The 65,311-nt window shown below is 40.2% G+C and overlaps 1 long non-coding RNA gene across 1 annotated transcript; it reads right to left on the bottom strand.

Moving 5' to 3' along the window:
* Nucleotides 1–30,219: 30,219 nt before the first annotated feature.
* On the bottom strand, nucleotides 30,220–58,758 carry LOC141278206 (uncharacterized). Its single transcript, XR_012330553.1, has 4 exons — nucleotides 58,629–58,758; nucleotides 41,415–41,829; nucleotides 30,432–30,648; nucleotides 30,220–30,351 (listed from the first exon to the last, which is right to left on the bottom strand). It is a non-coding gene; the product is annotated as an uncharacterized lncRNA (long non-coding RNA).
* Nucleotides 58,759–65,311: the final 6,553 nt, after the last annotated feature.

Below are 65,311 nucleotides of genomic sequence, written 5' to 3'. Positions count from 1 at the left end.
GACGCAAGAGGGAGGAGATATGGGGATATATGTATATGTATAGCTGATTCACTTTGTTATAAAGCAGAAACTAACCCACCATTGTAAAGCAATTATACTCCAATAAAGATGTTAAAAAAAATAGAATGAAATAATGTCATTTGCAGCTACATGGATGGACCTAGAGATTATCATACTAAGTGAAGTAAGTCAGAAAGAGAGAGACAACTACCGTATGTTCTCACTTATATGTGGAATCTAAAAACAAAACCAACCAAACAACAACAAAACTTAAGCTCATAGATACAGAGAACAGATTGGTTGTTGTCGGGTGGCAGGGGGAGATGGACAAAACAAGTGAACAGGGAGGTCAAAAGCATAGTGACTATAGTTAAAAATACTGTATTGCATATTTGAAAGTTGCTAAGAGTAAGTCTTAAAAGTCCTCATCATAAAAAAGAAAAAAGAAAAAAAATCTGTAACTATGTATGCTGACAAATGTTAACTAGACTTATTATGGTCCGCATTTTGCAATGTACACAAATATTGAATCGTGTTGTGCACCTGAAATGCTATATGTCAATTATACTTCAATTTAAAAAAAAAGTAAATTTTAAAGTTGTGAAAAAATAAATAAATAAAGCCAACAACATAACATCCATCGTCACATATCTTTCTCTGACTCTTCCCTTCTGCTACTTCATCCACCTTTAAGCACCCTTGTGGTTACACTGGGCCCACCTGGATAGCCCAGATAATGTCCCCATCTTAAATTCTGCTGATTAGGAAACTTAATTTCACCCGCAACCTTAATTCCTCTTTTGCCATGCAAACTAACACACTCACAGGTTCTGGGCATTAGGGTGTGGACATCTTGCTGCCAGAGGTTGGGAGACGCAGTATTCTGCCTAACACATTGCATTCTCCTGTGAGAGCAAGGAACATACTTTTTTGTAATTTCGTGTTAATTGCCTGCTTTTGCAATAGACTGTGACCATCTCTTGTTTCCAGTTTTGTCCCAGTGCCTTCCATGGAGCCTGTACCATACTGCCAATTAATGTTTATGGGTTTGTTTGCTATAGAAAATAAGGGAAAGGGCAATGAGACAAGAGGTCAGGAAAGGCTTTCTGGAAAGTGATTGTTTTGTTACTGCTGTATGTTTGGCACCTAACACTGTCGATTTTCAAAGAATATTTGGGGAATAAATGAATAAATGAAGGTGGGATTTGAATTGGACCTCTTAAGATGGGTAGCATTTAAGGCTTAGAATAAAAAATGTGCAAGGTATGCCAGGGACTCAGGGAAGAGAAGATGAAAGTATGACTGTGTAGAGGATTCACAAAAGGCAAGACTGGGTTTTTGAACAGCCAGCTCAGGCTGGATTCCAGACAGCCTTGGGGAGGAGCCTAAGGTGCAAAGGGCTTTTGTTCTCTATAGTCAGTGAGAAATCCCCAGAGCCACTGCACACCCTACATGACGCCGCTCCGAACACTCACTCCCTTGGTGATCTCATCTGGTTCCATCAATGCCGTCCATATGCTGATACCTGTCAAGTGTACGTATCCCGACCTAACCTCTCCTCTGACCTCCACATTCACACATCCAAGTGCCTATTTGACATTGTCACGCAGGTATCTAAAAAGCATTCCAACCTTCGCGTGTCCAAAATCAAACTCCTGATTTCCACCCTCATTCCTCAACACCAACTTTCTCTTTCCCCAGTCTTCCACATCTTAATAAATGGATATTCCAGACTTTCGATGGTTTGGGTAGAGGACCTTGGAGTCTGCTCTCACACCCCACATTCAACCCATCAGCAAATCCTAACCACTCTACCTTTAAGATATTCCCAGAATTCAACTACTTCTTGGCACCCCTGCCATTAAGCCTTGGTTCAACCAGTATGACTGAAATGGCTTCCTAGCTGGGCTCCCTCATTTCACCATCTCCCCTTGATTCTCAATAAAGTAGCCAGAGTATTCCTTCTTCTTCTTTTTTTTTATATATTTATTTATTTATTTTTGTCTGCATTGGGTCTTCGTTGCTTCGCGTAGTCTTTCTCTAGTTGCAGCAAGCAGGGGCTACTCTTTGTTGTGGAGCACAGGCTCTAAGCACCCGGGCTTCAGTAGTTGTGGCACGTGGGCTCAGTAGTTGTGGCTCTTGGGCTCTAGAGCGCAGGCTCAGTAGTTGTGGTGCACAGGCTTAGTTGCTCCGAGGCATATAGGATGCTCCCAGACCAGGGATCGAACCCATGTCCCCTGCATTGGCGGGCGGATTCTTAACCACTGTGCCACCAGGGAAGTCCCCAGAGTATTCCTTTTAAAATTCTAATGAGATCCCTGCTCAAAACCCCCAAGTGGCTCTGCATCTTACTTAGAATAAAAGCTAAAGTCCTTACAACAGCATACAAGTGCTTATACTAGCTGGCCTTGCCCCCTGCCCCCTTCTCTGCCCTCATAGCCCACTATTCCCTCATGTCAAGCTCTGCTCCAGCCACACTGGTCTCCTTAACTGCTTCTTGAACACACCAAGCCTGCCTCTGAGGTACTTACAGCTCTCACTCCACGGACTGCTCTTTTCCCAGACGTTCAAATGACTCGTGCATTCACCCATTCATTCTTTTTTTCAGGTCTCTGCTAAAATATCACTTTCCCAGAAGCACCCTCCTTCACCACCCAATATACAACAACACCCCATCCCCAGCATTCCCTATGCCTCTTACTAAAGGCTTTCCTTTCCCCCCCCTCCGCAGCATTCACTCTCATCTGATTTACTATATATTTGTTTATTCCACTAGAAATGTAAGCTCCAAAATACTAGTGACTGTGCATATTTTTTGCAATGTACACTCAGTGCCTAGAACAGTATCCAGCATGTAGTAAGAACTTAATCTTTGTTGAGTGAATGAATTAACAACGGAAAATAGATGAGGAAGTGTCACTTGCAGGTGGGCTTTGGAAGAATGAGGTGGATACAGAATGCAGACTATAGAACCATCTAGGAGACTGAGCTAAAAGCCCAGATTTTTGGATCAGGGAACGTGGGAAAGGAGAGACAGCATGAAAGAAGTCTGCAATGGGAACATCTTAGATATGGTAGAATGAATATTGGAAATGAAGATAAAAAAAGAGTCTGGTGATGTGATAATTTTTAGGGAAATGGGAACGTGAGTGCCACGAACAGAAAGATGCTGGTATAGAGGACCACTTTGGAGGAGAATATGGGCTCAGTGTTTGGTTAGACTGTATTTGATGTGTCTACAAAACATCCACTTGGAGGCTTCTCTCAGGGTGAAGGGCAGAGACTAAGCCTGTAAGATGGGCAGGAGTCTTGTGCACTCTTTTGGGCCACAGTCTAATACTCTGGAGGGCTGGGTATCCAGCTTAGCTTAGAAAATAATTAGATAAGGTGTCCTGCTTGAAAGGCAGCATGCTTGGAGCTTGGCGTGCTGGGAGAGGGCAAATGCGGGTCCTTCTAGTGAAGTGCTGAGTGGAGTGGAAGGCAGAGACAGCCAACCCAGCAAAGCAAGAGCAAGAGTGTAGTGTTTTTTTTTGGTAGCGCCATACGGCGTGCGGGATCTTAGTTCCCCGACCAGGGCTCGAACCCGGGCCCCCTGCAGTAGAAGCATGGAGTCTTAACCACTGGACCACCAGGGAAGTCCCAAGAGTGTATGTTTTTTCATGTTGATAAGAAAGTTTGGGACTTATTAGGGATTTCTGAAGACAGGAAAATGCCATTTTACAGACATTCCAATTTCACGAGTGATTGAGACGATCTGCAGCTTTAAGCCCACTGATAACTGGATGGCTGCAGCAACCTTGACTGCCCAGGAATGCGCTACCTCATAAATCTTGCTTAAATACTTACGGCTCTCATGTCACCCTAGTTGGGAGTCCACTTAAGCAGTTTCACCAGTTAAATATTGGCAGAGACCTGTTTTCCCACCACTCAGTGAAGGAGATTTGATGCCTTCTCCAGAGGGCTGGTGGTGTGAGTGGAACCTCTCTACATTCCTGGGTGAGGACCACGTGGCCCCTGGTATGGAGGCCGTGGTGAACGAGGGGAAAGAGCCGGCTCCCTAGAGCAGGTCCTCACATGCCTCGGGAGGACAAACTATGGAATCAGAACCTCATCAACTGCCCAGTGAATCTCACTAAAAAGATAGCACCCAGGGCAGCTGAACCCTCAACAGCTCACTGACTGACTCAGCCAATTCCCTTCAGGTAAACTTTTGAAAGTGGCAATGATTTATCTTTAGCTGGGCACCTCTGAGCCAACAGCTAAGAGGACCAAATTACCCTCTTATTTAAAAATACATGCCTGTCTGTCCTCCCTCGATGCGCTCTGTAAAAGGCACTGGCTCTGATTTTCCCTGCAGGATGCCTCGGGACGCCTCACTCCTGCTGTCTTTCTCTCCTTCAGGCCTGGAGCAGGTGTTTGCTTTGCCCTGGGTGGTTTGAATAGATTCCTAATGGACATGTCAGTTTGGTCAAATATTTATCCAAATGTGTGATCTTTCGTTCAGAGAAATGGATGATTTTCATTTTCGCTTGATTTTTGCAACCTCAAGGGGAGATGACATAGCATAGTTTACGGAATAAGGCTTTCTCATCTCCATACATGATGGGCCCACTGACATCATCATGGTCTAAACCTAGTAAGCTCTTAATATCCAACTTTCTGCCCCTGTAACCTGCCCAGGGAAGTGAAACTGTGCTGGGGCAGGAAAGCCCTGGCCTTCTGACTCATACTTGGGACCGTGTCCCTTTGAGATCTTGATTTCTCCTGCCATTGCAATGAGCTGGGCACGCTTCTCCACGGCTCCAGATCTCATCCTCGGTCTGCTGGAATTTTCCTTCTCAGACCAGTTCTTTTCAAAGTCATTCTCCTCCTCCCTCACCCCGCCAGCACACCAGCATCAGCTCTTCAACGGGAGGAAATACAGGAAGGATATCCAAATACAGGAAGAGCAGCTGCCTTCAAACAACCCAGCAGCAATCTCTGACATAAGGAAATGAAAAGCCTGACAACCTGCTCGACAGAGTGGGAGACGGGAAATACAGGGAGAATCATTAAATTACTCTCCCGATAAATTATCCTCACTCACAACAAAATCCACCTCTACTTGCTAGGCAGCCTCTTACAGGCCATGTCTCTACTTTCTCATTTATAAAATGGGGACCCTCCTAGGCTTGTTCCAGGAGTTAAATATCATAGCTCCTCAAAATGAAGAAATCGGTAATTCATTCTTCCACACATACTAGTGTCTAATATACGATGAGCCCCAAGGATAAAGCAGTATCCTCTTATGGAACTGACATGCTAAGGAGAAGCTGAGGCTAGAGGACAAAGAAGGAAGCCTCCAGCCACACAGAGTCAGAAGGAAGAGTGTTCCTGGGAGAGGGCAGAGCTGAGGCAAAGGCCCTAAGCTGGAAACAAGTCTTGCACCCCCAGGAAACCAGAAAATGGCCAGTGTGGCTGGAGCTTGTGGGTAAAAGTGAGAGTGGGGAGGGAAGCAGGGATCAGTTCATGTGAGACTTGCAGGTCAGGGTAAGTATTTGGATTTCAAGTTCAGTAAAATAGGAAGAATCTACATTCTGATTTACATTTTCAAAGGTCACATTGTCTTCTCTTTGTAGAGGATTGCAAGAGTGAGAGGAGGAAGGGTAGTTTGGAACAAAGGACAGTCATTTAGGAAAGAGAGTATGTGGCTTGGACTCTACATATAGGACTTTTCACTTCCGGACAGTAAAAGTTGAGTCTTAACTGGTTTCCAGTAGCATCTAAGTGCAGGCATTCAGAGTAAAGCATCTTCCCTTATGATCTATATGAAGAGATTTTTGTGACCCTTCTGAAAAATCCAGTTTACTTATCCTTTGGATCACATCTAAGTCTGGTATCTTTATGGGTCAAAGTCAGAGGATAATAGTATCTAGAGCTGGTAACAGGTCATATGGTACATTCTTGGCCTCAGCCTAGCTACACGTAGACCCTTTCAGTCCAGATGAATGTCTACGCTTTGAAAAAACTTAACAGTTTTATTGAGATGAAATTTACATACCACAAAATTTACCTATTTAAAGTGTAGAAGTCAGTGGGTTTTAGTATATTCACTGAGCTGTGCAACCATCACCATGATCTATTTTTAAAGTATCTTTCATCACTCCAAAAAGAAGTCTTGTCCCATTAGCAGCCACTCTCCATTCCCCGTTTCCCCTTCCCCCCACCTCGGCAAACACTAACCTACTTTCTGTTTTCATGAATTTGCTTATTCCATACATTTTATGTAGGTGCAGTCATACAGTATGTGCCCTTTTATGGCTGGATTCTTTCACTTTGCATAATGTTTTCAAGGTTGATTCATGTTGCAGCATAAATCAGTACTTTCTTTTTACCGATGAATAAAATTCTATTATATGGCTATACCAACTTTTGCTTATCCATTCATCAGTTGATAGATATTTGTGTTGTTTCTATTATTTCTACTTTTTGGCCGTTATGAATAATGCTGCTATGAACATACATGTATAGGTTTTTGTGGACGTGTGTATTCATTTCTCTTGGATACATACCTAGGAACGGAATTGCTGGATCATGCAGAGAGTCTATATTTAATTGTCTGAGGAACTGCCAGACTGTTTCCACATGAATTTATACTTTTTGAAAATACTGGATGCACAATGCAAGAGATTTCACCCTGAAATCACCCTGAAGCTCCCTGACTGTGCATTTCTTAAGTTATCTTCATGACCAGGAAGTTTTTCTCTACAATGAATTTTATAAAACCTTTTTCCTTATATTTCTATACTTGAAAGTTTCTTCCAAATAAAGCAATAATGAATTCTTTGGCTTATTTTCTTTCCTCTAGATATTTTATTTCTCCTATTCCATTATAGACCCTTTCTTCATTTAAAAATAAAGGATCTAAAAAGGATCTCACCAATGCCAGCAATTACAAAAGACTGCTTTCCTAGTGACAGCACATATTGCTTTCTTAGTTATATCTACAGTCACTTTGACCCTCAGGTGTTTTCCTGTCGTACTTGTGTAAGTTGCGTTAATCGCTCTCCTCTGTTTGTGGTTTTCCATATTTATACCCATCACTCTACATACCAACACTTAAATTTGGTGCTCATCTGGCCCCTGAAATGGAGGCTTTCTTTCTTGCTTATCATACTCCTCTTACTCATTTCTCCATTTTGGTTCCATAGAACCAGCACATATTTTTCAGAGACTGGGAGAAGGGCCTCTTTCTCTGGACTGAACCTTGTCTTAAATTCTCAGCTCCTGCTGGGCTCTTCCCTTTGAGATGAAGGAATCTGAATCCTCCTTGCTCCTATGTGCAACATAATAATTTTGCTCGAATCACAACTCTTTATGAAGTAATGCCTCCTAGTTATCTGTTCATCCATCCCTCATTTAACAAAGTTATTAAAAGTCAGGCACTGCTCTAGGTTCTGGGGATACTGTAGTGAACAAAACAGACTAAGACCCTATGCTCACGGTTTATATTCCAGTGAAGTTTATGTAATTTAAGCATCAACAAGCTTGAACTTTGGGATCAGGTCATTTGAAAGGGACTTTATATTTTCTGGTGAAGTCCACCCCCTCTATTTTTTAAAAAAAATAAAGTTGTAGAACAGAAGGATCACTTGACTTGTTCATAATCGATCCCTAGTAAAGCTAAAATGGATCCCAGGTCTTAGATTCCCAGTTTCCTTTCCGCCACACTGTGCTAATGGAAAAGGTTTGAGAAGTCCTTTGAACTGGCAGGCATGACATGAATTAATATAGCTTCTCATAGTTATGGAACCATTTATGAGATGTTAGTAGACATTGCTATCGATCTTGGAATAAAAGAACACAAGGTACATGGAAGAGAAGGAAAAGCAAGAAGTGGTATTTGAAACTTCCTTTTTAAATCAGACCCTCTTACTTGAGCGAACATCTCTGAGATCAGACTCTCAAGTTACAGTAAACATTGTGAGCAAACATATATGCCTTAGCGTCTCTTTCAGAGATTCCTTTTATTTTCTACAAGGGACGATGAAAGCTGCTCTCAGAGGGCAAGTCAGGCAGCGAATTTTCCTGTTATAATTTCAAAGTTCAGCATGTTGTTTTGTTCCCAGTGGCTTCCTGTTTCTCCTTTCCCTCAGAGGTCAAGATTAACGGCAATTTTCCACCTTGAAAACAATGCAAACATTTCACCCCTATGGATTACAGGGAGGCTGGGCTCCTTGATGTGGGTACACATCTGGCCCTTTATGAGGTAGCTTGTTTCTTCTCAAGGCCTTCTCTTAGACTGGACAAAGAAGAGGATTTTTTTCACTGGTGTGGGAAATAATTCCAAAATTGTGTTTATTAGAAGCCTATGCTCAGAGGCATGCCTTTGAGACTTCTGGTTTTGCAGCCTGGAAGAATCAATCTCTTTTTTTGTGGGGGGAGGGGGTGTCTTCAAATGTAACACAATTCTTTTTTTTTTAATTGAAGTATAGTTAATTTACAATGTTATGTTAGCTTCAGGTGTTCAGCAAATTGATTCATATATATACATATATATGAATATATGTATATTTATGAATATATATATTCTTTTTCAGATTCTTTTCCCTTATAGGTTATTACAACATACTGAGTAGAGTTCCCTGTGCTATACAGTAGGTCCTTGTTGATTATCTATTTTATATATAGTAGTGTGTATATGTTAATACCAAACTCCTAATTTACCCCTCCTCCTCTTTCCCTTTTGGTAACCATAAGTTTGTTTTCTGTGTCTGTGGATCCATTTTCTGTCTTCCTGAGGTCTACCTTGGTTTTGATGGCTGAGTGTCATGAGCTTTCTTCCATCCTCAAGAGCAGAGATGTCCCTGTTGACTCTATGCTATTGGACCTTTGCCTCTATCACCATACCTTTTTCCTTCTAAAACCTCAGGGAAAGCAATGAGGAATCAATGGAGACAGTAAAGACAAGAAACAGGAATAAATACATACCAAGAAAATGCAAGATTTATCCTCTAAGATAGAAAGAAATTAAAGAGGAAGCATCATGGTGGCTTAAAAGTGAAATGTTTACAAATTAGAGACAGATTTGGAAATTTAAAAGACTGGTTAGAAAGAGAGAAGACAAAAATCTGTAGGAAATCTCTGCCGGTCCACCCTTCCCTGTAATATTCCTTTCCCTCATCATCTCACCTCCCCTTCTCCCCACATACACACACCTCAACTTGACAACAAATGCAGTCTGGTAATAAGTGGCAGCAAAAAATTTAATAATTTCCCAAATGAGGCAAGGGATGATCTGGTCCTTTGTCTCTAATATTTATGATTGCTCCCATTTACACACTGTAAATGGGAGCAATCATGTTTCTTGACAGAAATCCCTCTGTCTGCATTTGTTTACTTAGAGATGATGCGTGTAACATCCATCAATCCCAGGAACCAAAACCTTCTGGTTTGCAGCTGTCACTGTGCCACACATGACTTTTAGCTAGTTCTTCAAAGCATTTTCATCTTTCTGTGGTCACTGAAATAAAGTGGGATTCTTTTCAATTTCTATCAGCTTTTATTAAATACTTACTGTGTGTTATTTTTGCTCAGGAAAGTGGCAAGTTGAAAGGGAATGAGTATACAATTGTCTAGTTTCAAGTCACTCATAGTCTTTTGAAAATGAGCAGAAACAGGATCACCCAATGAGTATTGTGATCTTATGCTCATGGTCTCTACCAAAGCCCACTAACTGGTTAGAACAGGGAGTTGTCAAAGGGGAGCTGTGTCTTTCACCTGGGACCGAGGGCCACCTCTGATAACTGCTGGATACCTTCAGACCCAGGGCTGCTCCCTGACAGGCACAGCCATATAAGACTTCAGATGTCTTAGGAACTTCTCAGGAGAATAGTGACAATTTTTCTTGCTTAGACTTGGAGGAACCAGGTGGATTAGAGTAATTTTGACTGATAGTATATCACAGTGGCTACATGGCCGTCACACGGTGATGTAATTAGTCTGCAAGAACCAAGTTATATCCATTCTGATTCATCATGCTAACGAGGCTCACTAGAGGACAGTGAGAAGATTTGCAATTCAACAGGGGAAAAAAACTAACCCACAGCAGGTAACATAGTATAAAGAATAAAACCAAGGCTCTGGAGCCAGACTCTCTGGATTTGAATCCTGATTGTGCTCCTTACTAGCTCTAAGATGGTGGACAATTCTCTTAATCTATGCTATACCTGTAAAACTGGATGATAATAGTGGTGTCTGCCTCAGAGAGTAATGAGGGTTAAATGAATTAATACTTTGAAGTGTTCTGAATAATGTCAAGGCCATAGTAAGGGCTCAGTAAATGTTAGATCTTGTTATTATCTTAACTACCTTAAACAGTAGGTTAATTCAGAACCAACTCATGCAATATTAGCCATGTTGAGAACTCAGAGCACAGATATACTGATGAAATCTGAGTTGGCTTCATGGAGGTGGTGACACTCAGTTTTGTACACAGGTGGGACTTTCAAGGTAAGGGAATAACACCTGCCATGTCTTAGATATATGAATGAGTTGAGCATTACACATTAGGAGGAGGCTGAGGAATACGCACTACAAGAGTCAAAGTTGCAAGATCCTCAGGCAAAAGCTGAAGAGAAAAAACACTCACTGTTTAAAATTCCACCCAAACTAGCTGAGTGATAATGAAGCAAGGTGACAGAATGAGTACAATGCATAAGATGACAGAAAACAATTTTAAAGATAGAATTAATTTATACTCGTATAAGAAAATAAGCACCTTTACTGAACAGAAATTTAGAGGAGTTACTATAATGTAAGGAGGACAGTGTATAAATCAGACTTTAAGTTTCAAACAACAGAATTCACTGTCTATTTTAAGCAGAAAAGAAATTTCTGAGGGAATATTTTTAACCACCTCCCAGGATAGAGAAGGAAAAGTAGAATCAAATTACAGAGTTACACAGCCCCAAACAATGCCCAACCATGCTGGGGCTTCTCTAGCTAAAATTCCCTGACACCACAAGTCAGCACATATCACACTCAGGACTAGATAACAGAAGGCCCATCACTGCCATCTTTGAAGTCACGGTCTAAGTCAGGGGCAGACAAACTTGTTGGCTGGACATCAATTTTTGTTAATAATGTTTTTTGGAATGCAGTCATGCCCACTAGTTTACACAGTGTCTATAGTTATTTTTGTGCTACAGCCACAGAACTGAATCTTGGAGACAGAGTCCATGTGGCCCTGAACAAAGCTGAAATATTTATTATCTGCCCTTTTATAGTATAAGTTTGCTAACCACTGGACTAGATACTTATTTAGCCCTCAGAAGGAAAAGGAATCCAGACCTAGAACCAAAAACGAAACCATGGCATCCCCTACTAATCAGCGCATTCTCCTCTCTCACCAGAAACAGGCTACAGGAACAGAAACAGCTTCCATAGAGACATGAATAAGGGTCTCAAATGGAAAGATGAGGGTGCTACTAATAATCACAAAACACTGGAAGAAAACTAAGTACAAAAAAATCAAGATACATAGAAAATAAAATAAGATAAAGAAAAAAATTGTCAGAACAAACAGACAAATACCTTAAAGTTAGCATAATTAACATCTATAGAAGCTCAAGAGAAGGTATTGCATTCAGCAAACAAGAGTTTATTACTCTATAAAAGCATGGAAAATTTTTAAAATGTGATCATAAAAAGCAAAAGATGAATGTACGTTGGTAAAAGAGAGTAAGTAAAAATACTCCCAGAAAACACTTCAAAATGGAAAGGATTTGGGAAGTATGACAGAAAATTTACGTGGTATGAAGGGTACATTAAAAGCTTCCATTTCCATCCCAAAAGAGAATATAAAGAACAAGATGGAGATGGGATCTGGGGAAAATCTAAGGGGGAAGAAAGGAGCTTTACATTAAATGGTGAGCAGGTTGAGTGCTGAGCAGGATAAATAGGGAAAGTGTCTTGTTTCTACAGATTTTGATGAAATGTAAGACACTAATGATAGAAAATCTTAAAACTCACAGAGGAGAATCTTACAATTTTCTTAGGGTTAGAGCTAGAGTTACCTCAAAGAAATAAGAATCAATTTGGCATAAGATGTTCCACTGACACAGTGGATCCTAGAATAATAAAGCAGAAATGAGAAATAAGATATAATTATAATTAGGTATAAAATTTTTTAATTACGAGACAATGTTATATGAAAAATCCTTATGAAATGAAAATTTTATGGGAACACATTACCCAAACTGGCTAAAGAAGGATATAAAAAAATGCATAAACCTGTGGAAAACTAGAAAAGATTCCCAAAGATCTATACCATAAAAGGCAATAATTTCTGCTCTTCCATAGATTATAGCTGCCAAACTTTTCAAGAACACATAATTTCTGTTTTATAAACTCTTGCAAAGGTAGAAAAAAAGGAAGGTTTCCTAACTCGAGCCGAGGCTAGCATAACCCTCATACCCAAGGCACAAAAGACTGGCATGGAGAAGGGAAGTGGGAAGCAAATCTCACCTTTGAACAAAGACACGAAAGTCCTAAATAATATATTAATAAATTAATTCCAAGAATATGTAAAATGAGTAATAACTTATGTTGTTTTATCACTCCACTTCCCCTCCTTCATTGTTTTGGAAGTCATAGTCTCCTCCACCCATTAGTTAGTTGTTTCGTGCCTTTAAGACTGTAACCTTTTTCTCTTTAGTTACTCTCAGTAGAAAGCCTGGTCAAAATTATGTAGCCTACTGTTCCTAGAAACAGAGGCTCTGGAACCTTCAGTTTTTGGAAACAAATAATTCAGTGCCTTCAAATATCATACACAAACATAAATTATAAATGAAATATATATATATTGGGGGAAAAATGAATAATTTCTATACCATTATCCTGACCAAAGGTAGTGGTTAGGATGAAAGGAAGAGAATTTTTTTCTAAGCAAGACACAAAACCCAGATGCTATAAAGAAAAATGATTAATAAACTTGACCACATACAAATTTAAACTTATTTAAATTTAAATTAAACTCATTACACATTCACAATTACAAATTTAAATTGACTTAACAAAGGACATCATAAGGTATGTCAAGAAACAGGAGACAACTTGAGAGAAGACATTTAGGGCCCATATAACAAAGAATAATGTTCATAATAATGAAGGGAGGATTTACTAATCAATAAGAAAATGACAAGGAACCGTCCCCCTTCTCAAGTGAGCCAAACTTATCAACAAGTAAGTCACAGAGCAAAAAATGCAAATGATGAATAAAGTTAAGAAGATAATCAACTTCTATAATAATCGATGAGGTGAGACCAGACTACAGATAAACTAGTACTAGCCTATGCAGCCAGCGATAGCAAAACATGTATATACCTTTAGCCAGCATTTTACCTGTGATTATCTATCCTAAAAGATTCACACATGTTTGCCAAGGTGCTTATCTGGAAATCCTCAGTGCCCCTCAGTGACTAAATAAAGGTTACACATCCAACCTATGACATACTGTGTAAGTGTTATAAATATTGGGATAGAGTTATATCTGCCTTAGGAATATATCACTGTGAAAGGATATTAGGTAAAAGAAGTAAGTTTGAGAACTTTTATTTTTCATTTAAGTTAAAGAAATCCCATGTGTACCTGTGCATACATATTTATAAATGCTAAAACAAAGCTAGAAAGATGAATTACCAAATTGTTAGCAATGTTTGCATGTGGGAGGCATTTGAGAGTTCCGCGAGGGTGAGTGAGGGCTCTCGCATGTTTTCCTATATAGTAATATATTTCTTGACTGTTTTATAATGAGATGTATTCATTCATTACGTATATATTAAAAGAAAGAAGTATGGTGCAGAGGCTGTAAGATACAATTAAAGGAGCCTGAGTTTTGGAATTAAGCAAACTTGGCTTTTATAATCCTGGCTTTTTCTTGCTGGGTCTGTGAGTTTAGGCAAGTCACTCAAGCTCTCTGAACCTTCATTTGAATGTATACACCCTTAAAATGAGGGAAATTAAGTAAAAACATGTATGTAAATGTCAACTAGTGCTTTGCATGTAGTAGGTTTTTAACACAACTTGATGTGTTCCGTCTGTCTGGGGAGAGTGAACAATAAGACAGGCAGAGGTTGGGCTGAGACCTCTTCTTCACGACTTTGAAAGTGAGACTTAGAATGACCTAGCCTTCATGTGGTAAGGAGACAAGTCACTGTAAAATCTTGAACTGGAGAGTGACTTGATCCAAAAGATGTTTTAGGAAGATTAGTTTGACAATTCTAGAGAGAAAAAAGAGTCCATTGGCATAGCTTTCTCTCCTTTTCTGTATAAACAGTGATATTGAAGAATTCGAACTTTTATGATCATTTGTCTCTCACTTTCAGACATGACCTAGCTGAGGATCTGGGCAAAAGAAAGGTCCCCAAGGAAGCCCTTAGCTCCGTAGCTTTATTTGATCCTCTCAGAATCAGCATCGTGGCTAAGCTCCAACAGAGTCAGTTTCTCTAACTGCTTTTTGCCAGGATTGTCTATTATTCTTTCAGCTTTCTAAGCTACCACTGCAGACAGCGAAGCACAACCAATTGTTCCTTAGTAAGCTGAGGGGTACTTTGAAGGTAGACTTGGTTTTCTCATAGCACAAAATTGTGTAATTACAAACATTCCAAAAAGGATTTATCAAAGTGAGGATAGACTCTCTGTGTTTCCCTGGGAGCTAACTGATATTCTGGCAGGATATTCTCACATGGTCCACCCACGTCAGCCTAGCTGAGCCCCAGCCCCCAGCCTGGTCATTCAGGATAACCCTCATGCCCCAGCCCCGAGCCTGGTCATTCAGGATAACCCTCATGTCCCAACACATGTCTCCTAGAGGATAACACTTGTCTGTAGTCCACTTAATGATGATAGTACCAATAATGAGTACATCTGCATACTAACTTGGAGTTTACAAATCCTACAAATATCTACCATTAAGAAAAAGACCATGCTTCTTAACAATCTTCTGTCTAGGGCTCTCTCACCCTATGTTTTTGTCTCCATCTCCTCTCTATGCCACAAACCATCCTGGCTGAATCTCTAGATTTTGGTGGTATTAACTGTGCTCAGCCTTGTGAAGGCAGGGGATAGATGTTAACCTTGTTATGTTCAGTGTGCTGTCAAGTCACGCCACTGCCCATATTAGTTTCCAAAGACTTAGAAATAAAAATATTTGCCATGGATTGGCTGAATTGGGTCATATGTTACGACAGCAACTGCGATATGCCTCTGGGTGCACTTTGCAAGTCATTCAATAACCTGCTCTGAGAACTACACCTTTGCAGGTGCCTTTATATATGTTCTGTGCTGCGGCGTGAACACTGAATTTACAGAAAGATCACACTGAGATGGACTTAGGTGCTGTTCTCCCTAGAAGGTAAAGAAATCAAGGTAAGCTTCCAGAGGCTTTGGAAGTAGGAAGGACAGAGTAGACAATACAAATTGCATAACCCAAGGCTGAGGTGTATGCCATTGCTTTAATCTTTCTTTTCTCTTCCCTAGGATTCAGTCTAACTGTCACATCCTTATCTCCCAGCCCTTGCTAGAGTGAAATGTGTGAAGCTCTTTCCAAATCCACATTGTGTTGGAGAAAGTGTATGAGGCTACTTTTCTGGGTAAGAGTCCTGTATTACAGTTTTCCTCTTCAACTGGCCTGTGTGGTTTGGGTTCTGTTTTTTGCCTTCTCTGTGTCTCAGAAGCTCCTCCCATAAAGCTGACTTAAAACAAATTAAACAAACATAAACAGAGGTTTATGTTTCTGATCAAGATGGTGTAACAGGCATGGATTTATCCTACTGCTTTGAACAATCTAAAAAATGGACAAAATACGGAAAAATGGGTCTCATGACATTGGAAAAAAATCAAACGAAATGAACTCTACAATTGCCCAAATTACTGCCTGGAGAAAGTCTCCAGGCTGCAGTTTAGAGATTAGAGGTCTGAGTTGTGGAGATGGAGTTGGGTGCTTGAAATAGCCAATGACTCCATGCTGGAGTTCATGAGGTAGGGTACAAAAGAAGGGAGATATAATCAGAGAGAGAAATTGGAAGATCATGAGAGGGTCCCCCTTGAGTATTCAGTTAAGTATGGATCAAAGCATCTATGTAGGAAAACTACCTGAGCCCAAGGAAAGAATCACCAAAAGGATTCAAGGGAACAATGTCTGGAACTCACACAGGGCTGGAAATAGTGTTGATTCCCATCAGTCAGAATGGAAAACCTCATAATTCATGGGGCACTGGATATATCACTAATAAACGTCTTGTCTGAGTAGTGAGGCATAATTAGCCTTTGACTAAATGTTGCTTGGGTCCCACTGAAAAAGCTTAAAACCAAGACCTAAATAATCAAAGTGTTTCCAGTAACGTAATTGTGTCCCAGAACAAAGCTCATGAATATTTTCAGGAACCTAAGGCAAAATTAACAATGTCTGGCACCCAATCTAATGTTACCAGGCACCTTAAGAGGCAGGAAAATACAACCCATAATGAGGGAAAAAATAAGTCCATTGAAACTAACTCAGAAATGACGGAGATGATAGAATTAGTAGTCAAAGACATTAACAGAGTTACTATAACACTATTCCACATGGTCAACAAGCTAGAGGAAAGATTGAACATGCTAAGAGAGACATAGTGTATATAGAAATAAAGATTCTAGAGATGAAAACTATAATGCCTGAGATGAAGAATATACTAGATGGAATTGATTACATTTAACATTGCAGAAGAAAAGACTAATGAACTTAAAGACAGAAATACAAACTATCTGAAATGAAACAGAGATAAAAGGACTTACAAAAAAGTGAACAGGGCATCGGTGAACTGAGGGACAACCTGAAGTAGCCAAAGATAAGTATAATTGGAGTCTGAAGGAAATGAAGGGAATAGAGGAACAAGTTAAACTACACAATGAAAAAGCAATCAGCCAAATCCAGAACATTGGGACATTTTTCAGATCTCCTCAATTAATTTCTTTAAGAAACAAAACAAACAAATGAAAAAATAATGGCTAGAATGTGAACTGATGATTAAAAGAGTCAGCGATAACATCTTACACCTACTAGAATGGCTAAAATTTTAAAACACTGAAAATGCAAAATATTGGCAAGGATGTGATTCAACCAAAACTCTCATGCATTGCTGATGAGAGTGTAAAAGGTACAGACACTTTGAAAAACTCCTTTGTAGTTTTATATAATGTATGTTTATATACATTTTACCATATTATGGACTAGCAATTTCAATCCCAGGTATTTACCCTAGAAAAATAAAAACTTAGATCCATAAAAGGACTTAAAAGAGAATGTTTGCTGCACCTTTATTTATAATAGTCTCAAACTAGAAACAACCTAATCAATAGGTAAATGGATAAGCAAACCATGGTATCCCATACAATGGAATAATATAATAATTTAGCAATAAGAAGCAATATATAACTAACAGAAGCAAAAATATGGGTGAATCCCAAAAACATTAAGCTGAGCAAACAAAGCCAGACACAAAAGGGGTATATACTCTATAGTAACATTCATATGAAGTTCTAGAACAGTCAGAGCCAACCTATGAACGGTGACTGCCTCTGGGGTAGGAGGTAGTAACTGACTGGGAGGGGACTTAAGAAAACTCTTTTGAGTGATGGAAATGTTCTATATCTTGATCAGGGTATGAGTCACACAAGTGTATGCGTTTGTCAAAAATTAATTGAACTGTACACTCAAGATTTGTGCTTTTCATTATATATAAATTATACCTCAATTTAAAAGAATGGAGATGAAGAGTAAAATACATTATCATCAGTATGTGGACCCTATTTAGACCCCAATACCAAACAAAACCTGACTGTAAAACATTTTTTAGGCAATCAGAGAAATATGAAAATGAAATGGACAGACAGACAGATGATATCAAAGAAGTACTGATCATTTTGTCTGGGTGACAAAGCTGTCCTGGTTATATAAGAAAATGTCTTTATTTTTATTCCTATCTGGAAAATATTTGGGCAAGGTAATATGATGGTAGGGATTTGCTTTAAAATGCAAGCAACTAAAAAAAGTAAAGAAGGGAAAAAGAAGGGCTGGATGAAGTATAGCAATATGTTGATATTTGTTGAATCTAGGTAACAGATAAGAAGGAATCCACTAAAGTAAACTCTCTTTTATATATATGCGTATATACATGAAAATTTTTATAATAAAAAATGCAAAATGTGTGTCCCATAAAGACTTCATAAGAAAAGTGAAAAACATGTTTTAAAAAATGATTTGTATCAAATAGAAACTAAAATTTCCTTCACCAGAGATTTTCATGAATTGATATTTGAGTCCAGGCTGGTGCCTCCGTGAACAAAGATTTTCTTTGGCCCTGGTGTTGCTGGTGGTGAGGGCTCCACTTCAACCTCTAGACTCCTCATCTGGAGCGCAGGAGAGGAGAATCCCTCCTGGTTCTGTTCTTGCTACTGACGGGAGTCACCTTCCCATATACGCTGTAGTTTAGATAGTGGTTATAGCTCAAGCTGATGTGAACTGACCTCAAGGGTTATTTCACATTAGCTGTCTCCACACTTTTTGATCACACACCCTTATGAGCTAAAAATATAAATATATGGGTGAGCATTTCCAATATATGTATATGTATTTATTTATAAATTTCACACACCCAGGCACACAAATGTTCTAATATATTTTGCACATGATAAAACATTATAAAATTGAAACAAAAAGATGGGATAAATGAAATAAATACTATTTTAAAATTTCTTACTAATCTTGATAGCTTCCTGATATCATTCATCTTGAAAAGATGGCATGAATCTAGCAAAAGACAATCAGTTAGGGCAAGGATTTTCATGAATGATAGTACATATGGTTTACCTCAGAGTAAGGCAGTTACCTTAGAACTTGCATTTGAGGAAAGCAGAGCCACCAGTGGTCAAACAGAGAGCAGGCTGCCCTCTTGCACTAAGTATGATCGGAATCTTTCATCTGTACACAGTCCTTCAATGAGCCTCACACCACAGGCCCTGCTCCTCCTGTCTCACTGCCCCAGCTTCATATCCATTTATATTTTGTTTTCTTTCCCAGTTTCCCAGTCTACAATGGAATGGATAGGCAATGGATGATCCAGTTCTCCCAGGGTTCCCTCTGTTCCTTGGCACCTTCTTTCACCTGGTCTTTGCCTGGCATCCTAGCTTGTCTCTCTGTCTCTCTTCTTGAGTCTTGTTGCCCTGTGCTGTCAGATAAAACTTTCCAAGATTCCATGCTACCCACAGAAAAAGTCTCATGTGTTTTTACCTGGAAGACCACCCTCAAGCCCAACTTTATTTCCCATTGCTTCCTTCTACAATCATTAACTCTCCTGGTCCCTTTACTGTTCCCAAATAATCAAGCCACATCCCTGCATCCTCGTTTTGTTTCTGCTTTTTCCTCTCTCCGAAATGTCCTCTCCTCCCTACCTTCCTTAATAATCCTTAGTTTTAAGTCCCAGTTTGGGTATCACCTCTCCACAAGGCATTTTTGGACCATTCTGGTCCCTTTAGAATTCTTTCTTCTCCTAAAAACAAAAACAAAGGCGAAACAACAACAACAACAAAAAACCCTCATATAGCAGTTATTGTTGCTCTCTCTCATGCTGTTATTAGACCACAATTTATACTCCTTTTATTGATTGATTGATTTTTGTCTAATCTGGGAACAATGTAGATGCTGAATAAACAAGTGAATGAATAAATGACTCTGCGATCTACTGTCCTCTCTGGAGTGCCATCTTATCCAGCTACTTTTTTCTAGGAGGACACATAGCAGCTGAACTGTAGGCATTAGAAACATCTGCAAGCGTCATCATATTGCCTGAAGTATGAGTATTATAGTTCTGACTTCATGGAGCACTGTCTGAGTTGTGTCTCTCCTCTCATCCCTCTGGTTTGCTTTCTGTCCCAGGGTAGGGGAAGCAGGGCACCTTGGAGGCAGCACTTTCCCACGTCTTCAGGATGAATCCAGAACCTACACCCCCTGGAGAAGGATACAGGACTAGAGTAGGTTGAAAAATCAATTACAGAAGAGCCAGGATTCAGGTTATTGAGGTTACGAGCAGGATTACAGAAAAGATCAGACACTGATGCGAGAGGAATAATGTCAGGAAAGGTGTGCTTTGGACATTATGTGGAGGGGAAATCACAAGAAGCAGCATGTCATCTGCTGTCTCTTTACTTCCTTCTAGGCACTGAGAGACGGATGATTTCCTTCTAGACAGTTTTGCTACAAACTGGACAGTGGTCAGTATGGTGTAGTGGGACCAAGTAACTGAGTAGGTTTCTCCTAGGCAGGGGGGCAGTTAACAAAGATAATACAATGTTTATCCAGTAACTTAAGCATTTCTATTAAAAACTAAGCTATTTAAAATAAGGGCATTCATACAAAACACTAATTACCAATCAATGTATCAGGCAGATCAATTTAGGGCTCCTAGATTCCAGTTGGTATTGTCTCTATTCGAACATTAACATATTGATACTTTAAATACTTCATCTGATGCTGAGTTTCCTAAATTTTTATTGTAAGTGTTTATGAAGCATATGCTTTGTGTTTAACATTGGTAATACAAAGAACTACTCTTTTGCCAATTTTTCTGTGAATTCTATTTCAATCTTTCTTAATGTAGGCCCCAAAGGGGCTCTGGTAAATAGGTAAATATGGATTTTAGACCTGCTGCTTTAAAATGGATAGGCACATGAGGGTTAGATAAGGCCACAAGATGGGAATGTAGTCCCTAAATCAATATTTTGGCCTGGTGATCTACAAAGAGGGGCACATTTGAAGAAAGAAGAGGAATCATTTGAGAAACTGTATCATGAAGCAGAGTAGTTAGAAATTTATCCACCAACGGGAAGATGTAACTTGGCTACAAAGACTTGAAGCAGGAAAGAGGTAGTGACTTAGGGGAAATAGTCAGTGCAAGCAGGAAAGGCCTGGGGACTGTAGCATGATAAAGAGCTTGGGCAGAATGTGTGCACAAGGAACCGATGAAATTTAAAAAAAAAAAGGAAGAAGAAGAGAGTGCTAACATCTTGTTGTGTGCCTGACTGATATGGAACTGTGAACTGTGTCAAAAAAAAAAAAAGATGAAAATACACTTATGACAATGCTATAAATAAAATAGTAAATTACAAAAAAAAAAAAAGTCCCTGTGTATTTATAGCCTGCCTATCTGTGCAACCATACATATAAAATATCTGTATTTTACTGTGTTTAAATATTTATTATATTTGATTTCTTTTTTTTTCCACTAAAAATGGTGTTTGTCCTCTAAATGGCCTGACCATGGTACGTGCTAAAAGAACATATAGGAAGCATGGAAACCATAGAGAATGTGAAAGAAAAGAGAGATCATACAAAGAAAAGAGTGCATGAGGCATCTACGTACAGCTTAAAGAATAATTACAAAGTGCACAACCACAGACCCATCTCCCAGGTCAAGAACCTGAACTTTGCCAGGACCCAGAAGCTCCCTTGATGGCCTTGCTTCTCACCACCACACTCCCTCCCCTGAGCTCAGGAAGATATTATCTTAGATTCTTCTAAAAGCTTTATAATTTTGCCTTTTACGTTTAGGATTATAATCAATGCTGAACAGATTTTTGTGTATGAAATGAGGTACACAGCCAACATTTTTTTTTCTCATTTGGATCCTCAATTGCCCCACATTCACCATCTATTAAAAAGCCTATCTTCAGTGTGCTGCATAAATTATCTGTCTATAAGTCCTGAATTTATTTATCCGGCTTTAAAGAGACACTTCACGAGTTCGTTCATTAACTTAAGCCCCTGATTGTTCTAGCTCCCCATTCTTGAGCATTTCCTACATCTGAGACTCTCTAAATAACAGCCAATTTTCATTTAGTCTCCATCATAACCCTATGAGGGTGCTCTCATTGTTATCCCAGGTGGTTCAAAGGTTGAGTAACTTGCCCAAGGTGGCCAGCTGGTTTGCAACAAAGCCGACTTTCCACAGTCTGCCCTACATTCTCCTCTGAAGCCCAAACACCTTCCACAGTGATGGCCAGCGATTTCATCTCTGGCCATTTCAGCCGCAGGCTTTAAGGTATCCCGCGTAAAACCCGCCCTGACCCATCCTGCGCTCTTAGGCACATAGCTTGCTCTCTTCGTCTATCTGTCTAGAGACGTGTCTGCTGATTCAATTTGAATTCTTTGTCTATTTAAAGAATCAAATATCAGTCAGCCGCTCAGGCGGCCCAAGCCTCAGGCTCTCTGCCCTGTGCTCTTGCCAAGGGATTTTGGCCAGGTCTGGGGTTTTCCCAAAAGGGCTTGATACTTGATACACACTCTTCAGCCTAATTTTCAACCTGTGATGCTTTCCTGAGCCCATACAGGTAGTTGATTGTGCAGCTTTTCCTTTGTGTGCAAAGAATGTTTCGTCATCAGCCCAGATTTACTCTTCTCAAAGGTATCAGTGAGAGATGGCAGCCTGTGGGAACAGGAGAGCTGATTGGAGGGTTGGAAATGGGTCCTCGCATTGACGTGCGTTGCTTGGGTTGCCAAGCAGGGCTGCATTTTCAAAAGGGATAATTATCCAAGGTCTGTTTCAGAGCTGAAATCTGGTTTATGAAAGAAAGGGTTAGGGGTAATGCCATTCACACTGAATTTGCCAAATCCTTGATCATGAAATATTCTCAGAATGTTGGCAATCACTTCTGGGTAACCCCACTTACACAATAGTTCCCAAAGCTGCCAGACACACTGGTATGAATGCTTACGTAAGGTCAATAAACAATGTGGGAGTTCATTGCCTTTCTCTGAAATACCTTACTGACTCTGAATATGAAAAATTTGGATAATCTTTCCTGCTACAAAAACACATGTCAGAGCATGGACGTTGATACCTTGCCCCATCCCTGTGACACTACCACAGCTTGACACAGACCCCATGAGGTTGGATACAGCACAAGACTTTGTTGTTTACATGCTTTACACCTGTTTTTCCTAAGTCTCTTCCTTTGAGATATGCTGGCTTAAAGGCCAGCAGCACCTTGGAAAGAATAGTTCAGCTTTCACTGGAACCTATTCCATGCCTGGTGGGCCCTCACCACACAACTTTAGGTTTCTTGGCAACCTGTCAACAACAAGAGGACTTCAGCTCTTAGCACAGGTGGCATATTCTGCTGGGAAATGAGGTAGACAATGAAAAGCCACTGCGGTTACTTTTCCCCCTTTTTTTTTTTTTGACTCAGAAAGATTCTAGTTTTCTTGGAGCATGGAATGTGCCTATACTTCTGACCTTTTGTATTACCAGATCCTTCACTGCCAGCCTATAACACGAGGATGCTTTTGATACATCTCTCACCTTTTAAAAACATTTGTTTCATCAGCTGTTGTCACTACTATCTGTATCGGCTCCAAGAATGATCTCAGTTGATTATATAAGTATTGGATTTATTTATAAGAAGGAATGATATAGACTTCCTCACGGCAAAACCCTGAATTGCAGCGATGCTTCCTCTTCAAAATCAGCTTCAAGCTAAGTGTTTATTTCAGAATTTCCTGGCACTAGAGAAAGCTGGAGGATAAGGAAAGATTACTCAGTCAGTTTAACAGGTCCTTAACTTATATATAACTAGTTCCCTGCAAAGATATTTCTCAAAGTCTGAATTTTGCTATGAGTCCCAAAATTTGCTGAGACAGATTGGTTCACTGTAAATGGGGCTCAGGAAAATCAGTGAAAACCTTTAATCTTATATTTTGGAAGTGAACTTCAACATATAGTGTCTAAATGTATAGAGACTGTGTTGGCAGCAAGGAAATTAGCATTGATTAGAAAATCCAGGGGAATGCACGTTATAGACAGACAGCTGCTAAGCTGTTTCTCTTGTTTACTCTTCTGGGGTGTGGAAGATGAGAGTCCTGCTCTTATGCTCATACTTCCCAATAAAAATCTTTCAGGGACCATCAGGAATGGAGAGAAAGAGACTCTCTGAGGTATTCTAAGATAAACCAAAAGGTAATGTCTGGGAAACAGACTGAGGTAGTTAGGACGGCTGATGCTGCTTCCCTCTACCCCCAAGTCTGTGCTAGCTGAAACATGCAGCAAGGTGGGATCCAAATAACAGCGCATGAAGCCAAGACTGGGCTGGTTGAGATACAAAGCCAGACGGCAGCTTGCACCACCACATCAGCCCACCCCCCCACCATTACCATTTGCAAGCACTTTTGAGAAGTCTCTCTCTGGCTTCTCAGAGTAGATGTAGGGTTGGTACCCTCTGTATAAGTTCTCTCCTGTGTGTCTGCATCTTCATTCCTCTGGCCAAACATGTCCTGGGGCTCTAAGGTATGTCATGAGTGTAAAGCCTTCCTTGGAACCTGGGGTTTTCATCAATAAGCCTGAAGGGGCAAGGAAATTCCAGGAGGTGGAATTTGTACAGAATAATAATGGTATGCTGATTCCCAGTTTACAAACAGTTTCCATATCTGAGATGGCAATGAGTCTGCCTGTTTGGTCACCGTTGGTTACCCCCAACTACAGCTACATCCTGACACTAAATAGGTGCCAACATCTGTTGATTTATGAACGAAGAAATCTGTCATTTCACTTGACATCATAATCATCCACTGAAGTAGCTAGGGCTGTTGTCCTCCACCCTCATTCGTAGATGAGGAAACTGAGTCTCAAAAAGAGTAAATGCCCCCGCACCCCCGCCCAGAACTAAAGACTGCGAGATTACTGCATTGGAATCATAACCCAGTTATTTTTATTCCAAACCCAGTGTTCTGCCTACTATACCAAAGAAAGAGAAATGGAGGAGAAGGAACCTAAGGTAATTTGAGCAAGACTTCCAGGGAAATGGATGAATTCCTAATTTTCTATTGCTGGAGAGGTTGGGGTTTCATCCACAGCATGAATCCAGTGAGGGTCTAGAGAGGTCAGCTGGAGGATGTCAGGGGCTACAAGGAGAGGGGCTTCTTAGGGCTTCCTCAGGAAGCCAGCTATTGGTTTGGAAGGGGTGATGCTAAGAAATAGAGTAGCTGTAAAAATTGAAAGCAGGGAGTTCCCTGGTGGTCCAGTGGTAAAGAATTCGCCTTCCAATGCAGGGGACGTGGATTCGATCCCTGGTCGGGAAACTAAGATCCCACATGCCGCGGGGCAACTAAGCCCACGCGCCACAACTACTGAGCTCACGCACCTCAACCAGAGAGCCCATGCGCCACAACTACAGAGCCCATGCGCCCTGGAGCCCGCATGCCACAACTACAGAGAGAAAACCCACACGCCATAACTAGAGAGAACCCCACATGCCACAACAAAGAGCTCGCGTGTTGCAACAGAAGATCCCACGTGCCTCAGTGAAGATCCCGCGTGCAGCAACTAAGACCTGACATGGCCAAAAAAATAATAATTAATTTAAAATAAATAGATATTTTTAAAAATTGAAAGCAGAATTTTGGAAGAAAGGTTCACAAGGCAAGGGATGGAGGTAGGGCCTAGGGGTCACAATATGCAAGGATAAGGAGGATGGGCCCAGGGACTTGGGGGAATTCTAAGGGTCAGAGGCTAGGGTGCTTTGAGAAGAACTACAGTTGAGCTAGAACAAAAGCGGCAAACCAAAAAGTAGCACAACTGAGACCTGCAGAGAAAAGGTACTATCTCTAATCAATGTGTCTCTGCAGTAGAACCATGATGCATAGTAACATGCTCTGTATTCCCACCCACCCCCACCCCTTCTCCTGGGAATTCTAGAAAAGGTAAAGTAGTAGAACCTACAGCTGCTCTTGAGAGAATGATAATAAATGCCTGTCTTAGCTCCTGAAAATTGGGCTTGAGATTCCTGAGCCAGAGCACATGACACTTTCCTAACATTCATCTCACCCTAAACACCCCTTGACTATTTCAGAAGAGGCCTTTTCTATGACTCTAAATTAACTGAGAGAGACAATGAAATGGCAAGATCACTGGCAGAAAGCGAGGAGACATAGGCTGAATCCTGGCTTTGCCAATAACTGTGTAACCTTAGACAAGTCACTCATACTTCCTGGGTTTCACTATCCCCATTTGGAAATGAAAAGATTAACATAGATTCTATGTTGTAGAAGCCCCCTGAGCTTAACAATCTATGAAACAAAGGATAGAATCAGACTCAATATTTATAAAGCATTTTGCATCTTCATAGACAGGGTTTTCAGAGGCTGAGTTTACCACATGACACTCAAGTCAGGCTGGTTTCCAGGTTCAGGTTCATTACGCTGGTGATTTACTAAGCTTATCTAATTACTATTCCTATATAAAAACAAATGAACCATTTTTTTTGTTAATTTAGCCTTCCTAGGAAAAAAGTTGAATTTTAATAATTTATAAACTATTACACTAAGAAAGAACAGGAGATTGAAAACATCAAAGACTTTTTTTGCTTTGAGAAAGATGATAGAATATTTCCTTGAGTTATTAGCATATAGTGTGTTCATTTAAAGAGCATATAAATGCATTTGAAATGTCCACGCAGTGACACTTGGAGAGGATGGGAGCATTTCCAGAGAATGATAAATACTAAAGTTCCTTCAAAGGCTGAACTTGGGGCGGAGAGGAGATTGGGAGAGAGATAGTCATCTGAGGATGACATAATTCTAAATGCATGACTCACACTTGCTTTCACTAAGCAAAGTTCCTAAGTAGAATACATGGCCAAAGAGGTTTGTTAGTATTCCCTTTAAGAATTATCACCTGAGAGCAATTGTTAATCAGATACTAACACCTCTGCTCATTGAGAATAGACAGGCTCTATGCAGGATGAGATCAGGTTTTACTAGAATGTTCTCCAACATGTTTTCCTTGTTTTATTTGCTTCACTAGAGTGGTTAGGACCACAGAATCTGAAGTGAGACTACCTGTGATGTATCGTTAGTAGCTGAGTGACCTTGAGCAAGTTATTTAATCTCTTGCCTCAGTGAAGTTATCTCTAAAATAGAATCTCAGAGAGTTATTACAAAGAATAAATGAGTGAATACCTGGCTTGAAAGAATCCTGTTGAGTGCTACTGAGTAGAACACTGTGTTACCTAGGATGATCATTGCTGTTGTTACATTATGTTGCTTTGGAATAACTTGTGCACCCTGGTTGAGGTGAGGAGTAGGGCTCATGATAGGGCACTGGCTGAGTAATGATGACTGTTTACATTGGCTGGACCGAAAAGACCAAAGCTTGGGCATAAAGGTTCTTCTTAACCACAGTTGAGTCATCTCACATAATCAATAGTTGACTATACCTTGGTTTTCATTCTAATTGGGAATTATCTTTGTCCCCTTTCTCTCCATAATGAGAAAGGAGAGTTGACTCAGTATAATTTTATAATGATCAATTAAGTGGCCTGAGATATAATGGTGACATGTGTTCTGTCAATTCTTTCAGAGCTATTGGGAATTGGGTTAGAAGTGAATGATCATGAAACTATCAACTATTATAATTCAAACACAGTTCACTCTAGAAAAAAGGATATTCCAAGCTCCTTCCATACATATTTAGTTCTTTATAGATTTTTGACTCTAACAAGATAATCTTTGCCAATAATATGGTACCACATATGCTTGCAATGAGAGAAACACAATTTGGGGACAAATGGACTCAAGAGAATTAACATATTTCAATGCCTGTCAATATTACCAAGAGGGAGTCAGACATTCCTTATATAGTATCTTCTCCTTATATTTTTTAGTTAAAATAGATTCACTGATCTACGGAATGTTTCTAATTTCAACTCTATGTAAACAGAAAAGGAGAACTGAGTTGGGTATATTAAAGAAACAGATCATACTTAATTGAACATATGCCTCTTTCTTTATTCACCTTTCTGAAAAGGTGACATAGCCTCTGCTCTGTCTTTTCCTTTCTGGCATCCTGGGGACTTTAGTATCCATAATTCAAACAACCACCACTAAGAACAGAGTTTAAGATTTGTTGTGTCTGGTTGGAAAACAGTGGAGGGCTCTGATGTCATTCTTACAATAAACAACACTTTTGGCATTTTGTTTCATGAACTGATTTATTATTTGAACAAATACTCCTTTCTAGAACCCAGTAATCATACACACAAATGCTAATTAATTTCTTTCTTTCAAGCCCAGGAACCACACTTTGATGGCAAAAGTTCTCTAATCTTGACTGAGTAGCAAACCATTTAATTTCATATGTACTAAGAAGAGAAGTAGGGCAGTGTAAGGATGGAAATGAACTGAGGGATGTGAAGCTACAGATTCTACGTAGCAGTGGATATTTCTCTTGGGTAATGGCTTTAATAATCCTACACTTGACAGAAAGGGCAAGAAAGAAAATAAGGTTCTGAGGTCTATTTATTCCTGAATCTTAGCAATTACTTTAGCCCCTGAAATTGGGGTCATCATACTCACTTTTACCATTTTATCCTTAAAGTCATAGATTGAAAATACTTACTATACTCATTCAGGGATCCCTGAATCAATGGTATTAAGTGGATGGGAGATGGTTCTATGAGTTAGGATTAGGATCAGCAATATATAACAGAAAATCTCAAAATGACAGTGGCTTAAACAAAATAGGTGTGTCTTATTTCTCTCACACACAAAAGGAGTACAAAGTCTAGAGCTGATGAGGTGGCTCTACAGAGTCATCAGGAACCCAGCATCATCCCTATGATGTGGTCCTTGTTCGTGAAAGCCCCCACAAGTTTTCTAATTATATCTATGTACCAGACAGCAAATGGAAGAGACTCTCTTTTAAGGGAATTCTACCCCCAAACTCCACTTAACAATTACATCTACGGGACTTCCCTGGTGATGCAGCGGTTGGGAATCCTCCTGCCAGTGCAGGGGACAAGCCCTGGTCTGGGAAGATCCCACATGCCGTGGGGCAACTGGGCCCGTGTGCCACAACTACTGAGCCTGCATGCCACAACTACTGAAGCCCGTGTGCCTAGAGCCCGTGCTCCACAACAAGAGAAGCCACCGCAATGAGAAGTCTGCGCACCCTAACGAAGAGTAGCCCCCTCTCACCGCAACTAGAGAAAGCCCACGTGCAGCAATGAAGACCCAACGCAGCCAAAAATAAATTAATTAATTTTTTAAAATTAACTATATACTGAAAGCATAAATGAATGAATAAACATGTATGTGATATCTATTTTTTAAAATTACATTTACAACTCACTGGCTGAAACTTAATGTCATAGCCAAAGTTGGCTGCAGGAAAGGCTGAGAAATGTGCCTTTAGCTGGGCAGCAATGTACCCAACTTATGGTCAAGAAGCAGAACATAGGTAATGGGAAGTGGCTAGCAGTTTCTGTGCAGAATATTGCAATAAATTCATTTTAGACGGAAATGTTAGAGAGAAATTGAAAAGATTCTGTGAAATAATGCCTAACTTTTGAGGAACCTATGTTTGTATTCTCTAAGTTTTCTATTTATATGGGTAATGCATGTAATATATACAGGTTGTATTATCAAATTCATGTATTGATAATGCGGGACTTGCAAAAGCTGATCATAGGAAAAGAAGCACATATGAGAATTAAGTCAAGAGTCAGACCTACTATTGTTCCCAGACCACCCATCAGCTGACACTCTATAAGTTACATGCCATTATATTGTGGGCATTATGCACATACAACCCCTTTCAGATTCCACTACGAACAAAAGACAAGGGCATATGCAAGATCAAGGTAATTCTAGGTGCAGGGGAGACCCATCCACCTAAAACAACCAAATAGGTGGCTTTAGAACTGCTGCTCAGTTCATGGAAAAAAACCTATTTCCTAGATAGCTTAAGAGAAAGCTTGTATTAAGAATAACACATCTGTGAAAAGCAATTTTGCAGAATACTGTGATAAAAGCCAATGAATGCTCGAGAGGCACAGGGCAAAAGCAATAGATGAAGGTAGAACTCAGGAGGAAAGGCCTGTGGAGTTACAGTACTGAGAGTCTGGTTGAGAGAAGGTTCCAGCCCAGATGCCAAGTGGAGGATTCACACTAGCTGAGGGTCTGCTAGTTCTTTCTCTCCTCACAAGGTTAGTTTCGAACCCCTCTCAAGGTTTAACAGAAAAGACATGCAATTTATTCACCTGTTGCTGCAGAAAAAGTTAAAGCAAGGATCAGTGTCACATCTGTCAGTCCATAAAAGCCAAATGATGAAAATTTAAATGTAAACAAAGGGCAGAATCACAGACACTCACTTGTGGATCTCAGAAAGGATACCTCTCTTGTGGTCTTTTGTTCTCCACTCCAGCTGTAAGGGAATCCCGGGTCAGGTCACGTGTTGCTGACAGTAGTCCAGTGGCCCTGGATGGCCTGAGTCTTCTCAGGGATCCCTGTGAAAAATGCAACCTTATTGACTTTACAGTTTTTATTTAGTCTCACTCCAAGGAGTGGATCCGTCTTTCTCACTGACCTGAGACAACCCCTTTGCAGTCTTGAGAAAAATCCTCCATAAGCCCTCTGGCGAAGACAGAAATGGAATCATGAAAGAATCAGAGATGTTCCCTTGCCTGAGATCCCAAAGTCCTCTCAGATGGTTGAGTGGAAGCCAAGTGCAGAGAATGAGGGGTCAGTGCTTGTCCTCAGACCTGAGCCACCCTGAAGCCTGACCCAATGGCTTTACTCCCCATCTACAAAGAGAACAGTATTGAGATTCAGACCACGTATATTATTAACACTATTGTAGGAGGCTGACCCGCCCCCCGCCCCCAAATCTACCTCTGGATCTCAAGCCTTTCCGATACAGTTTCTGGTTTCCTAGGTTTCATCCTACTCTAATAACATGTCTAGGCAGCATTAAAGAGGCTTGATATGCCACAGCTCTTAAACCACCTGCCTGTGGCTGGCCAAAGACAATATCTGCACATCCTCTTGCAGATTCCACAAAGCTGTGTTTGGAACACTGACAAGTAGATGGGAGCCACCAGTGAGCTGCAGCAGAGAGAGACCACTGAGAGGAGACGTTCTCATCTGTGAAGGTCTGTGAAGGTGTATTCTAGCCCTCTCCTCATAAAAAGCCATAGAATTCCATAAAAGGGACACAGGCAAGGCTTTCCAAACTTTTTGTTGATAATCGTAATATTCATTTGTTCAGTTAACATCTATGGATGCCCATCTTAACCAGACACTAAACTAGCAACCAGGGATACAATGGTGAACAAGACAGATGGCCCCTCCCATCACAGGACTTATATTCTCATGGGGGAAACCATGACAAAGTAATTAACTGCAAGTGTGCTAAATTGCTACAGGGACATACCCAGTTTTACAGAGTGTATTATAAGGGCACTGACCCAACCTATGGTTCAGGAAAGGCTTCCTGGGGCTGTGTGTTTGTGTAATGAAGTTTAAATTGATATCTGAAGGATGAACAGGTGTTAATTAGCAAAGATGGTGCTCCTGGCAGAGGAAAAGCAGGTGGGAGGCCCAAGGAAGAGGAGGAAATATGGTAATAAGAAGGAAAACGTGATATATATATATATATAGATAGATAGATAGATAGATAGATAGATAGATAGATAGATAGATATGGAATATTTTTCAGCCATAAAGAAGAAGGAAATCCTGCCATTTGTGACAACACGGATGGACCTTTAGGGCTTTATGCTAGGTGAAGTAAGTTGGGCAGAAAGATAAATACCGTATGTAATCATGTATGTGTGGAATCTAAAAAATCTTCAGACAACAAACTCATAGACTCAGGGAACAGATTGGTGGTTGTCAGAGGCAGTGGGGTGGGGTGGGTGAAATAAGTGAAGGTGGTCAAAGGGCACAAGCATCCAGTTATGAGATAAGTAACTCCTGGGGGTGTAAGGTACAGTATGGTGACTAAAGTTAACAATACTGTACTGTATGTTTGAAAGTTGCTAAGAGAGTAGATCTTAAAACTTCTCCTCACAAGAAAAAGAACTTGTAACTACGTGTGGTAACGGATGTTAACTAAACTTATTGTAGTGATCATTTTGCAATATCTACATATATCAAATCATTATGTTGTACACCTGAAACTAATACAATCTTTTATGTCAATTATATGTCAATTTAAAAAAGAGGAAGGAAGGAAGGAAGGAAGGAGGGAGGAAGGAAGGAAAGAAAACAGTGATTCTGGAGCGCAGTGAGCAGTGACTATCCCTACTTGAGCCTGAGGGGGCTGGCAGGATGTCTTAAGGACTTCCACGTCACATGGATAAAAAGAACCTTGCAAAAGCTTCCAGATAGGGGGAAGAAAACTAAATGCATACTCTCTTCTTTCTTGCTCCTTACCTCTCTAGCCAATGAGCTATATATTGACATCTCTAGCCAATGTGCTATATATTGACATCTCTAGCCAATGAGCTATATATTTTAGGGCAAACTAAGAAAAATCAAGCCAACCTTCAAGCTTTGTGCAAAACTAAACTCTTATGTGACATGACTATAAAGCAAATGCTCAGAAATATAAAAACTGTTTTCATCTGACTGAATACATCTATAATTCAGTGGATTTGGCCTTGGCACTTGAACTCAGTTATCTCTAAAAACATGTGCAGATATTTCAACCTCCTGATTTGTATGCCTTCATAGCTCGCTACAGAAGGCAACAAATACATGCCAATTTTGAGTAGTGAAAGGAAAATATGTTTCCCTGAATTGAGAAATAACTTTATTAGGCATATAAGAACTCATTAATGGAAAAGTAAAGCATCCTCCTTAGCTGTAAAATTGGATATCATACTTTCACCTGTTGAAAGAGAAGTGTAAAGACATGGAATCCATCTACAGCCATGGCAAGGTAAAAAGAGAATGTACCCACAGACAAAGAGTTTTAACTTTTAATTAATTTATTTAAAAGTTCCTCAATCTGTTCTTCCTGAAAGTGTAAGCCACTGAGACTTAAAGAGTTTGTATCTTTTTTTCCAAGTCCCAGTTATTCAGAATATTTAGAAGGTAAGGCTATTTAGCTTACATGACACAGACTTATAATCTCCAAACACCATTCCTCCTCCTCCTGGTACACAGCTAGCCTGCATTCCCAGCCACTGTGATGTGAGTTCAACAGAAGGTTAGTGGAAGTAGTATAGGCTATTTCTAGGCCTGGCCTATAAGACTTTCCAACAGGCCATCCTCTGTGCTCTTTTATCCTCCATCAGCTTGATGAAAATAAGCACAGTGACCTTGGAAATTACATAACGAAGATGGTGGAGCCATAAGACACAGAGAGTCTGGGTCCCTGCATCAAGGCTCATAGAAAAGTAGCCAATCAGTTGCTCACAGCTCTGACTTTGTGTTCACTCTTCATTTCTGGCACATGGAAATTTTCCTTTTCTGAGCTCTGCTGTAATACAAAATTTCTGTACTCTTTGTTCAGCATTTCTATATAACTGCATTAGAACATTAAACATTAGTTAGCTCGACCTACCATGTCACTGGAACCAGAACTATATTAATACATGTGCATTATTAGTACCCTGATAAGTAGCAAGACTGGTAACTGAGGAGATAGTCTGGGATCTTGCAGTGCCTCTTGTCATAATTGTAACCTATCTTGTTTCACTGTATCTATTACAGTTGAACTCTCTGCCGGATTGTTGGATAACCTGGGTTTCTTACTCTCACAAACATTGTGGATTGGCCTGATTATAGGAAAGAGTTTATACTTTATGTGCTCCCACCCTGGGGGAAGGGGACATCTCCACTCGGAGCACAAAATATTCAAATAATCTGTCCGACCTTTTCGAGTGGGATGCAATCTTTAAAAATTGTACAATTACTTGTTAATTTGCGAGAGAGGGTGAAATTGCACAAGAAATAGTGTAGGCACATAGGAAAAAGGGCAGAATGCAGGGTGGTAGAGCAAGAAAGGAATTATTCTTAGAGGGGGGTGTAATCATAGCGTAACCAGAAGTTAGACATTGTAGATTCACCACCTACTAATTGTGTAACCTTGGGCAAGTTACTAAACCTCTCTGAACATCAGTTTTCGTATCTGTGAATATAGAATGATAATATTAGCTACCTCGTAAGTTGTTATTTGGATGAGCTAATACAGTAAGTCCCCTACATACCAACCTTTGAGTTGCAAACTTTCGCTCCATCAACGACAGACATGAGTGAAATTGCAGCTTGCCCTCCATCTCCTATTGCTGGCGATCCTCTGGCTCTACCATCTCCCACCTCCTCTCCCTCCTCCAGTCAGTAACTCTTCTTGCCTGTTCAGTCCATGCCAGCCTCTGTATGCCAGCTGTGGTACTGTACTATAGTACTTTTCAAGGTACTGTACTGTAAGATTTTAAGTTTGCTTTATGTTTTGTGTTTGTTTGTTTTTTATGTATCATTTATGTGAAAAGTATTATAAACCTATTACAGTACAGTACTGTATAGCCGATTGTGTTAATTGGGTACCTAGGCTAACTTTGTTGGACTTACGAACAAATTGGACTTATGAACGTGCTCTCAGAACGGAACTCGTTCATATGTAGGGGACTTACTGTACATGTAAATTACTTAAATGGAGCCTGGAACAAAACAAGCACTGAGTATATGCTAAACATTATTATTTAAAATTATTCTAGAAGTGAAGGGGAGGCAAAATGGCAAATGTGGTTGGTTGCTGGAAGCATCTAAAAAGGCACCTTGCCATTCCTCCTTGGAGCTCAAGCCTGTTATTATCCAATTGTCTACCAACTCTGACTTAGCTGATTCTGGACTCTCAAGTCCAGCCCCCACTGTGAAGTTAAGGGCCGTGAAAACCCACAAGGTCATGGCGGCAGAACTGGGCCAACTCTTCTCCCTCTCAGCCCCTCCACACCACTATCTGGCAACGGTCACCATGGCTCACTATCAACTGGCCACCATCAACACTTTTTGAAGGACTCAAAACCCCTATGATTCCATCTCTAGTGCCAGGGTGAAGACTCACACGCACACAAATATATTCCTCAGTTCCCTAGGTAACTTACAGAAGCCACTTTGAAAAGACCCAGACTTTTGCTTTGAAGACCATCTTTTTATCTTTTAACAGATGCTGTTCTAATGAAACTTGGTCATTGGTGACTTTAAGTGAATAGTAGGTCCACAATAAGTGACAGCTATTACTATGACTAATTTCTTTAGTCACTATGCTATCTACTTAAAGTCTTTGTTTTCATTTTCAAAGGATTTCAAACATCCCGAGAAGAGTAGTTTTGTGTTTGGCTCAAACTCCATGAGTTTTTAAATTTTTAATGCAAATGAGATTTATGAGTCACTCTCTGGCAGAATTTGCAGCTTTTACCATGTCTAGTGTTAGAAAAAAGACCCATAACAAGATACAAAATTGCAAAGGAACAAGTGATCAGTTTCAGAAGAAGCTGCAGAAGTAGAACAAATGAAGGGAAAGAGAGTTTCTGGTTATATAAGTGATGGAGTATTTGGAGAAATGAGACATTGAGAGTAGCATTTCTTATGTCTCAGTAGATATCCTTTTCAATACTTATCCTGTGGCCCTGCCTGGCCTCTGTCCTTCCATTAGTCCACCGGGTGGTCTTGTCTTGACAGAGATCATGATCTCCCATACAAGTTTCTTTGTTCTCTTCTCTCTTGGGCAGGCCCATTACATTAGAGAATGTAGAAAAGTAGAGTTGGAAACTGATCTCTGGATTGACAAGAGCAACCTGAACTGCCTCATCTCTTTTTATTCCTGTTAAGTCAATCACAAGCACAAACATTTGCCCACATTCCTTGGAGCTCAAAGACAAGGAGCCAAACCAGAAGGAAATGAGGCTGTGGCCTTGGGAAGATATTTTCCCATCTTTTCTCATTTCTCTTCTCTGGTCTCTGAGTTTTGAATGTGAGCCATAAAGAGACAGATGGATTATATTTACTCCAATGCCTGAAGGAAGGGCAGTGGATAGGAAGGGGCCTTTTTCAACAAAGTAAGCTAGACAAACTCTTATTCAATGATCCACATAAAACTTTAGGATTTGTGACCAGCCTCACCCCAACCCCTTGACTTGATGGTAAGGCAACTGAGCCCCAGTCAGTGACTTGCCCAAATAGCCATTAAAGTGGAAGATTCAATTCTACTGCTTAGTAACTGACAGTACTGAGACGTTATCATCCTAAACATTTCACAGTGACATCTTGGTAGATCATGTTTGACATCACGATATGTCTTGACATGAGTTGATAGTATGGTATTATCCTTACCTCCATATAGCTATTTGTGACTAAATTCAAATTATAAGGTCTTAGAGATGAAGATATTCTCCTGCTCAATAATGCTGGACTAGGACTGACATTTTCAGATCGACTTTCATTCTAGTCATTGCTGCTGTGATATAGACAGAGAATAACTGGAATAAAGTCCACCCTGGCTGAAAGCAAAAGGTCTTTGATCACATATTCAGTTCTAGTGCTTTGGACAAAGATATGAAGAAAACAATGGGTCCCCACCTAGTTCCACCAGCAGTTCTCCACACTACTGTCCTCAACACTGTTTCAGACAAGCTCTCCAAGGGCTTCCCTCCCTTGTTGAAAAGTCAATAAAGCATAGCTTCACCAGAGACCATGGAGTACACTGATTCTGGAACTACTTGGGCTTCCTTCTGTAGCATCCATCCTTGGACAATGAATGACTAGATTAATTTCTAGCTTACATAATGTCGCTTGCACAAGAATATGTTTGCACACTAGAATATTGACACTGGCAAATGGGACCAGACTTTTGGCAGGTTTTTTGGCAGGTTTCTTGGATAAACAATGCCAAGCTGGCTAACGTCCTATACTTCTTTAGTCTTTTTTGGAAAATACCTAATTAACACTTTCCAAGAAATTAATTTAGGTCAATCAGAGTTTATTCTGGATAATACTATTGGTTGCTGTGCAAGAATCTAAGTCAGAATCGACTCCTCTTCCAGACCCAAGTCAGTTAATACTGACATAACGCTTAGGCTTTTTTGCTCAGGGCATGAAAGCTACTGAAAGTTCCAGGAGGTGATACAAATTATATTTCTGAGTGGCTTGACCTGGCCATGATCTCACTACTAACGCTAAGGCTTTGAGGAGACAGTGATAATAAGAGAAACAGTACTGTCCAAATAATTTGGAAAGCTAAGGGCTTCTCTGTGTTCATCCCTTTCCTGGCTGGTGGGGGCAAGTGTTCTAGCAGGGAAGAGCACGAGGCTGGAAGCCAGTGACTGGGTTTGAACCTGGTTCTCACAGTTACTAGCTGGTTATAGTAGGTAGTTCAGTGGGACACAAAGTATTCTGTGGACAAGTGTTCATGTCAAATTTCAACAAAGCTAAGGCTACTCTAAACTTCAGTTCATCATAGAATGGATGCTTCTAGTCCAACAACAATTTAATTAGTATGATAATTTTGTTATTAAAGTTTTTAGTTGACAATTTTTTTTAAACTGGACATTATGTTAGAGGAACAACAATTTCTCAGTAATGTCAGCCACTGGATTGCTTCTATGGTCATTACACTGTACATCTGCAATACCAAGTAGTCACTTTCCATTTAGGTTAATTGAGGAGCAATATATATATATATATTGCACAGTTCTGCTAGTCTCAGAGACTGCTAATAGTGATGTTGCCACCTAGGATTTAATTTTTTTTTCTATTTAGTAGTAATATACTAAGGTAAAGACTTATCTTCTCTTATCATATACCAGAAGATATAATTTTATTGAAACAATGCCACAAACTGAAGCTTTGTGCACTGCTTTAAGAAAATGCTTTCTAAGTATTTTTAGAAATCAACTTCAAATTATTCTACATAAAATTAACGATTTTCACAGTCATAATGAGCTATGGCAGAATTTTACAAACTGCAAGAATTTCAACATGTGAAGCACATAAGTAGGTTTTCTCTTTGTGTCTGGGATGCTTCCTTATATTTGAAAGTGAAGATTCAGTTATTAATAGTAAACTCAACTAGTGTAGACTGTTTGTTTAACTGTCATTACACAGATTAGATTTTATTGTACCCTGGGGGTTCAAATTATTGTTGATCAGAAATACTGTCAGAAACACTATATGAAGGCCTTCCAAAGACTACGGCTGAAGACCAACTCAAAGAGAAAATTTTGGTCAAGTCTTTAGGTTGATATTAAGCTATGCAAGGCTGGGCAAGCTTACATAGCTTACATGGCTTATATTGAAATTTTCTCTTCTTCATCTGAGAAAGGGGGACATCACATCTTCTTTCCACCCCTTGCTTGATTGTTGTGACGATAAGAGTTAGACAGTAAATGTATAAGTCCTTAATAAATGGTAAAGGTCTATGTATACACAATGTGTTATTCTTACTTATTTCAGAAATGCCAGCATATCTTCCGTTACACAAGCAGAAGGACAAGGGCAGTGTGTTGGTGTAATTGGTGCTTGTAGATGCTTCGCTCCTCAAAATCTCCTTGCCAGGAACCCCATCATTAAGCCATTTTTTGTAGTGCTCAACGTGTCCTTTTCTTCCCCCGAACACAATCCACTTCCGGCCCCGACTGCCTCAAGCCGTCTATATAATTAACTTCAGTAACGCTCTCCCTGTCTCTGGGTCCTCTTCACCATTTTGTCCAGAACACCAGGACCAGATTCATCTTCCAACAGATTTTTGTCATGTCACCTTAAACTCAAATGCTGCTCCCCAAGGCTTACTAGATGAGGTCTGAACTGTCTTTAAAGTCCTTCGCAATTTGGTTCCAGCTTACACGTAGAATCTTACTACTTTCTTACCCATTCCGTATAAGCCAATCAAATCTTTTGTTTTCCCTTCGTATGACTTTTTGCTTTCCTGAGTCGGCATCTCTCTTTGTACTGCATATGTGACATAAAATGCCCTCTTTCTCCTCTCATGCCGACAGAAATCTTGTCTGCCAATTCGGGCTCATTCACAGTCATAGCTTATATTTATACATAACATATGTGCGTGTATCCATATGTGTGCAAGTATATATATCTATAAATAAATTTCATTTCATTCCAATTATATAAATACAGGCTATTTTAAAAAATTAAGTCAATATATAAAATTATAAGAAAGAAAATAAAAATTAGTTGGACTCTCAATCTTGAGACAACCACTATGAACATTCTGGTGACTCTTTCTTGCACTTCTATGTGTACAAATATACACATATATTTATCTTAGTATATAAATGACATAAGATTATACCTGCTTTTTAAATCATATTCACTGTTAGGCATAAATAAAAGTTTGGTTTTTGTTTATTAAATAGGTTCCTCCCTATCTTCTTCTTCCACCATTTTCTCTAACAAACTCAGCCCAGGTGATCAATGTTAAAAACTTGCTGCATATTTTCCCATATCTTTCCTTATGCTTATGTCATCCTATGTGTACTTTATGTTATTGATTAATGTTCAAAGTAGACTCATAAACATATGATTGAAATTCCTCCACTGAACACAGAATTAACCCATTAAAAGTTATTCTATTTTCTTTGTTCACATAGCCACAAATAAACATAACTTTATATAAATACATGCTTGTTCTCATAGTTATACTCTTTTATGCCATCTTTATTTGCCTTTTGTTCCTTTCTTTTTTCCCCTCTGTCTTCCCTTTTTTTTTTGGCATGCATTCTCTTCCTCTAATTCATCCTTTTTAATGGCTGCATGATATTATTCAATACATATACACATGCCACAGTTTATTTTACTAGTTCTTTGTTGATGGCTATCCATCTTGTTTCCAGTTTGTTTGCACGAAGACAATACTACAGTAAGAAGGCGTGTGTGTGGGTTTTGTGTGTGTGTGTGTGAATTCTTGATTTTAATTTGATGGATTAGATTTCTAAGTCAAAGGGAAGATACTTTTAAAATTTTCATTGATATTAACAAATTGCTTTAAAAAAAAGGCTGTAGAATTCATATTTCCATTAGCAATAGATGTATGAGTGCTGTTTCCTCATGTTCATAATTAATTTGAGTCTTATCTGAGAGTTAATGTGATTCTCTCACTGCCATTTTAATTTGCATTTCCACGACTACTGTAGAGAATGAGAATCTCTTCACATGTAGAATGTAATTTGTATTTCTCTTATCTGAATTGCCTATTCCTATCCTTTGCTCACATTTATACTGTGTTATCTTTTTCTAACCAATATGTACAAGCAATCTGTATATCACTGTGATAGGCAGCCTTCCAAAACGTCTCCCAGTGATTTCACATCCTGGTATTCATGCTCTTGCATAATCCCCCTCTCTGAGTGTGGGCTGGATCTAGTGATTTGCTTCTAGAGATTAGTATACAGCAAAGTGATGGGATACCACTTCTGTGATTAGGTCACAAAGACCATGACTTCCAGTTTGCTAGTGTTCTCTCTGTGGCTCTTCTCATGTGCTTGCTCTGATAGAGAGGGCCACCTGCCATGGAACTGAGGTGACCTCCAGTCAACAGTCCATAAGAAGCTGAGGCCCTTATTCCAACATTTCTCAAGGAAATGAATCCTGCAAACATTCACATAAGCTGGGCAGCAGATTTTTCCCCTTTCGAGCCTTCAGATAACACTGCAGCCTGGCTGACATCTCGACTGCAAACTTGTAAGGGACCCTAAAGCAGAGGACCTAGTTAATTTGTGCCTGGATTCCTGACCCACAGAAACTGTGAGTAGTAAATGTGTATTGTTTTAAGCTGCTAAGTTTGGGTGTTATTTATTTTGCAGAATTAGATAACTAATACAATTACATATGTTAAATTTTTATTGGATTATATATTACAGATATGTTTCCTGATCTTTTATTTGTTTATTGACTTTGTTTATGACATCTTCTTCCATATAGGATTAAACATTTTATATAATTTATTGTCTATTCTTTTCTTGGCCTTTGGATTCGATAGAGTATTAGGGTTAGGGGTAGGATTAGGGTTAGGGTTAGGTTATTAGGTCACTCTAACTCTCTAAGGATGGAAATAAACATGTTAGCCACAGGTTTTGTCCAAAATATGTTTTAAAGTTCTTTCTCCTGGATTTCATATTGGCAAAAAGTTTCCCAGTTATTCTCCAATTCTTGCCTTCTACTGTGATCTTTTTAAATTAGATAACATCTTTAGGTACAATTATTAGGTAATAAGTCGCTCTCTCCTGGAAAACAGCATGACTCTCTAGATTGTAGTTGGCCACAGCCTATGTAGGGAGTTAAGTTGTAAAGTCAAAGAGCAAAATGATAATCATATTTTCTCAAAGTAATCCTTGAGAATTCTTTAAATTGAACATACAATAGAATATATGTGGTTTGGTATATATGCTCCTCTAAGACAGCATGTATATATACATGTGTAAAACAAACAGAGGATATAACACAGTGTACACATGCAAAATATAACACTACAGTATATTAAATTATGGGATAACAAGATAAAGAGAAAGACACATTTAACAAAGCAGGGGAAGCAATACTACTGAATACTCACCATGCATCCTGGGTATCCTTGCCTGGCTCTGATGGTAATACTGTTGACTCACCATGATGACTGATGCTGACAATAATGATGAGTTCAGCGTCTGTGTGATGAGGGCTGAGATCATGAAGATGTGCGCAGTACACACTCCAGGGATTCGGTTTCCTCCTCCCCGACAACACGATTGTAGGTCATGTGAGCAGTGAAGAGACTGGCAGGCAGAATGGCTCATAATATTTGAAGTGTTATTTTCTCAGCTCTAACTTTTCTTCTTGCTCTCTCTTTAATGGCTCATCTATCATTGATTTCATGGAAGTCAAATACACATTTATGCTTTTCCACTGTTTGGGGTATAAGGAGTTCAGCTGACTCCAAACAATAGTCAGCCGACTGATTTCTGTGTCGGTGGCAACACTGAGGTTGCATCCTGCAACATGAAAGATCACAAGAACTTATGTGTGCTGGCTCACAGTTGGAGAAGAATTTGCTTGTTTATTGTTTGTTTTATTTTGTTTGGTTTCATTTCTATTCAGTAGGAGGGGAACCAATTTATACTTTATAGTTACACATGGAAACCTGGATTAACTGATACTATATTTCTACAGTAACTTTTTCCAGGGATGCTTTTTCACCTCTTACAAAGTGGCACGCTTGCTCAGGTGACAAGAAGATAGGGAAATGGTCAGTGCAAGTTCCATGAGATGTTGAGACATGATGTGATGGGTAAAACCTACAGAACATCTGACCTTTCATAGGAGGAGGGCCTCCTTTTCTTTTTCCTTTTTTTTTAAAAGACATTTTAAAATTTATTTTTGGCTGCATTGGGTCTTCATTGCTGCACGCGGGCTTTCTCTAGTTGTGGTGAGCAGGGGCTACTCTTCGTTGTGGTGTGGGGGCTTCTCATTGCGGAGGCTTCTCTTGTTGCAGAGCACAGGCTCAGTAGTTGTGGCACACGGGCTCAGTAGTTGTGGCTCATGGGCTCTAGAACTCAGGCTCAGTAGTTGTGGCACACACGTTTAGTTGCTCCACGGCATGTGGGATCTTCCTGGACCAGGGATCGAACCTGTGTCCTCTGCATTGTTGGCAGGTGGATTCTAACCCTGGCACCACCAGGGAAGTCCCAGGGCCTCCTTTTCAAATGCAAGGTGCGAAGCAGGAAAGGGACGTGAGAGCAGATCAGCGTAGAACTCAAATTGGAGAGTTCCAATTTGATGAGGTAAGTGAGAGAGTCAGAAGTTTGGGGGGAATTTTGAGGGAGAAATGGGAATGTGAATTGACCAGGGAAACAGTGAAGATTGCTAGGCTGTTCCACATCAAGCACCCAGGTGAAGATAATGACCATACTTCTAGGGAGACAGCAATCTGCCCAGCTGGGGCATTTTGTCTAGTAGTGGAGCAGGCTGGGCTTAGCACTGGGAAGGCCTTCATTTCAGGAGAAAATAATTAGGAAGAACAATATCAGAAACCTGAAGAGAGAACAAACTTACAAAGACTAAGGCATTAAAACATGAAGGTAAGACTGACTAAAAAGTGAGAAGTATATGTTCCTAAGGCAGTGGGGCCAGGCCGTGGGTGTTGAGGCCCTGGGGGTCCTGACCACATGGAACCCCAGTGATCATAAAGCTGCAAGTATTAGTATAATCAACAAAAGCTTAATTTAATGCAGAATCGATCATTCTTACAGCCTGTTGCCCCAGGTTGTTCCTATTGGAAATGTTAGTTATGAATTTTATGACCGCAAATAGCAGCTCCTGTTCTACTATTTGAACACAGGGAATGCTAAGCCATAACAGGTTGACTTGAGGAGGAAGAGTCCTATTTCCTCATGGGAACAGAGGGGCCTCTAATGGGTGGTCCATTCCACTTTACAAAGACTTTTAACAGTTTAAGTCAAAGCCCAAGCAAGTTCCCAGGGAACAGAGCCATAGCTGTGTGACTCACCCAGGAAAAAACTGATGCCAGTCTTGCTAGAACAGACGTCTTACCCCCAGCCAATGGGTAGTATATTTTCAGTCAAGACTCAGAAAAGACATGTGAAGAAGACCTCTACTTCCCTCGGTCACAGAACACAGAGGTCAATAAACATCTTTACTTTTAATAGATGGCATGGGAGAATAGGAAACCAGGCACTAGCTTCAGTTCTGACATTTACTTTCTGTGGGACTTCCAGAAAATTCCTTCACTTAGAGGCTGAATTGTGCAATGGCTTTCTTCTTAGACTCTAAAGTCTTATTTCTTGAGTCAAATCCATCTCCACTTATTATTATAACTCTGTGACCACAGGAGAGTTATTTAAGCTCTCATGTCCTGATTTACTCACCTATAATAACCAGAAATACTAGTATTGGTTGTAGGCACTAAGTGAGATAGTATTTGCTAAGGCACAGTGCTTGGCATATAATGAGCATTCAGTAATGGTTGACTCTTGCATAGACCTGTTTTATCTTCTGTAAAAGGAAGTTCTTGGGCTCATATCTTTTCCAGCTCTGAAACTCTTAAGATTCTGCGATGAAAATGATTTTTGGTTATTGTTTCACAGCTAGGGTCAGTAGACATTTTCTGTAAAAATATAGGTAGTAATAGTTTAGGCTTTTCATGTCATACAGTCTTCATCATGACTACCCAACTCCGGCACTGTAATGTGGAAGCAGCCATAGACAACACTTAAAATAACAGGCATGGTTGTCTTCCAACAAAACATTATTTACAAAACTAAATCCATGGCCTAGATTTGGCCCATGGGAAGTAGTAGTGTGCTGACCTCTGTTCCATAGAATAAAAAACTGTGGAGAAAAGAATTGAAAAGCAATTTGTGATAGAAAAAGGACACAGGAAATGATGTGCTGCAAAATTGTATAAGCTTATGGTATATTTTTTTAGCTCAAAAACTTTTTCTGTAATGAGCATAAGAAAAAAACAGATATTCTACAACAAAGGTGGATAATAGAAATACAATAAACAGCTTTTACAAGCTTAAACATTTATAAATATTTAACTGGCATAAATATGGAAAGTAAGTGAAATGGAAAACAATGGCCCAGAAATTCCCTTTTGCTACAAGTTGAAAGAAGGCAAGAAGATGGCAATCATGCAAACAGCATGAGAAGCCCAGGTTGTAGCAAACAGCTAATGCCGCTGTTGACTCCATAATTAAGGAGACAGTTATGCATTAAAATGGCTCAAACACTTGGGTGATTTCTCAACCTTCAAATAACATTTGACCCGATCTGGTCATCTGAATATTACAGTGTAATGACTGGATTATGGGCTGTTTTCCTTATGAAGTTGGCTCAGTGACTAACCGCTCAGAAACCAGGCCTTCGTGGTATCTGGATACCTTAACAAAGAATATCAAACTGTATGGTAGTCATATTATAGCTGTGAGCACCTCTTAAAATTATGTTGAGGAAAGAAAAAGAAGAAAAATGCAATGAATAAAAGAAGAGACATGACAAGAAAGGTACAAAGGAAGAAATGCTAGTGGAGCACCATAGAAGTAGAGTCCAGATGCCTCATGGGGGCATTCACTTCAGGGGAACTGTGAGAATTCACATGCTATAGCAACTACCATCCCTGTCCCAGGGTCCACTACAGCCATCCCTGTTCCCCAGGACCCCCTACAGATGTCTATGTGTCACCCCTGCCTTTCTCCTCACTTCCAGGTCTCGCCTAGGTGGTTCTCCTAACTAGAGTTTATTCATTTAAAAAAGAGCAAACAGGATAGTATTTGAGCAAATAATTGACTCGCAGTATTTTTCCATCTTCTCACTTCAAGCATCCTAACACTTTGCTTGCATCAGGATTTTGCACAACAGAAAACTTGACATCAAAGTTCTTTCCTGCCTTTTGTGAAAGCTTAAACCCTCTGAAGAAATTTTGCCAGGTGTCCCAGAGAGGAAAGAGAGAAAAGATGGCAACTCTCAAGGGGGAGAGAGATTTCCCAAGATGGTGAAGGATGAAGGTCAGAGAGTCTCTCTAATGGTGGGGGTCACACACTGCTCCTTAACAGAAGCCTGAGGAGGGGAAGAGACCCCAAGAACAACTGTAGAGGGCATCTAGGAAAGATGGCCCTACGTAGACGAGGCTCTATCCCTAAGATTCCAGGGTGAAATCTGGAATCTGAAGATGGATGCTGGGGCTGATGGCCCCAGTTGGACTGAAACCACATGCATCTCAGCAGGAGCCAGCAAGCACCATAGCCCGTGACCAGAGGGACCAACCTGTTACCTGGGCAATACCTAAGTTCCGTTGCACAGGCCTTGAAAGTGGGGAGTCCCAATAATGACTGAAATTACGTTTCCCTCCAGCCTTGAGGGAGGAGGACCCAGGGCAGATTTAAACTGATCTAAAGATATGAAGAAACAGAATGATTCTTGCAACATAGCATCCGTGGGCTGATATTCATGTACCAACAAATGTCTGGGAGTGGCGGGGTAGGGGAAGAAGAGGGGCTAATATTCTACCTGGCACAGTCTCTGAGGCAGAACCAGCAAGCTCCTGGGGGTACGTATTAGGTGCGTGGAGGCAGGGTGACCACCGTGGCTGGGAGAGAGCACAGGGTTGCCTTATAAGTCCTTTAGTGGGTAAACGAGTGCCCAGAAAAACAGAGAGTGGGTGGAGTAACATAACTGAAAACAGCTGAACTGCGAAGTGGGCCTAATTTTTTCTGAACTAAGAATGAGTAAAATGTCTTTTCAAGAACCGGGTATAAAAATGGAACCAGGAGATAAAGAAAACCCACTATATTTAGTTGTTCACACACATGCACACACAGCTAATATAGTAGCCATGCAATGCATTAAGAAAATCTCCCCCTGTACTTTTCATAACTTGCCTGGTTGTGTGATGATCCAGCATTTGGAGACGGGGAAACAAAAGGCCTCCTGACCCAGGGATGGACCCTAAGAGCCTGTAGGCCCATCTGATGGGGAAGCATAACCACTCAGGGGGTTCAGGAAGGGCTTCTGGCTGCAAAGGCTGCACCTTTTTGAGAAAAGCACACAGAGTGGAGGGAAAGAGGAGTTCACTGCCCCAGCAGGCCAGGTTGGCTGGGGCAGCCCTGGCCATCTGGACAGCTCGTGCCATGGGCTAGTCTCACACCCACTTTCTCATCCAGCTCTTCTTTCGGTGAGATCAAAGGGATGTAGTGAGTCACCAGTGTAATCAACAGATTTGCTGTTATCTTCATCATTATTATAAAATATTCCAGTCATATTCTGAGTAAGAAGTAATTCCCTCCAAGCAAGTTGTAGAGCAGTAATTCAAAGCAGGCTCTCTGGATCCAGAACTCACCGACTCACCTCCTCTTTGTTATATGGCTTTCTATGAGCACAGCAATGATGGCTTTCACATGCATTCCACAGATGTGGCACCAGCTGTGGACACCCATCAGTGGCACTAAGCCACTGTAATCTGTTAATGACTATGCAAGGTCAATGGTAATTTAGTTTTAAATGTCACATAAAACGAAGGAGGGAATCACATAAAGGAGAAAAATAGGCCCTCTAGAAACAAACAATTAAGAAGGTCTAATACTTAGCACCTTAGAAATATAATTTTACTTTTTGTTATGTTCATATACCCATTATTAAGGCCTGGTTCTGGGCTAGGGAGTCCAGTAAGCTGAGCAGGCTTTGAAAAGAGGGATCCAGACAAAATCACTGATTTGCTTTTATAAAGTTACATTAATTAAATAATAATAGGAGAAAACAACCATAAAGGTGAGAAGACAATAAAATGTATTTTTTTCTCTTTGAAAAATTATGCATCCCCAGTACACAGGAATTAGCTATTATCTGCAAATACTGTTATTAAATTTTCTCTTTCCTTATGCACACATCCTTTTTTTTTTTTTTTCCTACAAAAATTGATTGCCATGGATGTGGTCCTGAAATCCCTGTGGTTTCTGAAATCCTGTTCAAAGGACGCAATACATTTTCCTATTCCTGTAGTTTGAGCCAAGCAAAAACAGGAACTAAGTCAAATCATTCCATTTCCTTTTTTATAAAATTAATATACTGGCAGATTAGCAAAATGCCATAGATATGGTCTACCCTTTGTTCACTGGTTTAACCACTCAGTCAATAGGCATTTAATGAGTGTCTAGTATGTCTCAAGCACTGGGAAAGCAGAGGTCAATCAAACATTGGTCCCTGCCCACATGGAGCTGAATTTAGTAGAGTTGGTGGCCATATCAACAAAGAATTGTGATAATATTTGGAAATACTATGAGAAGTCTTTTTCTTTCTCAGAAAATCTTTTTTTTACCTTGTGACTCTTTCACCATTTAACCAGACCGAGAGACGAAGGCTGACTGCCCGCAAAGAAAAGACACAAAAGGATCCAGTCAGAACAGCATCCAATTTCTGGCTGAGAATATAAAAAGAAAGGCTTGAAAGCTTTCACTTCTAAGAGCCTGGAGTTTGAGGGAGGGAGGAGATGGGGGGTAGCTCTTGTTGTATTTATTTATTTATTTTTGAATGCTAAAACCTTGGCTCTGACTCAACAGAGTAAAGCCTGAAACACTAGCCAGTTTCTACCAAACGCCAGGGAGTGGGACAAAATGCATGATGACGCAAAAACAGCTTTACAGCCTCAGAGGAGACAAGGCCTTTTCTGAGAAGGAGAAGGAGCTTTGAAAGGATGGAGAAAGGAGAACTAGAGTGTTGAGATGCAGATGTGGGGTCTGCTGAAACCCCTGCCTGGGGGTGGGGGGCTGGGAGACATTAGGGATCTGAGGATGGAAGGTGCCCTGCTTTCTATCTGGAGTAGCCCTGCTGGTCTTCTCTTCGGTCACTGTCCATGCTCAACTACTTGTTGAATCTTTTTAATATTGTCCTTACACTGGAGAATTTGGGTGGTTTTATTCAGGGGTGTCATAGAATATGACCTGAAGTTTTGAAAGAACTCCAGTGAGGATGAAGAGGAAGGACGGGAGGAGGAAAGACCAGAGACTTGGGGAGATGCGTAGAGGCCATTGCCCAGGCACAAGAGGGGAGCAGCCAGTCCAGGAGTGGCAGCACCTTCCTGCTTTACACCAGTTCACTTCTGAGGGAGGTGAAGTAGGGGGAGGATCAGGGATTGTTCCCAGGATTCCGGCATGTGGGCTGGACAATGCCATCAACCCGCAGACTATTGAGGAGGACAAGTGAGTTGAGGAATTCAGTGTCACCCAGGCAGGTCATGAAATCTCAAGAAATCCTTGGGAACTCAGAGAAATGTGAACTGCTTAATGGTATGGTAAGGAGAATCTGAAGCTAGTGGAACAAATGGACCCACTGTGCTTATTAATGAATTGTGATGCCTCTCAGGGTGGTCTCTGGGGTTCCACCGGAGGCTCTGCCCTTGGCCTATTTTTTTCGAGAACTTGGATGTAGACACCGAAGACATACTCATCAAACTGGTGTAGGATGCAAATTCTGAAGAAATAGCTATTACAATAAATGATACAATGAAAAACTCAGAAGGCTGAAGCAAGTGTCTGAACATAAAAGGATGACACTGAACAGAATAAATGGGAAGTCCTGCATTTAGGTTTAAAGTAAAGTGAAGAGCACAATTAGAAAATGTGAAGGCCTGGCTTGGCAGCAGCTCCTCGGAACAACGACATGAGGATTTTAGTTGTCTTAAAGCTGTTGTGAAGCACCCGTGTGATGCCACGGCTTGAATGCAGCCCCACCTCTAGGGAGGATGAGGTAGAGGTGAGAAGACCTCCTTCCTAGCAAGATGCTGCAGTTTTCCCAAGCTAAAATCTTTTTCTGAGAAGAAAAATAAATAGTTTCAAGAAGCCACAGATTAAAAACCAAGGCTTTTGGTCACCCATTCCAAACACGCAAGGCAGGGAACAGCTCCTCACTTGGTGATTTAATGTCCTGATTGAGTCATCACTTTATCCAGAGACAGCTGGTGCTCACTGACTATCCACATGCTCTCTGACACTTTCCGGGGGGCTGTCACTTGGGTTGGGGACTTATGACTGAGTCCTGGCAGTTAAGAATGAGAGCAGAAGGGATATGGTACTTCTGACCCTAGGTTCTGAACTGTCAGTGTGCATTCTCCATCCATCTCCACCCCTGAAGGATGAACTCGGAGTCACATATCGAGATGCTGGCAGCACAAGATGGAGAGAGCCTGGACCCTTGAGCCATTGGATAACAGACAGCCCTGCTGACCCACATACTTCACGTGAGCAAGAAATACACTTTTGTGTTTGTTAAGCCCCTGAGATTTAGGGGTGTGTCCATTGCCGCCACTAGCATAACCTAACCCTAATAGTGTTTATCCTCGAGCATCCCTGGTCTCTGCTAAAGTGTGTCAATGGTCCATAACCATTATATTCCTCTTTAGGGAACTTTTGGGAAACTCAGCCTGGGGCTCCAGCTCAGTGTCCTTGATGAATAAATGCTATGGTCACACACAAAAGGAATGGGTAACATGGCTGGAGGAAACCACTGTTTGAATCTAGATAATTTATATTTCAAGGAAAGTACCAATTTATTCGAAGACAGAAAGACACTCAGTCATGAAATTCAATATATCTCTTGAGTTTTCCCATCGAATATACTTACTTAGGGTAAAGGTTTGACTAGATGCCAGCCTGGGTCCCTTTCAGTTCTATGAAGTAAAGCTGAAATAACATAAGGACTAGAGGAAATCTTAGAGTCCATCTAATTGTACCAAATGCCAGGCTTTATAGATGAGGAAACTGAGCCCAAGAGAGGTTAAGATATTTATCCCAGATCCCTTAGATCTCCTGAATTCCATTTTCAGTGCTCTTTCTAGTATATTGCCTTAAACAAACAAACCAACAACAATAACAAAAAGGCCTCCTGATTCTTTTTACCTTAAAGGTGAGCTGATTCCTTTCTCTGGGACCCCTTCAATCTATATGAGTCCATGAAACGGGGAGGGAAATGTCTCCTTAGGAGCAAAAAGAAGGAATAGAGAATGGCAGATGGAAGAAGGGAAAAAAGTGCGAGCATATCGCCTTCTTATTTCAGGAACTCCATGTACCTTTCTTGGCCCCAAACCCCTAACCCTTTTTTTCTGCAAGCCCTCCTCCTCCTAGGAATAGACACAGGCTGCAAAATCAGCCTGGAACAGAGTCCTTAACTTTTTCTCATTCCAGTTTAAACTTAGTCTAGTACGGTGATATTTTTTAATCCAATCCAGTTATAAAATTCTACTTTATAATTTCAACCCCCTAATATTCTTATTTCAAGATTCTTTCCCTATTCTCCACCACCTAGTTTTAACCTTTTGGTGAGAAGCTGGGAAGGAAAGGGTATCTGCCGGCTTATTAGAATAATGACTCCTAGCTGGAGGGCAACCAGAAGCTCAGGTTGCCAGACTCTACATCCGTCAGGAGCCACTGGCCAGTTCCATCGTGGATAATCAGGGGCCCCGCTGGTCCTCACTATGTTGGGGATCCCACTTCTCAGTGCCATTTTCTCCCTCTCACCTTGTATTTGTTACTTAAATTGGAAATTCCACGGAATGACCAGTGGGTTGCTGTGTCCTCTTATTCTGTAGCTGGTCCGGGTTTAGGAAAGCGAAAAATCTCTTGAGTCACTTTGGATTGATTTCATGAGAAACCAGGGGATTGAGCCTTGCCTTTTGCCATTCCCTCCCCTTCTCTGACTCTCCCTAAAACCCCTTCCCACACTCCAGGGACACCACCTGCAACCATCCAGGAGGAAGGAGATGCCAGGCTCCCCTTTAGCTCATCTGCCCACATTTCACTAGGGAAGACTTAGAAGACTTCAGCTTTGGGAAAGCAGTTGAAATCCCCTCCTTCCACACTGGGAGGTGAGATAGAAAGGGATACTGACCACTTCAGTAATAATAAAATCTACTTATCACCTACTGTGTGCCAACTGCTTTTCAAATGCTCTACATATTATCTCGGTGAATCCTCACAAGGACACTAATGAGGTGGGACTTCTAAAGAAGGTGACTTTTTTGTTGTTGTTTTAGAGACACTGAGATGGGGATGTGGAGAATGCTGCTTCAGAGGTTCTGCTAAAGTGCCTCATCTTAACATCCCAGGGGGAGGGCATCCAGTTTCTTTTGTCCTCAGTTTAGAACTGTCTCCACAATTACCCGTTACTTCCAGTCAGCAAACTTGAAGGAGCAGGAAAGGGTTTTGTTCTGTACACTTTTTTTTTTTAACATCTTAATTGGAGTATAATTGCTTTACATTGTTGTGTTAGTTGCTGCTTTATAACAAAGTGAATCAGACATACATATACATATATCCCCACATCCCCTCCCTCTTGCATCTCCCTCCCATCTTCCCTATCCCACCCCTGTAGGTGGTCACAAAGCACCGAGCTGATCTCCCTGTGCTACACGACTGCTTCCCACTAGCTATCTATTTTGCGTTTGGTAGTGTATATATGTCCATGCCACTCTCTCACTCCGTCCCATCTTATCCTTCCCTCTCCCCATGTCCTCAGGCCAATTCTCTACGTCTGTGTCTTTGTTCCCATCCTACCCCTAGGTTCTTCAGAACCATTTTTCTGTTTTTTAGATTCCATATATATGTGTTAGCATACGGTATTTGTTTTTCTCTTTCTGACTTACTTCACTCTGTATGACAGACTATAGGTCCATCCACCTCACTACAAATAACTCAATTTCGTTTCTTTTTATGGCTGAGTAATATTCCATTGTATATATGTGCCACATCTTCTTTATCCATTCATCTGTTGATGGACACTTAGGCTGTTTCCATGCCCTGGCTATTGTAAATAGAGCTGCAATGAACATTTTGGTACATGACTCTTTTTGAATTATGGTTTTCTCAGGGTATATGCCCAGTAGTGGGATTGCTGGATTATATGGTAATTTTATTTTTAGTTTTTTAAGGAACCTCCATACTGTTCTCCATAGTGGCTGTATCAATTTACATTCCCACCAGCAGTGCAAGAGGGTTCCCTTTTCTCCACACCCTCTCCAGCATTTATTGTTTGTAGATTTTTTGATGGCCATTCTGACCGGTGTGAGGTGACACCTCATTGTAGTTTTGATTGCATTTCTCTAATGATTAGTGATGTTGAACATCCTTCCATGTGTTTGTTGGCAACCTGTCTGTACACCACACTCTTACGCTATAACTAGCATGTTGCTTACAACAGGAGAGTAATAGGAATGCATGTGTGTCTCTGTTTACATCGCTTCGTTGTGCTTTTTCACTATGAGAGTAACAGAGACTGTAGCAACAAATTCAAGCAACACAGAAATATAACAAATAAAAACCAATTTTCTGTTACTTAATTGACTCATCCACTGACATTCAACCACTTTTATTAGTTTGGAGTGTGTATGTGTGTGTGTTTGTGTCTTCTACGTACACACTTTATTTTTTCACTGTACATACAGAGATAATATATTTGCTTTCATTTTCATAAAATAGAATTATATTATGTATGTCTCTCTATACACACATATATATCATACATGTGTTTTATATATATAATATATATGTAATATATTTCTGAGTCTTTTTTTCACTTAACATATTAGTATGTCAGTACATTCAGATCCATCTCATCTTTTCAGTGGTCCTGGAATATTCCTTGGCGTGAATGTTCTATGACTTATTTGTCCATTTCCCTATTGATGGTATTTAGTTTGTCTCCAGTTTTTTGCTCTTACAATGTGTACACACACACACACACACACACACACAAACACACACACACACATACCTTTCCCTCTAGAGTCAGAGCTTTTCTGAAACAGAATCTTGTATGTGGGACTACTTGGTTGGAAAATGTGTTTATTTTAAATTTGATAAAATCTACCAAATTGTCTTTCAAAAAAGGTCACATCCATTAACAAAACTGTAAAGGGCTTTGTCTTCTTATCGTATATGTCATCAAAAACTTACTCAATTTTTGCCGACTTACCCCTCCCAAAAAAAGAACTATTGTTTTAATTTCAATTACTGTACCTGTTAGTCTGTTTGGGCATTTTTCAAATGTTATTGTCTATTTTTAATTTCTTCTCTAAAATGCCTCTTATCATTTGCCCATTTTTTCCCCTTTCATCTTTTTATACTGTTTTGGAGGAGCTTTTTAGCTATGATAGATATTAGCTCTGTCTTTTCTATGTGTTGCAAATATTTTCCCACAGTCTTCATCTGACTTTTAAATTTGTTCATGTGAGCTGATTTTGCCAAGCAGAAGTTTTGGCTTAATTATTCCAATCTGTCGGCCTTTTTCCTTTATGGTTTCTGGGCCTCCTGTGGACCTCAGAAGGCTCTCCCCACTCCCCGTTTGTGAAAATATGGAGAATGTGCTTACTTAGAGCACGAGATGGTCCAATTCCAAGAGGCAACAGCAACAGAACTGATAGAATGCCAAGGAAAATTGCGTTGAGCCCTGTGAGGAATCTGCCTGGCCCACATTTCCCCTCCACTGTACTTTTCCAGCCTGTGGTTATTTGTTCTGCCTCGAGGCAGCCCTGACGTTCCACCAAGTTCGCCCCCTTCCTCCCTCATTCCTGTGCAGAGAACTGTTTGGCTTTCTGTCTTTGTTCTTGTTTTCCAGACAGTTCTCTGCAATAAGTGGGGCTCCGTTTACCTGCAGGTCTCCCACCCTAGGACTGAATGCAACATTACTGACGATATTTGCATCTTCCTGCACCCCCTTCCTGCTTCACCCCCCCCACCCCGCCACTTCCTGGAGTGAGCAAGCAAAGCAGCCAAAGTAGACGTTTGACACATCTGCCCTGGGTTGGCTCAGTTCCAATGGGAAAGTTTGATGTTGCAAGATTTTCATAGCCACTCACATTTCCCTGACTTACAATCATACAGGCTTCCTTGACTTCCTTCTAATTCAATAAAGACAAAGAAAGCAAGCTGAGTTTGCACTGCTTGGGTCCTGGGGGAACCAGCCCCAGGCAAGCAGATGACAACAGCCTTTGTCTTGGGCCCCTTTCTCTGCCCCAGCTGCCCTTTCTCTCTTGGCTCACTGGGCATAAGTGCTATCAAGTTTCTTTCCCTAGTAGGGTCAATCACAAGCCAATGTCAAGGTTTATCATAGGAGGATTTTTGCCCCACCAGTCTGTCAGCATCCAACATCAGTTATGTCCATTTCTTAAATATTCTGAGTAAACGTAGTATGCCTGTGTGCAAATGCAGCTTCAAGACAAGCTCCCCAGCTGCCCATTGCAAATACATTTTAGCCTCCTATACCTGAACTCCTCCTGTGCAAACATCTGGCACACTGCCCCTTCCCTAACTTTTCCAGGTTTCTGGGGTTGGGGGTAGGATGAGTGCAGGGGATGGAGGATTAAGCTCAAAGGCTAGGATTTCAGGTTTCAGTGCTCAAAGCCTGGGAAGCTCAGAGCCCATGGGGACCCGTGGACCCACTGCCCGGAAGGGCAACTCCTCCTGACCTCTGCCCCGGAGGAGCACTGCTTCCCTGGGGACTTTGCTGGTGAACTCTGTGGAGGGTGCTTTCAACACTTCCTTTTGTCTTGGTTATTCATATTTTCTGATTTTTTTCTCTCAAAATTCTAAGTATTGTTTCTAATAATAAAATACAGTTTTATCCTAAATTAAAAAAAATATTATCCTTAGAGAGAAGCTCTCAAAACTCCCAGGAAGACTTTAAAGGAAGCTATGTGGACATTTAAATGAATTAGTAAGTCCCCCAGAACTTAGGAAGCTCTGGCTAAATACCAATTGTTAACATTATCAGTATTATTATTACTACTATTATTCTGAAGAAGGAATACTTTTAGGGTAAAAGTAGAGTTGGCATTGAATGAGGAACAGAGAGTCGAGTCTAGGATTAGAGGGTGCTTCTCATGGAATATAGAATCTGCTCAAATTAGCCACATTTATGTTTGGGAGCCATACGAGTTGTTCAACTAGTAAGGTTCGCAGCAGCATGATGGATGCTGATATCTTGATGTTTCTCCCTGTGGCCTGGGTTATAGACAAATAATTCAGGGGGAAAAAAAACCACAAGAGTCTCTCTAAACATAAAGCACTGAAGAGAGACTAGAAAAATCAGGAGAGAACTGGGAAGAAATGAGAGGACTGAGTTCCTAGCTGATCCTGAAGCAAAGAAAGATCATTGGTCTAGTGATTCCTGAGAGGCGTGTTTACCACGTATAATTCTGATTTTAGATATTCTGTCCCTTTACGTCAACATATACAGTCAAGGGTTCTGATACTTACATTAGAAACCATGACCACCGCACGTGTCCTTAAACACAGGGAAACGTCTAAAGGATGCATGATTTCCTCTGTTCAACATGCATTGTAAACCTCATATAACCAAATCTTTTGAAGTTTCCTTTCACCAAAAGGAGAGAAGCAGCAGCTCAGTGGCACACAAGTTGTTGAAAATGCATTTCAACCAGAGGGTGCCATTGCCTCTGGGGCCTCATGCCTCCAGTTCACATACAGGGCTTCCGCTGTTTGGGGTGCCAGGAACCCCGCTAGGGATCCAAGTTTTCAAGGCTAATGAAGATGATTTAGATGTGACGTCTGAAAGGGCCGTGTGGCATAAAGCCTTTCCTGTATGAAATCCTGGCACAGCTGCTCAGAGAAATGTGAGTGGGCGGGGATGAGGGGGTGTGAGAAGGCAGGATGCCATCAGGCAGAGCTAGCCATAAAAAAGGAGTTAGAGAGTCCAACACCCCTTTTTGTCTTAACTTTATCAATTTCATCTTCCTTTCTTTTTTTAAAAAAGTCCCATTTTAAAAACTTGGCAATTCATCCAATAAAGCATGCCTCTATGCCCAAGTAGTAATATTTACTTTTTAAAATGTGGGATTTAAGATAACAGAGTCAACAGAGAGAACATAATTAATGGAACAAACGGCTGTTGATCACCTAATTAACCAAATAAACTTGAACCTTGGGAGAAAAATAGGTGGACTGTGACCCAATCATTCCTTGTATTCATGAAGCACCAGGAAAAGCTGAATAATTCCAGAGGGAACATTCGAGAGCATATATTCATTGGCCATGAGTTTAATGTAAATATGCATCAGCCGTGAGGAACCTAGAACTTTCCAACACAGTAAAAGCAAGGTTGTGCTGATTTAAAAAAAAAAAAAAAAAAAGACGGATAGCCTTTCACCTTGTAATCTTTTCTCTTAAACCTGACCTTTCGGGCTTCTCTGGTGGCGCAGTGGTTGAGAGTCCGCCTGCCGATACAGGGAACACGGGTTCGTGCCCCGGTCCATGAGGATCCCACGTGCCGCGGAGCGGCTGGGCCCGTGAGCCATGGCCGCTGAGCCTGCGCGTCCGGAGGCCTGTGCTCCGCAACGGGAGAGGCCACAACAGTGAGGCCCGCGTACCGCAAAAAAAAAAAAAAAAAAAAAAAAAAAACCTGACCTTTCAACCCCCTTCCGAGACAGACAAGCCCATTACAGTCCCCAGTGCCTCACTAAGCTCCGCCTAGCGGTCTGAGATCCTGACCTAACAGGTGGACCTCTCATGCTTAATGATTTCTTTCAGCTTCTTTCTGCAGAAGGAGCACACCCAAGACGGTGATAAGAAAGAGCATGGCTGCACCGCCACTGTTATTGCCCCACCAGGCTGATTTCTAAGGTTAAGGCAGCAATTGTAAAACTTGCCATATTTTTCTTGATGATGATGTTAATGCTCTTTACGAAGTTAAAACAACAATGATCTGAACTGATGTAAACCTTTGGGGGCTTGCTGCATTTTCATGAAAGCCTGTAATGACACGTGCAGAGTAGGAAGAGATTCACCATCCTTAGTATTCATGAAGAAGACTGGCGGTGAGAACCCCAAGCACGAGCGCCATTGTATTAGCGCTTCCCGCCAAAAGCACAGCCTAGGCACTTGATGGCGCAAGAGCAACACGTGCCCTGCTTTAAGGAACCCTCAGACACAGAAGGAGCTTATACTTGGAGTCAGGTCCATAACTTCCCATTACCGCGTATTAGCGACTTTCTAGAAAGGGACAGTTTCTAGATTTTTAATACAATCTAACGTTTATATGAAGTGCTTTATTATGCACTACACACTACATATGCATTTTCTTTTTTCCTTCTCATAAAAATCTTATTGGTCACTTTTATTATTATCCTCATGTTATGGATGAGAAAACAAGGCACAGAGAAGTTAAGTAGCTTTTCCAAGCTCACACAGCAATAAATGGCAACAGTGAAACTCAATCAAAGACAACAAAGTTCATGCTTCTCTGAGACTCTGTTTTTGGGTCTGTTTACCAAGAACTTTCTCACATGTAATCCCCGGTAAACTTCAAAACAGCCCTGTACATTAAATATTATTGTCCTCATCGTATGAATGAAACTAATAAGGCTATAACATATACTTAGGTCCATTAGCTTTTTAAGTAAATCATTTTTAAATGCCAAACAGATGTATGAACAACTAAAAACTCTTAAATATAATACTTTTCATATCATATATTTCAAATATTCATCACCTAAGAAAATGTTAATGTTCAATTTGAACATAAATTTTGCCAACTCCCTTTCTGGATAGGTTGCCAGATTTAACAAATAAAAATACAGAATGCCTAGTTAAATTTGAATTTCAGATAAAAAGCAAATGATTTGCATGGGGCATACTGGTACTAAAAAAGTATTCATTATTTATCTGAAATTCAAATTTAACTGGGCATCCTGAATTTTATCTGGCAGTCCTATTTCTGGAAGATATATTTAGTGTGCCATAAATAAGGAAATTTTAAGCCAATTGAAAAAGATCAGAGAACTACTCTTTTGTCATCAGCTACATTTGTACTAGGCGTATATCTGTGGATGATGACTGCCTAGCTACTATACAAGTGTGTGGTCTGGTTTCTGCCCTCCAGGAGTTCACAGTCCAAACAGTCATTACAATGTAAAAATAGTGATAAGTCGATGACTCTTTCAAATGCTTTTAGTTCTAGCTACTAAAAATTAATAACAGGAAGTGCCATTTGTATAGTTTTTGATGATTTGTGCTAATTTAAGATTCACAAAATTTTATGAGGGCTGTGAGCATTCCCATTTTACAGATAGAGAAAAAGAGACTACAAAGTTATTTGTCTAAGGAAACAAAGAAATGGAGCAGAACTGGGGTTTAAGTCTCCTGATTCCAGCCTCACTCATCTTTCCTCTACACCCAAAGGACCACATTTCTCAAAGCAGCAGGCTAGCCATGGAGGGGAGCACGGGGAAGCCACTGCCAGATAGCGGTGAACGCCCTATCTTTCTGGGTACCTTTATGATGGTGCCAGATCCTGGAACCCCAGATGACAACAGAGAGTGATGATTCACCTTGAAGAGTCTTCTGGTTGGCCTCAAGCCCTTCAGACTCTGTTAACGGAGCAGGCAGGACTGGCTCAGGTGAACAACCTGGAAAGCAAATTTGTTGGGAGCAAAAAGTAAGTAATTCAGGAAAAGCTCAGGTCCTATAGGGGTGGTCTGACTTCCATCTAGGTCACATTTTTCTAAGTGGATATGATGGTTAACTTCATGCGTCAACTTGAATAGGTCACAAGGTTCATGCTTGGTCAAACATTATTCTGAGTGTTTCTGTGAGGGTGACTTTGGATGTTTTTAATATTTCAATCAATAGACTGAGGGAAGCAAATTGCCCTCCCTAGTGGGTGGGCCTCATCCAATCAGGTGAAGGCCTGAGTAGGACAATAGGCTGACACTCCCCCAAATAAGAGAGAATTTCTCCTGCCTGATGGTCTTCAAGCTGAAAAATCCGTTTTTTCCTGCCTTTGGACTCGAAGTGAAACAGTGACTCTTTTGGGTCTCAAGCCAGTTGGCCTTTGCACTGGAACCACACCATCAGCTCTCCTGGGGCTCCAGCTTGCTGACTGCAGATCTGGGGACTTGTCAGCCTCCATAATCACAGGAGCCAAATCCTTATAATAAATATATACATACACATACATATGTATACATGTATGTATGTGTATATATATATATAAAGCTAATATTTTCAGCTTTCTGAATTGTTTACACATACACATGCATATTCACATATTTGTGTAATATACATAGACCAAAGCCATTCTGAAATAATTCATTTCAGAACAATTAATCATATAGAACTGTAATGCATCCTTTCATCAGGAAGCGGTAGAATACAATTTATCTTGACTAAGGAACAATTTCATCTATTTAAGCTGACTTTTGATTACACGAACCAGAGCCTTTACATACAGATGAATGCTATCCTCTTCCTAACAGTTACCTAGAAAGACTATCAATTCTATAATGCTGAAAATATTTTTTTTCAGATTGTCTAGAGTCCTCAGTACGTTCCTCTGAGTATTTCTAATTGCTATAAATCTTTAATCTTCAGAAATGAATCAGATGTCTGAAAATAGTCAGATATTCAGAGAATAAAAAGGAGGACCAAGCTGGATAATGTAGATGGATGGCCCACTTGGGGTTACAAATTCCAAATGAAAAACGGTGAATCTGGTTTTTTTACTTTATCTGAAGTCAATCATATAGAGAAGGACAAAAAATTTTTCATCTGGCAGAATTGTTTTAATATACATATCACCTTCGCAGGATATTTTAGAACAGCATTGAGGGCCTTCAGTTCTCTTCCTGGGGTACCTCTCTAATCTCTCCTCCCACTTCTTGTCATTTCTCGTTCCCTAACAGCCTGCCTGAATTTCATGTGTTCGTGCCCTTGACATCCCTCCTCCTCATCTGTAGAAAACATACTCATACTATTTTTTAACATCTTTATTGGAGTATAACTGCTTTATATTGTTGTTAGTTGCTGCTGTATAACAAAGTGAATCAGCTATACATATACATATATCCCCTTATCCCCTCCCTCTTGCGTCTCCCTCCCACATTCCCTATCCCACCCCTCTAGGTGGTCACAAAGCACCAAGCTGATCTCCCTGTGCTATGCGGCTGCTTCCCACTAGCTATCTACTTTACATTTGGTAGTGTATATATGTCAATGCCACTCTCGCGCTGCTTCCCAGCTTACACTTGCCTCTCCCCTTGTCCTCAAGTCCATTCTCTATGTCTGCATCTTTATTCCTGTCCTGGCCCTAGGTTCTTCAGAACCACTTTTTTTTTTTTTCAGATTCCATATATATGGGTTAGCATACGGTATTTGCTTTTCTTCTTCTGACTTACTTCACTCTGTATGACACACTCTAGGTCCAACTACCTCACTACAAATAACTCAATTTCGTTTCTTTTTACGGCTGAGTAATATTCCATTGTATATATGTGTCACATCTTCTTTTTCCATTCATCTGTCAATGGACACTTACGCTGCTTCCATGCCCTGGCTATTGTAAATAGTGCTGGAAATGAACACTGTGGTACATGACTCTTTTTTTTTTTTTTTTTTTGCGGTATGCGGGCCTCTCACTGTTGTGGCCTCTCCCATTGCGGAGCACAGGCTCCGGACGCGCAGGCTCAGCGGCCATGGTTCACGGGCCCAGCCGCTCTGCAGGATGTGGGATCCTCCCGGGCCGGGGCACGAACCCGCATCCCCTGCATCAGCAGGCGGACTCTCAACCACTGCGCCACCAGGGAAGCCCCATGACTCTTTATGAATTATGGATTTCGCAGGGAATATGCCCAGTAGTGGGATTGCTGGGTCATATGGTAGTTCTATTTTTAGTTTTTTAAGGAACTTCCATACTGTTCTCCATAGTGGCTGTATCAATTTACGTTCCCACCAACAGTGCAAGAGGGTTCCCTTTTCTCCACACCCTCTCCAGCATTTATTGTTTGTAGATTTTTGATGATGGCCATTCTGACTGGTGTGAGGTGATACCTCACTGTAGTTTTGAGTTGCATTTCTCTAATGATTAGTGATGTTGAGCATCCTTTCATGTGTTTGTTGGCAATCTGTACATCTTCTTTGGAGAAATGTCTATTTAGATCTTCTGCCCACTTTTGGATTGGGTTGTTTGTTTTTTTTGATACTGAGCTGCATGAGCTGCTTGTATATTTTGGAGATTAATCCTTTGTCAGTTGCTTCATTTGCAAATATTTTCTCCCATTCTGAGGGTTGTCGTTTTGTCTTGTTTATGGTTTCCTTTGCTGTGTAAAAGCTTTTAAGTTTCATTAGGTCCCCTTTGTTTATTTTTGGTTTTATTTCCATTTCTCTAGGAGGTGGGTCAAAAAGGATCTTGCTGTGATTTATGTCATAGAGTGTCCTGCGTATGTTTTCCTCTAAGAGTTTTAGAGTGTCTGCCTTACATTTAGGTCTTTAATCCATTTGGAGTTTATTTTTGTGTATGGTGTTAGGGAGTGTTGTAATTTCATTCTTTTACATGTAGCTGTCCATTTTTCCCAGCGCCACTTATTGAAGAGGCTGCCTTTTCTCCATTGTATATTCTTGCCTCCTTTATCAAAGATAAGGTGACCATATGTGCGTGGGTTTATCTCTGGGCTTTCTATCCTGTTCCATTGATCTATATTTCTGTTTCTGTGCCAGTACCATACTATCTTGATTACTGTAGGTTTGTAGTATAGTCTGAAGTCACGGAGCCTGATTCCTCCAGCTCCGTTTTTCTTTCTCAAGATTGCCTTGGCTATTTGGGATCTTCTGTGTTTCCATACAAATTGTGAAATTTTTTGTTCTAGTGGTAAAAAAAAATGCCAGCGGTAGTTTGATAGGGATTGCATTGAATCTGTAGATTGCTTTAGGTAGTACAGTTATTTTCATAATATTGAATTCTTCCAATCCAAGAACATGGTATATCTCTCCATCTGTTTGTATCATCTTTAATTTCTTTCATCAGTGTCTTACAGTTTTCTGCATACAGGTCTTTTGTCTCCTTAGGTAGGTTTATTCCTAGGTATTTTATTCTTTTTGTTGCAATGGTAAATGGGAGGGTTTCCTTAATTTCTCTTTCAGATTTTTCATTATTAGCATATAGGAATGCAAGACATTTCTGTGCATTAACTTTGTATCCTGTTACTTTACCAAATTCATTGATTAGCTCTAGTAGTTTTCTGGTAGCATCTTTAGGATTCTCTATGCATAGTATCATATCATCTGCAAACAGTGACAGTTTTACTTCTTCTTTTCTGATTTGGATTCCTTTTATTTCCTTTTATTCTCTGATTTCTGTGGCTAAAACTTCCAAAACTATGCTGAATAATAGTGGTGAGAGTGGGCAACCTTGTCTTGTTCCTGATCTTAGTGGAAACAGTTGTAGTTTTTCACCATTGAGAACAATGTTGGTTGTGTGTTTGTCATATATGGTCTTTATTATGTTGAGATAAATTCCCTCTGTGCCTACTTTCTGGAGAGTTTTTATCATAAATGGGTGTTGAATTTTCTCAAAAGCTTTTCCTGCATCTATTGAGGTTATCATATGGTTTTTATCCTTCAATTTGATGAAAAATTTTTTATCCTACTCTATATGATTGACTTCAGAGAAAGTAAAAAAACCAGATTCACCGTTTTTCATTTGGAGTTTGTAACCCCAAGTGGGCCATCCATCTACATTATCCAGCTTGGTCCTCCTTTTTATTCTCTGGCATATCACATTGATTTGTGTATACTGAAGAATCAATATTTCCTTGCATTCCTGGAATAAACCCCACTTGATCATGGTGTATGATCCTTTTAATGTGCTGTCGGATTGTTTGCTAGTATTTTGTTGAGGATTTTTGCATCTATGTTCATCACTGATATTGGCCTTTAGTTTTCTTTTTTTGTGACACCTTTGTCCGGTTTTCATATCAGGGTGATGGTGGCCTCGTAGAATGAGTTTGGGAGTGTTCCTCACTCTGCTATATTTTGGAAGAGTTTGAGAACGACGGGTGTCAGCTTTTGTCTAAATGTTTGATAGAATTTGCCTGTGAATCTGTCTGGTCCTCTGCTTTTGTTTGTTGGAAGATTTCTAATCATAGTTTCAATTTCAGTGCTTGTGATCGGTCTGTTTATATTTTCTATTTCTTCCTGGTTCAATCTCGGAAGGTTGTGCTTTTCTAAGAATTTGTCCATTTCTTCCAGGTTGTCTATTTTATTGGAATATAGCTGTTTGTAGTAATCTCTCATGATCCTTTGTATTTCCACAGTGTCAATTGTTACTTCTTTTTCATTTCTGATTCTGTTGAGTCTTTTCCCTTTTTTTTCTTGATGAGTCTCACTAATGGTTTATCAGTTTTGTTTATCTTCTCAAAGAACCACCTTTTAGTTTTATTGATCTTTGCTATCATTTACTTCATTTCCTTTTCATTTATTTCTGATCTGATCTTTATGATTTCTCTCCTTCTGCTAACTTTGGGGGTTTTTTGTTCTTCTTTCTCTAATTGCTTTAGGTGTAAGGTTAGGTTGTTTATTTGAGATTTTTCTTGTTTCTTGAGGTAGAATTGTATTGGTATAAACTTCCCTCTTAGAACTGCTTTCGCTGCATCCCATAGGTTTTGGGCCGTCATGTTTGCATTGTAATTTGGTTCTAGGTATTTTTTGATTTCCTCTTTGATTTCTTCAGTGATCTCTTGGTTATTTAGTAGCATATTATTTAGCTTCCATGTGTTTGTATTTTTTACAATTTTTCCTGTAATTGATATCTAGTCTCTTAGCATTGTGGTCGGAAAAGATACTTGATATGATTTCAATTTTCTTATATTTACCAAGGCTTGATTTGTGACCCAAGATATGATCTATCCTGGAGAATGTTCCACAAGCCCTTGAGAAGAAAGTGTATTCTGTTGTTTTCGGATGGAATGTCCTATAAATATCAATTAAGTCCATCTTGTTTAATGTGTCATTTAAAGCTTGTGTTTTCTTACTTATTTTCATGTTTGATGATCAGTCCTTTGTGAAAGTGGAGTGTTAAAGTCCCCTACTATGATTGTGTGACTGTCGATTTCCCCTTTTATGGCTGTTAGCATTTGCCTTATGTATTGAGGTGCTCCTATGTTGGGTGCATAAATATTTACAATTGTTATACCTTCTTCTGGATTGATCCCTTAATCATTATGTAGTGTCCTTCTTTGTCTCTTGTAACAGTCTTTATTTTAAAGTCTATTTTGTCTGATATGAATATTGCTACTCCAGCTTTCTTTTGATTTCCATTTGCATGGAATATCTTTTTCCGTCCCATCACTTTTGGTCTGTATGTGTCCCTAGGTCTGAAGTGTAGACAGCATACATATGGGTCTTGTTTTTGTATCCATTCAGCCAGTCTATGTCTTTTAGTGGGAGCATTTAATCCATTTACATTTAAGGTAATTATTGATATGTATGTTCCTATTCCCATGTTCTTAATTGTTTTGGGTTTGTTTTTGTAGGTCTTTTCTTTCTCTTGTGTTTCCTGCCTAGAGAAGTTCCTTTAGCATTTGTTGTAAGGCTGGTTTAGTGGTGCTGAATTCTCGTAGTTTTCGCTTGTCTGTGAAGGTTTTAATTTCTCCATCGAATCTGAATGAGATCCTAGCTGGGTAGAGTAATCTTGGTTGTAGGTTTTTCCCTTTCATCACTTTAAATATGTCCTGTCACTGCCTTCCGGCTTGCCAAGTTTCTGCTGAAAGATCATCTGTTAACCTTATGGGGATTCCCTTGTATGTTATTTATTTTTCCCTTGCTGCTTTTAATATTTTTTCTTTGTATTTAATTTTTGATAGTTTGATTAATATGTGTCTTGGCATGTTTCTCCTTGGATTTATCCTGTATGGGACTCTCTGTGCTTCCTGGACTTGATTGACTATTTCTTTTCCCATATTTGGGAAGTTTTCAACTATAATCCTTAAAATATTTTCTCAGTCCCTTTCTTTTTCTCTTCTTCTTCTGGGACCCCTATAATTCAAATGTTGGTGTGTTTAATGTTGTCCCAGATGTCTCTGAGACTGTCCTCAATTCTTTTCATTCTTTTTTTCTTTATTCTGCTCTGTGGTAGTTATTTCCACTATTTTATTATCCAGGTCACTTATCCATTCTTCTGCCG

This window comes from Tursiops truncatus, chromosome 3, assembly GCF_011762595.2.
Source record: "Tursiops truncatus isolate mTurTru1 chromosome 3, mTurTru1.mat.Y, whole genome shotgun sequence".
Lineage (NCBI taxonomy): Eukaryota > Metazoa > Chordata > Mammalia > Artiodactyla > Delphinidae > Tursiops > Tursiops truncatus.
The sequence above is the reverse complement of the archived record's forward strand: the minus strand, read 5'-3'. Positions and strand labels throughout refer to the sequence as shown.